General features: G+C 35.1%; 2 protein-coding genes and 1 pseudogene across 2 annotated transcripts; 1 reads left to right on the forward strand and 2 right to left on the reverse strand.

Moving 5' to 3' along the window:
- Positions 1–10728: 10728 nt before the first annotated feature.
- LOC148211971 (uncharacterized) lies at positions 10729–17578 on the forward strand. The gene is made up of 7 exons (XM_088122967.1): positions 10729–10907; positions 14354–14693; positions 15019–15159; positions 15247–15782; positions 16079–16101; positions 16235–16568; positions 16969–17578. Exons 1-7 carry the CDS (start codon positions 10729–10731, stop codon positions 17576–17578), a joined length of 2163 nt encoding a protein of 720 aa, XP_087979093.1.
- Positions 17579–36066: 18488 nt separating this feature from the next.
- Positions 36067–38414, reverse strand: LOC111022347 (uncharacterized). Its single transcript, XM_088122968.1, has 5 exons — positions 37508–38414; positions 37061–37157; positions 36644–36941; positions 36465–36494; positions 36067–36351 (listed from the first exon to the last, which is right to left on the reverse strand). The coding sequence occupies exons 1-5, from the start codon at positions 38412–38414 to the stop codon at positions 36067–36069; spliced, it is 1617 nt and encodes a 538-aa protein (XP_087979094.1).
- Positions 38415–54093: 15679 nt separating this feature from the next.
- On the reverse strand, positions 54094–58255 carry LOC148211972 (uncharacterized; annotated as a pseudogene).
- Positions 58256–72089: the final 13834 nt, after the last annotated feature.

Here is a 72089-nt window from a genome sequence, read left to right on the forward strand (position 1 = left end):
AAAGAAGATTTTCTTTCTGTATTAGGCTTGACACTCTCACCCAAGCATGTCGCCACACTAAAAACAGAACTCGTACCCTTCAATGCACTAATTCGCCTATGCAACTTCACTAGCTCGCCTGAACGTCTGATAGCTGAGGTATGAACTTGATGGCCTATCAATTTCCCGTTTCCCTTTTCTGTACTTCCCAGCTGTTTAACTTGAGTTGATCACAGATACTTCTGATCTGTTCTGGCCATCAATGCTGCTGGTGCTCTACGGTCTCGCCATGAACCATCTACAGCTACTTTGTGCATTCTCTATCTCAGTGAACCTTTGGCAACCTCAAGCTTTGACACATAAATAGAAGATCTCTTATGGCCTGTCGCCACCACCCTGGATTCCTTCTTGAGCTTCCAGCAACCCTCAACAAACTCACTGTTGTAGTCATCATCATCTAACTTCCCTACGGATGACAAATTAAATCTGAAGCTATGAATATATACCTGACGCCTCGTAGCACCAACTCGACCCCTTCATCTGTCTTCAATCAAACATTTTCAATTCCTCTCACCTTGGAGATACTCTCATTCCCCATTTTCACTGAGCCATAATCACCTACAGTAAGAGATGAGAGCCAACGTCTATCTGAAGCAACATGCGTTGATGCTGCACTGTCCACTACCCACTGGTCTACAGATATGTCCCTCTCAACACAAGTCAGAAACTCTTCAACCCGATCTTCTTCTGTTACGACGTTTGTTGAATTGTTCTCCTTCTCAAAATCTTCTTTGAACTTTCTACAAAAACGTTTCACGTGTCCCTTCTTGTGGCAGTAATAACACTCTACTTCCCCACTGGAACTCTCACTACCCCAGTTATATCTCTGCTGTTGCTTCTCGTTGTAATTCATCTTTTGACTTCCCTTTGTTCTGAGCTACCAAAGCTGATTCAACCCCGTTTTCTACCCCTGAAGTAGATGCACATTTTTCCTAATTTTCTCTGGGCTTCCTCAAATAAGGCGGCATCACAAATAGCTAAAACTTTCAAGCTATTTTCCCCTAGCGAATTCGACACCGCGGTCTTCATCGTCTCCCAACTGTCAGGGAAATATGTCAACAGCATCATAGCCTTCATCTCTTCCTCAATCTTGACACCCATCCCTTCTAATTTGTTCAAGATATTGGTAAGCTCATTAATGTGGGAATTCACCGAGGTTCCCTCCTCCATGTGGATATCAAAATACTTCATCCATAGAAGTATTTTAGTGTCGACAGAAGGTTTCTCATACCTGTCTTACAAGGCCTTCAACAATTCCTTCGTTGTAGTCTCTTTCATCACCAGACTACAAACATTCATCGACAACGACATTCTGTTGTTCGCAACGGCTTGCTCATCCATCTCATTCCAATCCTTATCCGTCATCTCTGCTAGTCTCTCCCCAAAAGTCTTGTGTATCTTCTTCTATGTAAGAAGATCATTTACCTGCATCTTCCAAAAGCTGAAATTCTCCCCAGTGAACTTCAAAACCCTTTCATAGTAATAGTGTGCGTGATATTTGTCTCCCATGATGCTGCTACCCTACAACTCTGATACCACTTGTTGGAAAATTAGTGGCCATGAATAATTTCTCCTTCCACAGAAATATCAAACACACACCACAATATGCAAATAAGAAAGAAAACTGTAAACACAAGAACAAACGACACAGCAAAATTATACTGGTTCACCTCTAAGGGCTGCGTCCAGTCTTCCACTCAAATGTGGGTAATTCACTACCAAAAATATTCTCTAGAGGTCCCAACAAAAGCTCCTTAGCTTCTAAGTAATTTAATACAATTACTGGAGATAGTGATTTTTTTTTTCTCCATTATCCGAACAATATAATATAAATATTATTTCTGAATGGAAGTTAAATATTTACAGAATAACATGGTGGCTAGGATGGGAAGCACGTCATGTGATCTTGTTTAGCTTTCTATTTTTAAATTTTGATTTTAATATTCTTTAGAACTTAAAATTCAAAATTTCAATTTTAGTCTCTAATTTTTAATTAAAATTCTCAACTTTCCAATATAAAAATATGGTGTGACTAAATTATTATTAACAAAGTCAGTTCCTACCTAGGGTATAGGTAGTTTGACCACTATGTTATACTCTTGTTGTATATTTATAAATATCTACCTTATAATTAATTATTATAATAACATAATGAAAGTTTAAGAATTCATATTAAAATCCTAAATATTGAAGCCAGAGATTTTGTAGAACAAAAAACGGTAGAAATTTTGTAAATAAAAGTGGATTTGGAAAATGAGATATAGGTCTTCTTATATTTACCTCATTTATTCATTTACTTTTTATTAATTATTTCTAGCAATATTTTTCATATAACGTAAGGCTTTTCATATGGAAGAGAAATACTTCAATTTGGTTTATTTCCATTACAAAGAAAAAAAAACTCTATAGGGAAAAAAAGAAAGAAGAAGAAGAAGAAAGATTTATTGGATAAATGAATTTCTTTTATTTTCTTTAAATAAGGTTATTTACTAATAATATTTTTATTATTTATCTTCTACTTTTGAGAAAAAGTGTTTCTATACTACATATCTTTTTTATTTTAAAATTTTGGTAATAATACAAAATTATTTGAGAGCTAAGAAAAACTAACAATCTTTGATTTTAAATTCGAAACAAACAAAACAAAACAGCCACTTAAATTCTAAAAAATATAATAATATTTTTTATTTTCTTTTTTTAGTGTAAAAATGGAGTTAACTTCTTCTAAAGATTTAAGTGATTTCTTATGTGAACAATAACATTAATTTTTTAATGATATAAATATTTTTTTTTCAAATTTTTAGTAGAATATGTGGACGTAGTAGTCAAAAGAAGATCGAAAATAAGTATCTTAACTAGTCGAGTTATATATGTTCAGGATGATGATAATTTTGATTAGAAATCTAACTTAGAGAACTCCAAGTAGTTAGAAAATATTGATGAAAGCCTTTGGGGAGTTGTTAAAGTGTCAATCCCATAGTTACACAACACATAGTTACATTTGCACAAAAATGAAAAACAACCTGTCTTTCAATTCTTATTTTGTAGGGAAGCATTTGAAAGGGTTTGATTTGTTTTTATTGTGAAGTGGGAAGGAAGAAGAAGGGATAGGATATGTCATTATTGTTTTGGTTAAAAAAGAAAACAAATTAAACCAAGAAAAGAAATAAAAAATAATAAAACCCTAAGACATTGATGCTGATATTTGCCATATTATTCAAAGTCACATCTGTTTGTGGTTTGTAGCCCTACAAAAAAACTCACTTATTCCAACCCACTAAACAGACACCCATATGAAATCATGTTTTAAGGTCTTTGACAAATGCTCTACATAATTCCCAAAACCCAATCAAATCATTGGCACCATCACTATTTTGTAGAGGAAAAAAAAGGACTCTTTTTTATTATTATTATTATTTTTTCTTTTATCAATCTTTATAGTTTGTTTAGCCATTTAAGTTTAGGCAACATTATATAATGCAATCTTTTCAATTTTTCAATTTTGTCTCTAATTTTCTAAAACTTTTCAATTTCATCGTTTGTGTGTCTTAATTTTTTAAAAAGAGTATTTTATTTATGAAGTGGTTTGTTATTAATTTACTTAATAGATGTGTTCAATAATACACAGAAAATCTATCAACTTCATATGACTTGACTTGTACCTCAAAATAATAAGTAGTTGTGATACAACTTGAACTGATTAAAATTTATAATGTACTAATGGTGAATAGTCTTTAATTGACAGATACATAATCAACGGTGCATGTCGAAACACAAATCTAGAAGGAAAGTCAACAAACAAGGACTTGTATAGGACAAGGCGAATTGAAGACAATACAGGAGCCCAATGGAAACCTCCCACATCAAATTCATGGAAGTTAAATATGGATGCAGCATGGCGAGCTGATACAAACACTGGCGGGATTGGCTGGATTTTAAGACACGAGAAGGGAGAAGTCATCAAAGCAGGCTGTAGAATTATAAGAGCGGAAAGAAATATTACTTACCTAGAGGTGATGGCTATTTGCGAGGGATTGCATGCGATTCGACAAGAACACTGTCGACCAATTCTCTTGGAATCTGACTCCCTCGAAGCCATTCATCTACTTCACAGACAGTGTCAAGATCAAACTGAAATTATTTGGCTTTTAAAAGAAATTTGGCAGATGATGGAAGATATGGAAATAGTTTCAATGAGACATATCAGACGAGAGGCAAGTAAGGTGGCCCATGGTTTAGCCAGACGAGCGATGGAAAACCATTTGAGGGAAAAGTGGAGTTGTCAAACTCCCTCGTGGCTGGACAATTTAGTTTTTTTCTAAATTTGTTTTATGTTGAGTTGTTTTCTTATTATTACCTAAAAAAAAAGTTGCTATCTTCAAATTCACACATCATTTGTTTTCTGAATTTTTATTGATTATAAGAACTTGATTGAAAAGGTTTTGTAATAAAAAATCAAATGGAATTGAAGGAGTTAGGGATGAAATTGAAAGATGATATAAAATTATATAATTTCTCTAAAGTTTTACAAATATCTAACCATTTCTAGAAACAATTTATTAAAAATCGCCCTTCATATTTTCTATGATGGTATATTGTTGTAAGATGGTAAATCGTTGTTTTTCCAAAAAAAATTAAATAAAAAAAGAGATGCTTCTAAAAAAATAAATAAAGGGAAAAAAAGGGGTAAAACGTGAGTGGAAAGTGAAACGCAAAAAACAAAAAGTATATATATTTTTCAAATGGGTTTAAGGTTAATATAAAACATTGGGGAAAAAACAAAAAAAATAATAATAATAACAAAATTGTATGAAGTGCAAATCAATTATTATTTGTAATCATAAAAGAGAGAAAAAAAAGAAGAAGCTAACATTTGAAAAACATGGAATTTAGGACTAAAGAAAAATCCAAATAATAGAACTTAAGAAAATAGTAAAATTAAATAAATTAGAATAAATACCAAGTTGAAAGGTTGGTCTTAGGTGAAATGGTTTGAGCAATATGCAAAGAAATCAAGTAAACACAAAATTAAACTGAACCCAATAGTAATATTGTTTCTTCAAGACAATTTTGTTTCATCTATGATGTTCAAGATATCTCGAACGATTGTCTTTCAAGATAGGATAGATTACCAACATGTGGATATAGCATTTCCCAACGAACACAGAAGATTTTTTATATCCAAACAAACTATTAGACTATTTGTGGTCATTCAAATAATCATATCTTTTCACATCGTATTTTGTTAAATGGACATAATCTTTACAAAACACGCATCATTTTATGAAAGATTGTGATTCTTCATTTTTTTTATTAAAAATAATTGTATTCATAAATTCCAAAATTTTCTAGTTAAGTACACTACTTAGATTGAAAGTGTTGGGATTATGGAGCCAAAACAAGAAACCCATATCCTATGAAGAAAAGGATTTTTCAATACTATTACCAATTCCTATCGGGAGTAAGATATTGTTGTCTTATAAGGATTACAATATTGTTTTCCTATAAGAATTAGGATATTTGGTCTCTTATAAATAAATCCTTTAGGTTAAGGTTTCGTTTGTACAGAATCCAAATAAAAAAGACTTGAGTGGTTGTAAGCAGTGTTGAAAAGGATTCTGTATCTAGTGGATTTATAGTGAGTGTTTTTCATTCATGTACCTAAGTATAGTGTGTTATAATACTTAAAGCTAGAAGGCTTTTTTTTGGGACCTCTAGGGGATATTTTTTGGGGAGAGTTTTGTATTCTAATCCTTAAACAATTATTAGCAAATTACCCACATCTGAGTGGAAGACTGGACATAGCCCTTAGTGGTGAACCAGTATAATTTGCTATGTCATTATTCTTGTGCTTTTACAGTTTTCTTCCTATTTTCATATATTTTGCTTGTGTTTGGATATTTTTGTGGAAGAGGAAATTATTAAGGGTTTTCAATTTCCCAACAAGTGGTATCAGAGCCAAGTTGCAGCATCATGAGTGATAGATATCAAGCACACCATTATTATGAAGGGGTCCTGAAGTTCAATGGGGAGAATTTCAGTTTTTGGAAGATGTAGGTAAAAGATCTTCTTACGTGCAAGAAGATACACAAGACTTTAGGGGAGAGACCAGCAGAGATGGTAGACGATGATTGAAATGAGATGGATGAGCAGGCCGTTGAGAACATCAGAATGGCGTTATCAATGAATGTTTGTAGTCTGGCGGCGAAAGAGACTACAGCGAAAGATTTGTTGAAGGCCTTGCAAGACAAGTATGAAAACCTTCTGCCAATACAAAAATACTTCTATGGACGAGGTATTTTAATATCCACATGGAGGAGGGAACCTCGGTGAATTCCCATATTAATGAACTCACTGATATCTTGAACAAGTTAGAAGGGATGAGTGTCAAGATTGACGAGGAGGTGAAAGCTATGAGGTTGTTGACATCTTTGCTTGACAGTTGGGAGACGATGAAGACCGCAGTGTCGAATTCACTAGAGGAAAATAGCTTGAAATTTATAGCTATTTGTGATGTTGCCTTATCTGAGGAATCCCGGAGAAAATTAGGGAAAATGTCTGCATCTACTTCAAGAGTAGAGAACGGGATTGAATCAACTTTGATAGCTCAGAACAAAGGGAAGGCAAAGATGAGTTACAATGGGAAGCAACATAGATATAGCAGAGGTAGTGGGAGTTCCAGTAGAGAAGTAGAGTGTTATTACTGCCACAAGAAGGGACACATTAAACGTTTTTGCAGGAAGTTTAAAGAAGATCATGAGAAGGGGAACACTACTACAAATGTTGTAAGAGAAGAAGAACGAATTGAAGAGTTTCTGACTTGTGTTCAGAGGAACATATATTAGACTAGTGGGTGGTATCAAATAAAATTGAACGAAAAAAATTTTGATACAGAAAAGTTGGAAATATATTTCTTAGAGAAAAATAAATCAGAAAGAGAAATAAAAATCATAAAAGACAAAATTTATTAAAGAGAAAATTTCGAGAAAATATTAAATTTTTAACCCGATAAATATGAGAGTGAAAGTTAAAACGAAAACACATAAATAAAAATATATAAAAAATAAAATTTTAGAAAAAGAAGTAATATTAAATATTATATAGATGAAAATTTGAGAGAGAAAGATAAATTTTTTAGAGAGTGAAATTTAGTCTCCAAAAAATTTTAGAACGAGAAAGAAATTTGTTAGAGAGAAATATGTTCCAGAAAAAAAATTGACCAAAAAGAAAAATAATGAAATTTTGAAAAATAGAACTATGTTTCTAAAAACAACTTTTTTTTTTATGTTTGGAATTTAGAATTTATAAAAACGTTTTTAAAAATAGAAAATTGCATTGATTATCAAACAAGCCTATTTTTCAAAAACCAAAAATAAAAAATAAAAAATAGAAAACGAAATAATTATCAAACGACTCAATTAATATATATGATCATCAAAATTAAGGTTAATAAGGTTAATATATAAGATTGTATCAAATTTAAGGTGACGATTTCAAAAGGCATAGTTAGAATGTACAATGTACATTGTATTTTTCAACTACCCATGTTGTTAAGTTGCTTGTTTTGCATATAGCATCATACCAATTACTGTTTAGGAAAAAATCATCATGCAATATGTTTGGGGATAAAATTACCTGAGACACGTGGAGGACGTTTATTGGTGTTTAAGAATTAAAATTTCCCAGCTCCACCTCGAACCTGTCGAAGAGGTCAGGATTCGCCCATGGGGAAAAGGCTGTGTACATGCCTAAGTCCGATCTGAGGGAGGATCGACCTACTCGGAACCACGGGTCCGATGTGGGAAAGAACATGTAACCGCCGGTCGTGAGTGCTGTCGGATCCCCCACCTATAAATAGAGGGCCTCATTTCACGATCAGGTATGGAATCTCACCTCAAACTAAATACGGAATCCGATCTATACTGACTTAAGCGTCGGAGTGTTTACCCTCTTGTGCAGGTCCACTCTAACGTTCAGGTCGAGACCGGAGACCGGGTTCGAGCTTGGTTCGTGAAGTATCGTTGTGCAGAGCTTTGCACAAACACAATACTTTTTCAAACTACTCATTTTCTCATACTTCTAAAATCCATCAAACGCTATGTCCAAAATTTTTAATATATAAGAACTAAATTAAAAATTAAAAAGTTAGTAGATTTGTCATAATATGAATAAAAATTGTCGATCTACTCAATTATATAGTTAGTCTATTGGTCAATTTGTCACTTTTTAGTTTGGTGATCAGTTCAATTTCAAAAAATGTTTTCTAAAAAATATTTATTTTTGATGTCGGGATATTTCCTTTTCTTCCAAGTGATAGATTCATTAAACATTAATTTTGATTGAAAAAAATCAAATCAAACCAAACCAAACCGACTGCTCTTCTAAGTCACAAGCAAGAGATTGACACTAAAGGAAAAAAAAGAAAATATTTACATAGTTCCTTACAAATACTATTTCAAAGAAAATTTTTAATACTACAACAATATGAATATTCTTTTCATTGATTATATGTCAGATCAATTAGTGTTATACTAAAAATAATATGGATCTACCCATATTTTTATTTATAAAGATAAAATGATAATGAAAAAGAAATGAAATACAGTACCGTACTTGTGTAATTTTTTACCATTTTGTGGCCTCCCACAGATCGAGTTGGACAACTGTTGACGCTGCGGCGAACACACCGGCGAGAATCACGGCGGAGCTGCCTCTCTCCGCCGCGCCTTCCCCATGTGTTTTTCTCTCTCTTCGGCCTGAAACATTTGTATTAAATTAATAATTAATCTGTAATACGGAGTCTGGTGATCAGGCCACGCGTGGTCGTCCCGCGTGGCGTACAACCGCGTGTGTTTGGAAGGCAATTGCTGTGGTGGCGCGTAGGAATTGGGGCTGGTTTTATTTTTTGTTGTAATATGAACATTAATACAAAACCAGGTGTCGATCACATTAGACCGTGAAAATGAAACTTCACCTTATTAGTAATATTTCAAATGGAAAATAAATTAGTCTCCTTCAAGCTATTAAGATTCTCAGTATCTTGTTATTCATTCTGTTTCAAATTAATTTTCATTTATTTTGTTTTAGTCGGGCTAGTTTAAATGTTTCTATTTTGGTTAATGTGTATTCAAAATTTCATCCTTTTATATTCTAATACTCCTCTTCTCACATTTTGTTTTGTTAAATTGTAAATTTATGCCTTTAGATAGTTATTGCAACTTTTCTAAAAACTAACATGGGTGGGAGCAGTGTTTACCGAATGTCAGCTTACACGCACCTCAACTAATCTCACAACGCAACTGCCCGACCCTACAATATTTGGTGTTAGAAAATACATAATCTTTGAACCAATTCCCTTTTAATTAACCTAGTCCATTTGGACCAATGAACCACTCAAGATGGGTACTTTAGCTTTATGAACTTTGAAGGTTCTATTTCTGTTTAATCCTTAAATTTTAAAAAGTCTTTATTGCACCGCATTTAATTTTAGATTATTTTCTTTTTAGTCAAAATTTTTAATTAGTATTGTCAACGTATAAGTCTATTATATTAATTTTACACAATTTGTGATAGATAGCTAGAAAGATTAATGTGATATATGTTATATCAATATTTTGTTGATTCAAATTTCAATGACATAATTAAGCCATCTAAATTTTGAGGATTGTCCTCAAAAAGTTTAGTGATTAAATTATAATTTAATATATTCACTTTAATAGTTATCTTTCAAATTTTTGTATTTTTTTCAATAGAAATGATCAGCATTTTTATATTTAATCTTAATTTTTTGTATCCGGAGGATACCTCCAACTTCTACCAGGAGCGGAGAGTTCAAGCCCTCTAAATTTTAGTATCATTACCATATAATGTACTTAAAATTTTAAAATCTTATGTTAGCATACCAGCCCATCCTCTTAAACTCAAGTTCCCAAGTCTTGTACCTAAAAATTTGTACAAATCTCCCTAACAAAATTTCTAAATCCATCACTGACTTCTAAAAAAACAGTAAGGTGTTTTAATCTATACCCTAACTCATCTTGATAATTTAATCTTTTAACATAATAATTATTATTTTTTTAATAAATCTAACTTAACTTGGACATGTTGTAAGTAAATATTTGATACTGAAACTGAAACATGTTGCTTTTGGTATTCCAATTGGAACGTGGAAGGTGTAGATTAAAAACTATGACCAATCTTCGCAATCACAAGGTCATTAATAATTGAAACATGTTGTCGTTTATGGTGAACAATAAAAATTATACATGAAAAAAGGACCAGAATTAGTATTATAATTATAAAATAACAATGAATTTAAGTATCGAAAATGTTTTTAATTAAATAAATAGTTAATTAATCAAAACAAAACACCAAAATAGACCTCTATTTCATTAAAAACTCAAAACATAGGCTTAGAGAGGGACCCTTTTATTGCCATTTTCTTCGCTTCACGTGGGCCACTGCCAGCCCTCTCTCCCTCTCTCTCTCTCTCTCTCTCCCCCTGTTTCTCTCTCTAGCAGTGAAGCGTCAACCCCCGTTGCCCATATAAGTCTCTGCATCGAAGCCTAAAATTCAAACCCCTTTTTGGCAAATCTCTATCCAACAAACCCATATTTATAAATTTACCACCAAATCCAACGCCCACTGAACAAAATTTGCATTTCTTCTTCTCCCGTAAATTTTCCGGCAATGTGCGGCGGCGCTACTCCCCCACGGCGGCGGCTTCTGTCTTCTCTCTTGATTACGGCTTTCTTCATCTGGGTCGTGTTCTGCCACCGCCGCCACCAAGCCTCCGCCGCGAGAGCATTCCCGGAAAACCGAAATCGAGAGGAAATGGGCGATGCCGGCAAGGAGAAGCTCCTCCGGAAGTACTTCAATGGAAGAAATTTCACTTCAAAAGGGCTCCAAGACGACAAACGAACAGTCCCCAGCTGCCCTGATCCCCTCCACAACTAAACTAGTAAAATAATTCCTTTTTTTTTTTTGTTTTTGCTTTTTTGTTGTTGAATTTTTCTTTCTTTCTTTCTTCCCAAAATAGCCACGGTTTTTTCCCTCCCATTTTCCTACTCGTCCGTCGGGTGTGACTGACTGGGAAAAAACCGAGGGGTATTTGGGTACTTTTAAGTTGGGTTGGTGTAAACAAAAAATGGAGGGCTCATGATCTGTACAGAAAGTAGAAAATCTGAAATACCACTTTTGGAGGCCTTTGGCAGCGAAAGAAGAAGAAGAAGAAAGATGAAAGAAGAAGAAGAATGGCAGAGATATGTGATTTGCAATCAGAGAATCGTGTCTTTTTTTTATTTTATTAGAAAGAAAAGAGAGAGGGAGTACGTAAATTGTTTTTTTTTTTAATTGGGTTTTATAATTGATGTACATTTTTTGTACGAGTAATTTTGTTTGTCCTCTGCTCTGCCATGGAAAAAGAAAAGGGAGGCCTTTTGGGCAGTGGTGTTGAAAGTTGCTTTTGGTGGTTTCCCAGCTATAATCTCTGTTCTTTTGCTTTAGTGGCTTTCAATAATTTTGGAACCACATTGTCAGATTTTTCAGTTCACTTTTTTTTTTAATCTCTTACACAAATTATTGAACTATAATTTCGATTATAGTTCAGTTGGGTTGGGATGAGATGGTTATAATCTTTTGCTTTAACGTTTTAATTTAATCTCTAGTTATTGAATGTTGTGATGATAAAAAACAAAAAAAGGGAAATTTTATGTTGGTACAAGGATTTTGATTTTAGATATCATGCAGGTTTATATGTAAACCTTCATTGCTCTGTAATTTACAATTGAACGAATAGTGAGATGTTTTCTAAGAGCCAATACGAGGTAGGGATTAAGGTTTATAAAGATTGTCAATCCCTCTCTCCCGTTATACTAAAAATAAAATTTTATTTGTTCTCAAAATTGTTTTTTATTTTTAGAAATTTACCTAGAGTTTCAAATGTATTTCAAAGAGTGAAAAGCTAAGGACTCTTTTGCGGTCATTTTGTTTTGTTTTGTTTTGTTTTATTATGATTATTATGCTTGATTATCATCGTAGGATGGTTCAAATGGTTAATGAACACCAGTGACCAATGTAAATAGTAAAGGACTCAGAGAGAATTAGTTCAAATCATGGTAGTCATCTATCTATGAGTTTCCTTGTCAATTAAAGTATGTTGTCGTAGATATGTTTGAGGTTTTTGCCGGCTTAGAATAAGTTAAATATATATTTTAGCGCTAAGATGTTTCAAATAAATACCTATTTGCATAACTTTTTTTAAACACTATTGAAAGGTTTTACTTTATTATTTGCGTCATTTTTCAATTATATCTCCTTAGTTAATATTAAAATATGTAATGATAAGTTTACGTGATATGATACTTAAAAGATGAATTTGACATACCTTTTTAGTTAAATATATTTTATAATATACTTTTAATTTTGTATCTAGATACATTCTTTTAAAAGTGTGTTTAGTAACAAGTTTACTTTGTTGCAGGGATTCAAAAGTGATTTTACTAATCACAAATAGTTTGTTTGGAAATAATTTTAGAACGACTGATTTTAACTAAAGAGTTTTAATGATAATTTATCATTGATTTTGTGGAAGTGATTTTTATATAATTATTTTAATATTTGGTTACAATTTTTCAAGTGATTTTGAATTATTAATATTTGAAGTTTAAAGCGATAATTTGACAAAAGTTTTAAAGAGAGAAAAGTTAGGAACAAAAATCTCAGAGAGAGAAATTTTAGAGGGTGAGAGACAAAAATTTGAGAGAGATGAATATAGTGAGGTGGAACTAAAATTTTAGTCAGTGAGAATAAAAAAATTAAAGATAAATAAAATTAGAGAGTGAACAAAATTTTAGGCAAAAAAATCTCAAAATTTAAGGTAAAAATAAGGTGAAATAGAAAGACAAATTAACTATCATTTTAAAAACTAATTTCTTATTAAATTTTTGACCAAACATCACATGAGAATCACTTCTTCAGTCATTGATGATGAATCACTTAAATTGATTTTGAATTTTTTCAAAATCACTTGAGAATTATTGTCAAACATATTATTTTAAAATGATAGTGATTCTGACATTTGTAAAAGTTATTGTAGCTATGTTAAAATCATTACCAAACACATCCTTATTTATCCTTACTATATACTTTGGAGTTATTTTAGGTCAATCACTTTAAAGACACTTTTTAGATAATCATCTATTTCAAAAAATAACAATAATAATAATAACAACAAATAAATCAATCTGACATTTTAAAAATGCTTTACTTTTTAAATGTGGAGTACGAATTAGAAATTTCCTCTAAGAAGTGGTATAATTTCTCATGAATTTCTACTAACTCACTAAGTATCATGTCAGGTAAATTTATTATTGGTCAATTTTAACATTTGCCAACAAAAAAATGTATCATTACAAAATATTGAAACATAAGGTTATAAACTGTTATAGAGAACGAAAACGACCCGAAACGAGACAAGAGTTTGAAGCCCGAGATCATCAACTAGGGGAGACCGGCCCGTGACATAAAGGACCGGCCCATGACAAAAGACGACATGGCGCCGACCCCACCTCGGCGCCGAGGCACCAGCTTCTCATCTTAGCCTTCAGGCCAAGGTACAATTCGACTTCCTCCGCTCGGATCTAACGTCAACGGGTTAAACACACCTGTTCGGGGCCGAGTCCAACATCCCCCTAGTCTGTTGATTAACAATTGTTGGGGCTTGCAACTCCGAATTAGAACTCGACTAACAGAAGGTTCTGGAACCACCCTCGCTGCTATAAGTAGCAGCGCAGACTAACCCTAAGGAGGCAAGTAACTTACTTGAAACTCACTATTTCTCAAGCTCCCCTTTGCTAACTTAGACATCAGAGTTCGTGTGACTAAGGTCACACCGGTTTAGATCGGTTTGGTTTTGCAGGTATCAGTTCCCGTATCATCGAGTTAGGTGTGTGCGAGGAGGAAAACCGAAGGGTCGAAATCCACACATCAACAATTGGCGCCGTCTGTGGGGAACGATACATCAAAGCAAGCTTAGTCGAAACGAAATTCGATCCGAGGTGAAATCCTGATCTGAGGCATGTAGAGTGGAGCAAGACGACATGAATCCTAGTGAGAGCCAATAGTGTTACGAAAAGAAGAGCCTAAATGAAGCAGCCGACCACTCGGGTGAGGCGAGACCGAGCCCTGATCATCGACTTAATCCAACCACCCTTGACAAGGGAGAACCGGCTTCGAGCCTGAATGAAGCGACCGACCACTCGGGTGAGGCAAGACCGAGCCCTAGTCATCAACTTAATTCGACCACCCTTGACAGGGGAGAACCGGCTGAGGTAGAATCTGTCCCTCTGACAGCCGATGATCGACGAGTCAACATTGGAACCAAATTGGGGAAGGATGAGAGAGAGAACCTTATAAACTTCCTCAGAAGCAATGTTGACGTGTTCGCATGGTCACATGAGGACATGCCGGGAATCGATCGGGGAGTCATGGTACATCGACTCAACGTCGACGAGAGCTGTAAGCCCGTGAAACAGAAGCGTCGCGCGTTCAACCAAGAAAGGAATGAGATTATAGCTGAGCAGGTGGAAGAGCTACTGAAAGCAGGCTTCATTCGGGAAGTACATTATTCCAAGTGGATATCCAACATAGTACTGGTAAAAAAGCCAAATGGCAAACAGATAATGTGCATCGATTTCACAGACCTAAATAAGGCCTGTTAAAAGGATTCTTTTCCCTTGCCGTGAATAGATCAACTGGTTGATGCCACTGCAGGACATGAAAGATTGAGTTTCATGGACGCCTACTCCGGATATAATTAAATCAAGATGCATTTGTCAGATCAGGAGAAAACCTCTTTTGTCACGAGTCGAGGTTTGTATTGCTACACGGTGATGCCGTTCAGATTGAAGAATCCAGGTGCGACCTACCAACGAATGGTGAATTAGATGTTTGCAGCCTTAATCGGCAAAAACATGGAAGTCTACTTATACAAGTCAAAAGAACAAGCGACACGATGATGATTTGGCAGAAACATTCGATGTTTTGCGAAAGTACAAGATGAAGCTGAATCCTACCAAATGCATGTTTGGAGTGACCTCAGGCAAGTTCCTGGGATTTTTGGTACACCAAAGGGGAATCAAAGCCAATCCAGATAAGATCAAAGCTGTTCTGGAGATGGATCCATCCAGAAATCTAAAGTAACTACAGGGACTCAATGGAAGGACAGCAGCACTCAACAGATTTGTTAGTTGTTCAACTGACAAATGCCTGCCATTCTTCAAAATCCCGAGGAAGAAAGAACAATTTGAATGGACAGAAGAGTATGAGACTGCTTTTAAGGAGCTAAAACAATACCTAGAGACAACCCCACTCCTCTCAAAGTCGATTGTGGGTGATGAACTCTACTTATACTTAGCTGTATCCGACACTGCAGTGAGTTCCGCGTTGATAAAAGAAAAAGATGGACGACATTCTCCAATCTACTACACAAGCAAAGCAATGGTAGATGCAGAGCTTAGATACTCGCAAATGGAGAAATTGGCATTAGCACTGGTTACTTCGGCTCGAAGAGTACGTCCATATTTCCAAGCTCACAGAATAACTGTCTTCACCAACTTTTCCTTACGACAGATTTTGCAAAGGACAGACACTTCTGGGCGATTGGTGAAGTGGGATGTGGAGCTGAGCGAGTACGACATTCACTATAAGCCAAGAACTGCCATGAAAGGGCAGGCTGTGGCAGGGTTCATAACAGAATTAATACCAACAGAACCTCAAGTATATAGTATCGACCCACAATTGGTTGAGGAAGAGCAGCCTTGGACACTCTACGTAGATGGGTCCTCAAATTTTCTAGGATGCGGGGCATGACTTCTACTGGTCTCTCTAGATAGAGAGAGAGTCGAATATGCACTAAGGTTCAGTTTCCATGCATCCAACAACGAAGTCGAGTATGAAGCTCTGCTAGCTGGACTAAAAGTGGCCAGACACATTGGACTCAGGAACATACTGATACTCAGTGATTCATAACTGATTTTAGGTCAGATGAAAGAGGAGTTCCAGGCTAGAGAACAGCGAATGACAAAATACCTTTCTCAAATAAAAGACCAGCTTGACCACTTCTCAAAATATGAGATTCGACAAATTCCACGTAATCAAAACGTCAATGCAAATGCGTTAGCTTGACTGGCTGCAGCTTATGAAACCGACCTAGGAAGAACTGTACCAGTCGAGATTCTGCCCCAGCCAAGCATACAGGCTCAGGAAGCAATGGATATCGACGAACAAGGGCAACCAGAAGAAAGCTGGATGAGCTCTTTGATCAAATATTTGAGAGACGAGATCCTGCCTACTGAAAAGATAGAGACCCAGCAACTACAACTACGAACAGCCAGATATGTGCTTAAAGGCGACAATCTGTACAAGAGAGGCTACTCGTTACCGCTTATAAAATGTCTAGCACCCGACGAAGCTAACTACGTCATGAGAGAGATACATGAGGGTGTTTGTGGGAACCATTCTGGAGCACGGTCCCTAAGTCACAAGATAGTTTGACAAGGGTACTACTGGCCGACCATGCTAAATGACACAAAGCAATTCACTAAAAAATGCGACAAATGCCAATGGTTTGCAACAGTACCTAGGAAACCGCCAGAGCCTCTAACAAGCATAATGAGTCCTTGGCCCCTTGCTCAGTGGGGAATAGACCTAATAGAACCCCTCCCATTAGGAAAAGGCAAGACCAAATTGCAGTGGTGACAGTCGACTATTTTACTAAATGGACCGAAGCCAAAGCCCTAGCTACAATTACTGAGAAAAAGGCACCGACTTTATCTGGAAGAACATAATTTGCCGCTTTGGAATACCCTACACCATTATTAGTGATAATGGGAAGCAGTTTGACAATGTTGCATTTCAAGAATTTTGCAGGGAGTTGGGCATTAAGCACATCTGTTCCTCGTCAGCACATCTGCAAACTAATGGGCAGGTTGAAGCAGTCAACAAAATCATCAAAAGAACTCTGAATACTAGATTAGAAAAGCTTAAAGGGTTATGGGAAAAAGAACTTCCCAATGCATTATGGGCCTACAGAACAACACCTTGTACTTCGACGGGAGAAACACCGTTTTTGCTATCATTTGGCTCTGAAGCAGTAGTGCCAGTAGAAATTGGTCTCCCTTCCCCAAGGGTAGAGCAGTTCAGTCTACTCGACAACAATGAGTCCGTGCAGGTCAACCTTGGCCTATTAGAAGAGCATCGAGAAACAACACAACTACGGACGACTGAATACAAAAATCAAATAGCCCGATATTACAACTCGAAGGTTAAGAAACGTGACTTTAAAGAAGGTAATCTAGTGTTAAGAAAGATCATGCCTAATACCAAAGATTCAACTAGCGAGGTGTTCGGGCCAACATGGGAGGGCCCATACAAAGTCACTAAAGTGGTTCTAACATGCATTTATGCTTTAGAAGACCAACGGGAGAAGACCTTAGTACACCCATGGCACGCTCAGCATCTCAAAAGATACTACCACTAGTTCAACACATTGGTTTTAAACATTTTATGTTTTTCCATTATTTTGGCCAACTAAAGTTATTGTAACTAAATCTTCGACATGACGAACTTCCTAGTAATAAAGTCTCTGACATTCGACGTGATACTTGAGTTTTTATGTTCATTTTGAAATAAACTTCTCAAGCAGGGGGCCATGGGCATTATATGTAAATATCTACATATCTACGACCAATCAAGACACTCAAAATTGGGACAAATCTAGAAGCAAGCCAGAAAGGTAAAAAGCCAGTAACGGTTTAGTATGGTAAAAAATAAAGTAGAAAAATACAGGATATAAAACTATTTGGCATAAAAAGCCAAACAAGTTAGAAATCCAAAGGTTTCAACATTAGTTCTGTTAAAGTTAGATCCCAAGTCCAAAAATAAATGGTTTAAACTCAGATGAGAATAAAACCAGGCTCAGGAGACCTGATCATGACCATCGAAAATTGGAAAAACTTCCAATTCATGAGGTAGTATCGACAAGCTCAAGGCACAAAACCAGTAGTAGGAACCAAGCAGCTAAAATCCAAAATTGGATCAAAAGCTTTTGGTAGAAGCTCTGTGTGTTAGAAACCTTGACATAATTGGCCATTGATATACATACGAGTTAGGCTATGTTATAGAATGATCTCGTGGTAATGACAAGCGAGGTACTTTAAAAACAAATATCTTGACACAGTTATTCGTCTTATGCTTTGAGAATGAGGGCCATTGTTATAGAGAACAAAAACGACCAGTAACGAGACAAGAGTTTGAAGCCCGAGATCATCGACTAGGGGAGACTAGCCCATGACATAACGAACCAGCCCATGCCAAAAGAGTACCCAGCGCCGAGGCCAACACGATGCCTCGGTGCCGACCCCACCTGGGCATATTATGTTCGTCCAAATAAAGTTCCTAGGAATACTATGTCCGTCCATATAAAGTTCATGATCCAAACTTGGATATTGTGGCTAAAGGCTCTACCTCAGCATACTTCATGACATAGTCCACTGCAACCACAACATACATGGTATGTCCTTACCTATAAGGAATGTTCCAATAAGTTCGATCCCCCATTGTGAAAATGACCACAAACATTTTATGGGAGTGAGCAGCTCGGCAGATTGATGGATTGTGTTGACAAACCGCGGGCAGTTGTTGCAAAATTTGATAATCTGTTTTGCGTCCTCGTTCAAGCTCGGCTAATAATAGCCCTACCGCACGATTTTATCCACCAAGGAACTGGCCCCTGAATGGTTTCCATCAACCTCTTCGTGGATTTCTCTCATTACATAGTCCGATTCTTCCGGATCCAAACACCTTGGCAAAGGTAAAGGAGAAACCGCACTTGTAAAGTGTTCCTGCTTTGAGAATGTACTGAGTTGCTTTTCTGCAAAGTTTTCTTGCTTTTGTCCGATCTGTTGGTACATTGCATTGGATGCATTCCTTTACAGGATCCATTCAAGAAGCTGATTCAGCTTTTATGTCCATGAGGTGAGCTCCAATATGGACGGTGCATCAATAATTTCTGTTAGGACTGACTCGGCAGGGTCGATGTCATAGGCTGAGGCTAACTTACATAAAGTGTATGCATTAGTATTTTTTTGATATGGGTATCTACTTGATGAGGTATTCTTTAAACTGAGCAAGAAATACTCTCGTGTTACTCAGGTATTTCTCCATGTAGATATCATTGGTTTGATACTCCTCGGTAATCTAATTCACAATAAGTTAAGAATCACTATAGATTAGAATGCTGGTCGGTCCTAGTCCTTTAGCCATGCGCAATCTGACCAAAAGGGCTCATTCTTCTTCATTGTTCCAAGTGTGAAAATTGAAGAGCATAACGTATTCAAAGCACATCCCATCTGGTGCGTGCGAGCAAGAAAACACCTACCTCACACCCTTTATCATTAGAGGAACCATCAATGAACATATTCCACTGATAAAGAGCTTTAGGGTTCGAGCTTATGGGGGGTGTAAGTTCTACTATTAAGTTAACGCCAACCTGCCCCTTCAGTGCTATTCGTGGCTCAAAAGTGATATCATACTCACTGAGCCCTATTGCCCATTTCATTAGCTAACCAGATGTCCCAAGTTTATGGAAGATCTGTCTCAGATGGAGATTGGTTAGCATTGTCATTAGATGAGCTTGGAAGTAAGAACACAGACGCTAGGTTACAATAATGAGTGCTAGAGCCAACTTCTCTATTGAAGAATATCTGGACTCAGCTTCTGTCATGGTCTTGCTAATGTAGTATATAAGACTCTGGTGGCCATGGTCTTGCTTAATCAGAGTGAAGCTTACAAGAATCTTAGAGTCTACTAGGTATAAGAGGAGCTTGTCACCTGGAATGGGTTTGGCCAACAAAGCTTAAGTAACTTTTAAGTTGATTAGAGGCCTCTTGGAAATCAACCGTCCACTCAAATGAACCTTTCTTGCGCAGAATCTTGAAGAAAGACAAACACTTATAAGTAGACCTTGACAACAAAATGGTTGAGTGCAACTATTCTACAGTTCAAGCATTGAAGTTGCTTTAAATTCTTCGAGGCTTCCATGTCTAGAATAGCTTGGATCTTTTCAGGTTTAGCCTAAATTCTACGATGGTTCACCATGTGTCGGAAGAAACTTCAAACACACATTTTACTAGATTGAGATTCGTTTGAAATTCGCGTAAGACCTATAACGTTTCTGTAAGGTCGGCCAAGTGCGACCTTGACTACTTGCTCCTCACAAGCATGTCATCGAAATAGACTTCCATGTTGCGATCGAGCTGCTTGGCAAACATCTTGTTTACCATTCGCTGGTAGGTTGCATTCGCATTCCTAAGGCCAAATAGTATGACTTTGTAGCAATACAAACCTTGCTCAGTTATGAATGAGGTATGTTCTTGGTCTAGAACAAGCATTATAATCTTGTTGTAGCCAAAGTATGTATCCATGAAGGTCAAAAGCTCGTGCCCATGATGACATCTACAAGCTGTTCAATTCTCGAAAGTGGAAAACAATCTTTTGGGTATGCTTTGTGTAAGTTTGTATAGTCCACACATATTATCCATTTTCGATTAGATTTTTTTTACTAGCACTACGTTAGATAGCCATTGGGGTAGATAACTTTTTTTTATGTATTTAGCTTGGAACAATTTGTTAACTTCCTCAACAATTACATCACTCGTCTCTTTATTTATAAGTCTTCTATTTTGCTTGACAGGTCAGAATGATGAGTTGATGTTGAGGCAGTGCACCATGACCTTTGGATCCATGCTTTGCATATCTTCATTGGACCAAACAAAGACATAAATAAACTCGGAGGAAGTTGATGGCCCCTTAGCTCAGTGCTGATGCTGACCTACCTTGTAGGAGTAAGTAGGGGAACAAGCTCCAATTCCTCTACTGAAGTTTCATGGTTTGGTGCATATATAGTTTCTTCAAGGTTGGCCTTCTAAGTGCAACATAGATGACTGAGCCTTTGAGAGCAGCATCATAACACACACGTGAAGCTTTCTGCTCTCTTCGAATTATACCAGCTGCATCAGGAGTTGGATACTTTAGAACTTGATGCAATGTTGATGGAATAACCTACAGAGCATGGATAATAAAGAATATTGTATTGTAGGCCGAATTGACGTCTATGACCACAAACTCAGCAGCTTTGTGATATGCATGTCTTTTTGTCCAAGTTTGACAGAGAGCTCGATAAAACCTTCAGGGGAGACAGATTCACCTGCAAAGCCGACCAGAGGTGTCGACTCTTCTTAAGCTGGCCAAGGTCCATCCCAAGGCTACATAGGTTGTGAGAGACAAAATATTTGTTGAAGCCCCTCCATCGACCAAAGCTAGTCTGAGGTGGACATGGTTGACCATAGGCATGCAAATATGGTCCCTACTTTTTAAATAGTGCCCTATAGATGGTCTTTCCAATCCTGTCGACTCTAATACGACGCGCTTATTAGAGAATTATTGTCAATGACGTAAAGGCGTTTAAAGCCTCATTGTGTGGTAAGTGTACACCTCGTGCCGAGCTTCCTAGCAAGCTTCTTTCTTTTGTTTCCAGATTTGCCCCCACTCGGGCCTTCAAAAATGGTATTAATGTCCACAGGTCGGCCATCCTGACATGGAGAAGACCTCGAACGCTTGCGATCGTCCTTCTTCTCAAAAGAGTTGGAGCTGCTCTTCCTAACAAAATTCCTAATGCTTGATCACCATTCTTGGAATACCATCTCCTTTTATTTAGTTTGAAAAATATTTGAGCTGTGTGTTTGACTCTATTTGATGTTAGATCTATATTTCCACGTAGAGGGTAAATGCTTAACCTAACATTGCCTAAAAACATGGGTTTAAGGTCTGATTAAGCTGTGAGTATTAGAATCTAAATTTTCTGGAAGGAAACAATATCTACTTGGGCTACAGCAAGCAGTCGATGCTGGAGCATCTAGTGGTAGCAGTAGGCAAAAGAATCACTACCTCCCCCATTATTTTACTAATCAAGTCCATTCGTTCTTCTTTCAACAGTTGCAGTAGAATCTTTTAATTTCGATTTTTTTTAGTTTAGTGTAGTCTCGATACAAGTCTTGGTTGGATATTGTATTCTTTAAATTCTATTTGGAGTGTTTCAGTTGCAATGCTTGGTGATACAACCTTGTTTGCTTACTACAACCAACCTTGAGTGTACAGTTGCACTGAGTTTAACACGTGGTTGTTTCCATGCAACAATGGTAATAGAATAGATTTTTCATTTAGTAAGCTTAGGATGATTATACGTTAGTCGGTATAATAATTCATCTGAATATTTATCTGTTTTGGTATGAAAAACTTATCTCTATTTCTTTTATTCTGATTGTTATCTCTATAACAAATTCATAGATTTAAATTCTACAGAATAACTGTTTCACTAAAATGGTATGCTTTTTTATTTAATAACTATGGTGAAACTTTAAGAATCATAGTCATCAAATTGTATGGGAAAAACATTTGTTACTTTATAAATAGTTTTTACTTTTAATATAATTTTTATAAATATTAATATTAATATATGATTGAATAAAATAGAAACGTCATGTGCATGACATATGTTAAAAGACAAATACGTCATAGACATAATTTCATTAGACAATTAATCTATATGTACTTTTCTCTATTAACACTGCCGCCCATGAACTAGATTATTTGTTTGAAGAAATAGATGCTCACAAATATGGCTTAAGGACCACCCATCATAAGTTAATGGTGCCATGACCAAAGATGCTCTTATCCCTTATTTATTTATTTTGTTTCATTTTTAGCTTGTACTCAAAAAAAGGAAAAGAAGAAGAAGTTAAAAAGGAAAAGAATGAGAAGGTCACTATCAAATTCTCTGCGGTAATTAACCGCTATCTCTAGAATCATGAGTTTGAATCCTCCATCCCACTTATTGTACTAAAAAAGGGGAAAAAAATTTATGAGTCACAGTTCCACTTGTCAAATAAATACTTAGTTGATAGGTCACTTGAAAAGTAAGATGTTTTGTGCTTCTAAGTTTTAATAATTCTTATGCGTTGGTGTTGGTGGTAAGAGTAGAGTAATGGGCATTAGTTATATTTTTCCAGATGATGGATCTGTGTCCAGCTTCTTCAAAGGTGGAATGTATTTGAGCTCAATTCTGATAAACTTTTGCATAATTAAGGAGATGTTTAGGGCCAAAATCAACATGATAATAAAAGGTTTAGTGTGACAAAAATATTATTCTTTGAAGTAGGTTGTCTTTTACATAAAAATAGAACAATTAGTATCTTGTGATCACATAGAGACTCAGAAGTTTGAATCTACATCCTCACATTTTTTATGTAATACTGTTAAAGAAATTGAATTAATATATTGCCTTAGTATTAGAGTACAAAAAAAACTCAAATTTAAATTTAGAAAAAAAGATCGTTTGTACTACTATATTTAACTCACTTCAGCTTAGTTGAGTAGTAAAAACATATAAATCTTTTCCTGGAGACAGGAGGTTCAAATTTTTACCCCTCATATTTTGTACTAAAAATAGAGTCAACTTTAATCTTAGAAATTTAATTCCATCAAATTAATCTATGAATTTGAATAGACATTATAATTACTATCTTCTCAAATCTAATTAAAAAAATTTCTATGAACCAACCAATTAATCATATAAAATTCCATTAATAAATGTAACATATCAATTGTCCTAACCTAATCGAAAATATTATGACCTAGCTACAAAATAAACCAGATAAAAAATGCATAGATTTAGCGCAAAAAATAACTAAATTGTAGCAAGAATTGCCTACCCAGTGGGGGTGAAGTGTGAACATTAAAATCGAGAAAATCGAACCAAACAAAAGGCATCAATTTAAATTGGGTTCAATTTTTCCATTTTGGTTCTAAATTGTTATAAAATTGATTTTATCGGTTCCATTCGGTTGAAATTTTGTAAACCGAAAACAAAACAAAATCAAACCTAACCAAATATTGTTATCTACGGATGTTCATGGGGCGGGACGAGGACGGAAAAGGCTTCTCGGTCCCCCTCCCCATCCTCCATTTAATTCCCCATTCCCGCGGGAAATTCATGGAGATCGGGTCCCCGTGGAAATTTTTTTCCCATTTATTCTTTTAATTTTAAATTATTTTTCAATTAAACATTTAAGTCTTGAGAACCAGTGGGACAATCTCTACCTCTCATCTCCTTCTCAAGACTTAAAGTTTTTCAAGAAAATCAATGGAATTTAAAAAGGCTTCTACAAGAACTGCTTACATGAGTAATCTTCATATGGGTCATATCACCTATGGTTGCTCTGATGAATTCCAACTACGGGAACATCAAACTCCTCCTGTTGTTGCAAACAAAGTAATGATGCTGCAAGAAACAACTATTGAAAATGAGTTTCTTGTTAATCATAACCCCTTATTTGATTTTAATCCTGACATTGTCTCTGTTATGATGACTGATGCAAGCACTATAGATGAAAAAATGGCTGAAATGGAAAAGAAGCTCGCTGCATTGATGAAGACAGTGGAAGAAAGAGATTATGAAATTGCTTCCTTGAAGAATCAGATTGAAAACAGAAATTTTACTGAGTCGAATCAAACCCTTGCTATTAAGATAAATGACAAGGGAAAGACTATTGCTCAAGAAAATCAATCGCAATATTCCACTTCGATCGCTTCGCTGTCTGTTCAACAGCTCCAAGGTATGATCACGAACACGATCAGAGCGCAATACGGCGGACCTTCTCAAAGCTCCCTCTTGTATTCTAAGCCATATACTAAGAGGATTAATGATATGAGAATGCCTGCTGGATACCAACCTCCAAAATTCCAGCATTTCGATGGGAAGGGCAATCCCAAACAACATATTGCTCACTTCGTCGAAACTTGTGAGAATGATGGTACAAGAGGTGATCAGTTGGTCAAGCAGTTCGTCCGAACGTTAAAGGGAAACGCCTTTGACTGGTATACTAATCTCGAGCCTGAAACGATCGAGAGTTGGGAACAGCTTGAAAGAGAATTCCTAAATTGCTTTTACAGTACGAAGAGAACCGTCAGCATGATGGAGCTCACGAACTCCAAACAAAGAAAAGGCGAACCGGTTGTTGAATATATCAACCAATGGAGAGCTCTAGGTCTTGATTGTAAAGATAGGCTTACTGAACTATCCGCTGTCGAATTATGCACTCAAGGAATGCATTGGGAACTTCTTTACATCCTTCAAGGTATAAAACCTTGCACCTTTGAAGAGCTAACAACTCGTGCTCACGATATGGAGCTAAGCATTGCTAATCGAGGAAGTAAGGATTCTTTAGTGCTGGACTTAGAGAAAGAAAGCAAAAGTGTTGAGAAAACTTCAAATGAGTCTTTTGGTGTAAACACAATCTCGCCTAAGTTGTTTTCAATAATAAAAGGAAAGAGAATTGAGAAGCAAAAAGGAAATAAGAAAAGATGGCTAAGCTTGAAAAAAAGGCAAGAAAAAGTCTATCCTTTTCCTAATTCCGACATCCCTTATATGTTGGAACAATTACTGGAAACACGATTGATTGTACTTCCAGAGTGTATACAACCAGAACAAATGAGTAAAGTTGATGATCCCAAATATTGAAAGTACCACCGAGTTATCAGTCATCCAGTGGAAAAGTGTTTTGTCCTAAAAGAGCGTATCCTAAATTTAGCTCTAGAAGGAAAGATTGAGCTGGATTTCAATGAAATAGCTCAATCAAATCACGCTGCAGTAACAACAAATATAGGCAGCCAAACACCTCAAAGTCTATTCTACAATAAGGGGATAAACTTGATCCGATTTGGAACGTTGAAGCCTATATATGTTCGCTCTCAACAGAAGACTTCAAGAAATACCATTAAAGATGTTGTCAAATCTGTCAATCAGGGAGAAGAAAACTGGGCTACTGTGACTCGTCAGAAGAAACAAAAACAAAGTTTTGCTCAGAAGAAGTCATCTATGCTCAGCAAAGAGCATGAACACCAAGGAAAGAAGGATTCAAGGAAGCCTAAATCAGAGAGGAAATAAAATAAAGACTCCTTTCGACCCCAGATATCAGCGACCTTAAAAGAATTCTCCCCAAAAAAATTCTTCTATATCAAAAAAAAAAAAGAAAGAAAATCTTGCAAGTTCACATTACATAAATGTGGAACAAATTGACAACTCTAAAATAACTGAGCAAATGACTTCTGTATTCGATCGCATCAAACCTTTAGCTACTCGACCTTCAATCTTTCAGAGGATGAGTATGGCCACTACAAAAGAAGAAAGTCAATGTGTTACATACATCCCCACTTGATCTTCAGTATTTCAAAGGCTAAGCATGTCCACGTCAAAGAAAAATCAATCTTTGAAATCTGTTTTTAATCGTCTCAAAGTGTCAAACGATCAATACGAAAGAATGATGAAGACCGTGGAAGCAAAATCATCCGATGAAGTGAATGATGAGAAGAAAATTCACAGCATTGTTCCTTCACGTATGAAAAGAAAATTCTCCCTTATCATAAATACATAAGGTTCCTTAAAAGTAAAACAAAAGCTTTTCATCTCAACTAATCCTAAAAATGGAGGATATGGAAGTTGTGATGAAAATGACAGCATTTGAAATACAACACTCCTTATCGTAAAAGTTTAAACTACATGATACTCCTAGCCGGCATAAGTTTAAAAGGTGAACAGCAAAAAAAAAAAAAAAAATCTTGTATTTGAACTACGTTATGACTTGATCTTTTCCTAGGATACGTAGGCAGCTTAAAGAAATCTTTAAGTTCAGTCCAAGTTTTTATAAAAAAAACTTAAAAAAAATATGGCGACACCACAGTAACGCTGCAAAACGCAACCTTACCAAGAGTGACGATACGACGCTTAATCCTATTGAACGCTAGCTTTGTAGCAGAATGAAGGATGGTCACTGGGGGCATATACCATCAAATTAGGTTGTGCCCCTCATGATAAATGTCTTCCCTCAAACTTGATCTTTGCTTGATGGTTGGTGAAAATGTTGCAGCCGATTGATAGTTGGTGAAGATATTGCAGGCAATTAATCGTTAGCGAAGAAGTTGCAATCGCTTGATCCTTGGCAAATGAATTGTAACTGCTTGATCATTGGCAAATATATTGCAAGCTTGATCGTTGGAAAAGAATTTGCAGCTGCTTGATCATTGTCGGATATATTGCAAGCTTGATGGTTAGCGAAGATATTGCAGTCACTAGATCGTTGGCGAAGAAGTTGCAACCAATTTATTGCTGGCGAAGATGTTACAGACGCTTGATCGTTGACGAAGATATTGTAACTGATTGATCATTAGCGAATAAGCTGTAGCCGCATGATCGTTAGTAAAGAAATTGCAGCTTTGTGAAAAAAATTGTAGTTGCTCGATCGTTGGTGAAGAAATTGTAGCCGCCGAATGTTATCCCCATATAGGCGTCATATTTGAAAGAATGGTAACCGTGAGGGATACTTCACCAAATTAGGTGGCATTGTTCCACGAGTATGCATGAGTCGAATGATATCCCTATATAGGCATCATCCTTGTAAGGATGGTAACCGTGAGTATCCTTGGAGTATCCATGCTGCAAGAGAGAAAAACAAGCAAACAAAAATGAGAAAATAAAAATCAAGATGAAGACAAACCTTGATAATTAGGTGAAGAGTGAAAGTTTGATATCACAATTCCAATAGAAGAAGTGACAAAATAAAGTGGGCTCCTAACAAAAAAAAATTATTAGAATAATGCCGGGAGAAAAACTTTCAGTTAAAAATGGAATTTGAAAAACAAATTCAATGAAAAGTTAAAAAAAAATCGTTAAAAAAATAGAAAAATTTTAAAAGCCTCTTAGCCAGAGGTGTTTAAAAAAAGACATTAAAAAAAGAAAAGAGTTAAAAAAAAAACTTTGAAACAAGTTTTTTTTTTAACATAAAAAAGAGTTTTTAAAAGAAAAAGAACAAAACTTTGAAAAAAAAAGGTTAAAAGCCTCACTGCCATGCGGTAGGGAGGTATTTTTTTTAATAAATTAAAAATTAGTTTTTTTTTTTAAACTCCGTGCTATACAGGGACGTGTTATTTAAAAAAAAGTTTTTGAAAAGCCTCCCATGGAAAAAGTGAAAAAAATTTCGGCAAGTGTTTAAGGATTGAAAAATTCGCAGAAATAGAAAGGATAAATTTCTTACTCTTTGTCGATGGAATTAAGATGGACGAACAGAGGAGGGTAACCTCGATAATTCAAAGCTGCATAAAGAAGGGAAGAATGTGAATACTAGAAGCCAATAATTTAAGAGAAAAAAAAAGGTGAAGGAATTTTGCAGCCAACCTTTTCTGGACTTCTGTTGTGCTCCTACAAATGCACCTGAATGCTCAATTTATAGGCAAAAACTTGGGTTCAAATCAGAAGAATAATCGAAATCCCAATTCGTCCCAATTCGAATAGAATTCTTTTTCAAATTATGGTTGAGAATCTGATTTGATTCTTTAAATTATATTTGACCCAAATCAAATCCCTGCTCAAATATGATTTTCTTTTTCAACTTATGGTTGGAATTTGATTGAATTCTTAAATTTGACTCAAATCAAATTGAAATCTGATGGGATTTTAACTCAAATCAGTCCCAAATATGATTCTTCATTCAAATTCTAAATTTGATTGGATACTAAATTTAAATCCAAATTTTCAAATTCGTGTCAAATTTGAATCTGAATTATATTTCCAACTTTTAAGTTACGTTGGATAAATTCAAAAAAATTCAAATTTGAATCATAAATCCAGCGTTTAATTTAAAGTTGGATAAATTCAAAATTTTGAATTCATCCCAAATTTGAATTCAAATTATATTCCGACTTTTAAATTGGGTTGGATAAATCCCATATTTTCAGATTTGATCCAAAATATGAATTATATTCCAACTTTTAAATTACGTTGGATAAATTTCATGTTTTCAAATTTGATCCAAAATTCAAATTTGAACCATAAATCCAGCGTTTAATTTAAAGTTGGATAAATTCAAAAATGTTGAATTCATCCCAAATTTGAATTCGAATTATATTCCAATTTTTAAATTGGGTTCACAAACTTAGCCCAAAACCCAATTTACCATGAAATAAACTGGATTAATATTTAAATTTAAATAAATCCATTTAAAGAATAGCCCAAAATTACCCAAGCCAATGGCCCACCAAAGCCTATGGAAACCTCTATAAATAAAGGGGACCTCATTCATTTTGGAGGTTCAGAATTTTCAGAATTGAGAGAATTCACACCAAATTGAAGACTCTCTGAAGACTTGAAGATTCGAAGACCAACTTGAAGACTTGAAAACTTTCGAAGAAGAACATATAAATTCGATCCAAATTCAAGAACAAGCATCTCAATCTTCAAATCAAGTTCGAGAGAAAGAATCAGATGATAAAAGATTAGAGATTGAATCCACTATACAACACATACTACAAATATAAAAGTTCAATCCACGAAACTTAATTTCTCCGGAAATTTCGTGTGAATAACATTTTTCCTAAGAAAATTGTTAATTAATTAATTTATTTTCAACGATAAAAACTTTATTTATTTACCTTATCTAATCTTCTTCTGTATATTTGATGGGTAGAGAAAAAATGGTTTTATTAGTATAGGTAAGTATAGAAAGAATAATAAGATTTTTTAGTATTATATATATACATATATATATTTAAAAAATACGAAGTGGGGTGGGAACAGAGAACAGGACAGGGAATGCATTCTCCCTCATCGTACCCATTTAGTTGACGGGAAAAAATTTTCCCCATCCCCACCCATGGAGAATTAAACCGGGGATTTCCCACCCTATTTAGGTGGATCCCCGTAGAGAAAACGAACATCTCTATTGTTATTCTTATTATAATATTTTAACAAATAATCGTAACTAACAGCACAACAATCCACTTCCAACCAAGCCCACTTTTATTAAGCCTACACATAGCCCACTCATTAAACCCAACTCCCTCTTTTCTCTATTCATAATAAATGGATGAAAAAACAAGGGATTAGTACATAAATTGTTTATTTAGGAGTCCTAATTACATAAAAGGATTGAAAGGTCTAGAATTTACACTTTTGTCTAAAATAATTCCTAAAATAGATGGTACCCATAATAGAAATTACTAATATATTCATCTCAATATTAAATCATTAATAAAATATGAAATTGGTAAATAATTATTAAAATATATCAAATCCCTAAAATTAAGCTAATTCAAATTTCCAAAACTGAAATTTCTAAAAACCCATGATTTCGTAACCTCCTTCATCTCCGTCGATATCCTTCCACCGCTGCAACTGTACGGTTTTCTCTCTTGAAGCTTCTCATCGACGTTACTCAAGAGATTTCTCCGGCGGCTGCTTCTCCGTTCTTTGCAGAAGATTTCTCCGGCGGCCTCCGTCGCATTTCATAGGGCAACATCGTCGCGCTTCCTTCGTCTCCGGCAGCTACGTCGACTCCATTACACAGTAAGTTCTAATTTCATCTCTGGCCTCTGTCGCATGAGCAATCAAGTCCGTCAGTTTCGCTTATACCGTATTTTATGCTATATTTAGGTTTCGATTTTGCACAGAATTGAGGTATATAGTTCTTATTATATATGCTCAATTTAGGTTTCAATTTTGGACCGAATATGTTGCTCTCTAGTTCCCATTATCTCTTGCTATCTAGTTTTATCATTTATAATAGTTTATATTTTGAGTATATATAATATACTGATACTGATTACGATATATAATATATCTCTAGATTAAAGTATCTTCATATATACCAGTGAAACAATTCAAAGAATTAGAACCCAAGCATACGGACCAATTTCCATGGAAAAGGTATTGGGATATATAATATATCTCTAGTTTACAGAGGACTTTCGGTATTACATTGGTATATACGAGTATGTTTTTCTTTATTCGTTTGTTCTGAGTAACGTATATGTGGGGATATATAGTGTTTAGATAAGGATATATATTATATCTCAAGTTTATATATCTCGATATATATTGATGGTGATTTAAAGTTAAAAATCTATTGGATATATACCGTTACTGATTTACATTAATACATATGGATAAATTTTATATCTCAAAAGGTTTAGTCAATGTTATATCGGGTATATTGTATATTCAATATGTTATACTTTATACCATGTCTTATAGAACTTTATATTGGCTTTCAGATAGGATTGTTTCCCCTGTAATGAGCCTTTACAATTTTACATGTTTTAAGTAGATATATATTAGTTGAATTACGTTAACATGGTCAAGTGCAAAGGGCTACCAAAACAGAAGGAAAGAAGAATAAGTTATAGGTTACTTAACCAATCTTCCAGTAAGTCGAAAAAAGACCCTTTATATGTTAATCTTAGCTCAGAGGGTAAGCAATCATTTCGTTATATTATTTTCAATATCTATATAGGTTTTAAAAACATTGTATGTTTTAAATTGGGTTGCTCTTAGGAGAGCGCTGAGGAAGACACAAAAAAAAAGGATGCTCAGTCATTAAAGCCTACCTTCTACAAAGATTTGTTCGGTAATATGCCTCGTTATAAAAAGTACTCGCCAATAATCATTTTACTAGAACAAGATGAAAAGGTGAAGACGAAAGTTACTATATGTGATCCTATGGTTGAGTATCCAAATGAAGATGAAGTTGTTAGAACTCAAATTGTTTCTTTCATGGTAATACATATAGATATTCTTTATATTTAGGACATTTAATAAAGATTATATAGAAATTAATATGTTAAATTAAGGTACGTGTCGATCAATCTCTTATTGAGGAAATAACAGAAGAAGTAATGGTGGATAATGTGGAGGATCAAAGGGGGAAAAGGAAAGAGATAGAGGAATATGAGGTATATATTCTTTATATTTAGCACAATTAATCGTCATTATATGCATATTTAATATGTTATCTTCAGGTGCCTACCAATCAACCTCATATTGAGGAAATAACAGAAGAAGAAGTAATACTCGATAGTGTGGATCGAAGAGGGAAAGGGAAAAAGAGAGAGGAATATGAGGTATTAAAACCTTATTATTAGTATAATTTCTTTAACTAGTAGTATAATTTGAATTTGGAATAATGCAGGATGATGATATCCCAATAATTGAAAGGTTGAAAAAATTAAAAAATGGCGTGCCAGGATTTAAGGGGAAGAATAAAGAAGATGTTATGACAACCAAAACAGTGATGATGGTAATTATTTTTTTTCTTTTGGTAGTACATTTTTAAGTGAAATTGAGTATCTTAATCTTTATTGAATTACAGAATGTTAAAAAACCAAGACGCAAAGATAGAAGGAGAAAAGGGAAATATGATAAAGGTAATTTTATTGGTCAGAACAGGGTAGATGTGTATGAGGTATGTATTATATATCCATGTACTGTATTGTTATTATTCAATATATCATGTGCATATAATACATTTAGACTTATATCATGTTCAGGAGGCTCCATTGTTACTTCTGAGGGATAAGTGTTAAATGAAACCAAGCTTCAAATATATTCAAAATTAGAAGTGCTTGAGAATATTAAGGACGTACTTAAAAAAAACATCTAACAAAATTTAGAAATACGTGTTTTGGAAGCTTCTTAGATGTAAAGATAAAAAAATATCCACTACAACTAGTTAGCCACATAATTAGGAGACAATGCAGCCCTTGCCCAGGAGATGAAATTAATTTCAACTTTGAGAGCAAAGTGGTTCATTTTGGATTACAAGAATTTGAGGCTATTACTGGACTTAAATGTGATGAACTACTTTCTGTGGACTTCAAAAAACTGAGTGAGAGATTCTTGACTAAATATTTCAACAATTCAAGAATTCGTGTGAAGAGGGCAACAATAAGTACCTTGTTTAATTCAATGGATGTAGTGAAGAAGAAGGACATGGTTAAGATGGCACAATTATTTTTGTTGTCAAATTCTTGTTGGGAAAACAACGAGCAGTCGGAACTGAGGTGGAATATATCAAGCTCTTGATGACACCGAACAATTTGAGAACTACCCATGGGGGCATGTTTGCTATAACTCAACAATCGGCTCTATAAAGAAAGAGATTAAAAACCCTGATGCATCAGTTGTGGGACTCTCTGAAATGCCGTTAAAATTGGATATTTGGGCATACGAATGCATACCATTGCTTTGTTCAGCAGAAACAAAATATGCAAAGTACATATCGATTGATATACCACTAATGGTAAACTGAGAGGCTACATCACAACCGGAATGGTGGGATATAGCGATTAGAGTTTTCGAGAATGAGGAGGTATTATTTATTTCTTTGTTTTTAATAGCGATTAGTTTTATTTTCAATGTGTATATATATATATATATATATATATATATATATATATATATATATATATTGAAAACTATATTACTGATATGTTAATTTTAATGCAGTTTGAGTTTGAAAATATGTTCGAAGAAGATGAGAATGCACCGATTATAGGTAAAAAAGAGTTTTGGAGGAAGGTGAACCATCGAATAGGAATGAAAGCTATATAACTCCACTTTTTGAAGAGTTTAAAGAAATGGTGTTAAGTAGCCTCGATAACATGAATTGCAAAATCAATACACTATTTTCTAAGATTGAGAGTGTTAAACGACTGGTGAATGATAGATTAAATGTTATCAGAAAGGAAGATGAGGATGGTGATGGGAGTGCGGGTGGGAGGGATGGTAACAACGGTGGTAATGAGGGCGATGATAAATATGGAGAAAATTCGGAAGAAAATCAACCAAAGGACGATGGATCAAGGGACAATATAGCTACAACTAAAAGTGATAATGATGTAGATCGTACTAACGTGAGTATCTAAAATTAATGCATCATATATGTGTAAATTATGCTTAGTTTTCATAATCTGTGAAGGACATGTGTAATGTTATTTACTATGTTTTACATTTTGGAAGGAACTTGGAGTTAAAGAAAATGAAAGAGATTTAATGCCAGATGAGTTCGTATGCACAACATTTTTAAATGAGGTTGATAGGATAGAAGAGACCTGAAAAAAAAAAAGGTTTGCTTGTACTGTTTTGATAGTACTAATCTTGATTGATGGCTCATTGAACGATACTCTATACTGCTTTGTTATAATTTGATTCATGCAGGACAAGGAGAACATCGACCAAAATGATAATAATTCGGAGGGAGACATGTACATTCATGCTGTAAGTATTGGATTTATTGTTTCAGGATAACTAATATAATGTTTTGTCTAGTATGATCACTATATATGGATATAGTTGTATATAATATATAACATATTGAGAATTATATGTTGGTATATCCCTTTATCATTTGTCTGTGACCGTTGGATTGTGACGTCATTTAACCCAGGCCATGTTAGTATACAAACTCTTTAACTTCTCGTGCTTGTGTTGTCATCTGATTCCGCTAATTTTGATAAACCTTATTGCTTGTGCTTTGTTTGTTCTATAGCGACATCTAGTATATAATTATTGAAGTCTAGGAATCAAACTGCTGATGAATTCTCAATAGTGTCAACTGTTTCTTTTGATACAAAAAACTGAAGTTTGATAAAGCTAAACTCTTAAGCAAGATTGATGCCGATGTCTGTGGGGAGTGAGAAACTGAAATAACGTGTAATCAACATATTAATATAGGAATCAAGATTGATGCCATGTAACATCTTAACACAGGTTTTACTGCTGCCACCCAAGGATATTTGGCGTATGTGAGACTATATTTTATATGTAACATAAAGTTATATTAATGTGTAGTTGAGAGGAACAGGTCCGTTAAAAAAGGGGGGAATGGAGATATGAAGACATTAAAGAAAGATCATGAAGTATAACCATTGAGACGGCAAAACGTAGAGTGGTGATGCCTTCTAAGGTGAATAGATCATCGTACACTACAAAGTTCGGTCCAGCAGAAGATAGTAAATATAAGCTACCAAGCATTGAAGATTTTGAGGCTCCAACTTTAAACTTGTTATCACAACTTTAAGTATCGACTTTATGTAATGGAATTCATTATTCAAATTTTTGTGATAGTTATTATGTACTTTTTGGTTAGATTTATTCAATATGACTAAGAGATTTGATATATTGAAGCTTCTTTTGTGGAGAATACTAAGTTAGTAATCATTTGATAAACTTTAGACACGCTTGAGTGATATATCAATATCTACAATGGTTGTACATGAATATTTCTTATAGTGTTCATACAGGGATATATCAACATGTAGTTGTCAACTTATGAAATTACTTGACTATCAATATCTCCAATGGTTATACAGGGATATATCTTATAGTGTTCATACAAGAATATATCAATATGTATTTGTCAACTTATGAAATTATGAAATTACTTTACTATCAATATCTCCAATGGTTGTACAAGGATATATCTTATAGTGTTCATACAGGAATATATCAATATGTATTTGTCAACTTATGAAATCAGGAAATTACTCGACTATCAATATCTCCAATGGTTGTACAGGGATATATCTTATAGTGTTCATACAGGAATATATCAACATGTATTTGTCAACTTATGAAATTACGAAATTACTTGACTATCAATATCTCCAATGGTTGTACAGGGATATATCTTATAGTGTTCATACAGGAATATATCAATATGTATTTGTTAACTTATGAAATTACTTGACTATCAATATCTCCAATGGTTATACAGGTATATATTTTATAGTGTTTATAAAGGGATATATCAACATGTATTTGTTAATTAATGAAATTATGAAATTACTTGACTATCAATATTTCCAGTGGTTGTCCAGAGATATATCTTATAGTGTTTATACAGGAATATATCAACATGTAGTTGTCAACTTAAATAATAGTATATTAAGATGTAATAATATATAAATTGTAGTTTGACATGGAATAGAAATAGAAGAAAACTGAATTTATAAAATAGTAATATGAAATTGTTTAAAGTGTAATAAATACAATAAGCAAGAAAAAACACATAAATCAATGTCTAACTATTGCGTAAGGGAAAATTTACACGACTTCCTGTTGTGACCATATCTTCCACAACGGCTGCATTTAACACGTTTTTTAAATTCCAATGCTGACGGAATCCTCAACTTCTTTGGTCTACCAGCAGGACGTTTCACATTGGGCAGCAACATCTTTATAATCTTTACATCTTCTGGGATATTCCAACTTGACTGATGACCTAATGGGTGTATACTTCCACTGTATGTGGAACTTAAATAGTTGTTCGAGTAGTAGGAGGAGACATAACCTTTTTTAGGTAAATGCTTCTGAGTCAGTACAGCGCATGCATGTGAACAAGGTATTAAACAATATCCCACTGACGACAAGAACAATTTTTTTTTTGAAGTATTACCTCAAATTATCTATGCTTATCAATTACCTGATAAATATCGTTATTGACAGCATAAACCTAAAAGAAATTTGAAAGATAACGAACATCAGTTATTTATTAGTTAAGAGTCCAAACATATACATCTACTAAATTAATTAAACAGAAAACATGTACTGATAAATCATGGGTATTAAAAATTTAATGTAATGATGCTTATGAAAACTTACTTTCATTGTACGACAAGCTGAAATTTGTTCACTTAACTTACTCTCAGCACTTTTCGTGAATTTAGTAATTTGAAAATCAACATCGTTCTGACGCTTATAGAACCACCTCTGCAACATCATCCGCACGACTTCTAACATGGAAGTAATTGGTAATTCCATTGCATCTTTCATGGCAGCATTTAGACTTTTTGAAATGTTGGTTGTCATAAAATTGTATCTTGACGAAGGAGAATAAGCATACGACCATTTAGAGAAACCTATGCCCGACAACTCCTCGCTATGCCTCGTACAGTAGAATCTAAAAGGTGCATGTTATGTTCAAAATCCTCAACATTATATGCTTTGGCACGTGGGAAGAATAATTTATCAGAAACTTTCTCCTTGTAATTCAACTTTAAATTCTTGAAGAGATGATACGCGCATATGCAGTGGCAAGCAGTAGTGAAAACCTTCTCAGCTGATTTTACTATACTCTTGTGCCGATCGAAGACAGTTACAAGGTCTTGACGAGGACCTATACATGGTTTTAGCTGTTCAAAAAACCAAACCCATGAAGCGTCATTCTCAGAATAGACAACACAAAATGCCAAAGGGAATATCTGATCATTTGCGTCTAAAATGCAAGCTGATAACAAAGTGCCACCGTACTTATTCTTCATTGAAGTTCCATCAACTTAAATAACAGGTCGACAATATTGGTAGCCATCGATCGAAGACGACAAAGCCATAAAAAGGTAATGAAATCTTCCATGATTGTCAACTTTAAAATCGCAAACTGAACCTACAACATTATGTATAGAGTAGATTATATAATATATTACTCTAACGGCGATATATATTGAAAATACGTGAATAGAATCATACCTGGATTTTTCACCTTAATCATGTGACAAAAAGAAGGAACTAATGCGTAAGACTCCTCAGGAGATCCCTTAATTTCTTTTATTGCAGATTTTCTTACACGCCATGCTTTTTGATAATTGATACTAATACCGAGTCCTCTACGCACATGGGATATAACATCTTTAACACTAAGCAAATCAGTGCCAAACATGTTAGTCCTATCCTTAATAAACTCCTTGATAACAGAAAAAGTTGCTTGCCTATGATCGTTAAGAACTATTTCAAGAGAACATGTATGTTCTTGTACAAATTTCTTTACTATCCAAATCTCACTTCCTTGGTCCCCAAACTTGGAAGCATGAAGATACCACTGGCAATTGTCCATAAAGAAACGGACAATGAGTACATCACGATTTGATTTGATAGTCCTAAATTGAAAGTTATCTCTTATAGCCACAGATCGCAAAGCATTCTGTAAATTTTTCTTTCCACAAAACTTGTCATTCACTTCAATGTGGAAATTCCTCAAAATATTGGTAACATCAATCGAGTAATGAAATTGACCAATTGATGGTATACCATTGTCTATCGAACTTGAAGTATTAATAGGCATGCGATCTAATACGTTAGAAAGACAATTTCTACAATCAACGACTAAACTACAACATTGAGCGACACCATTAAAAATGACATTGTATAACCAATGCACATCCTTGTCGTCTGATATTTTCATGTCCTTCATAAACTGAGTGGTTCCAATGCAAGAAAAGATATCAGGATAATCAGAACTACCGACCAATCCCAATTGTTCCATTATATCTTTCAGCAATTTGGCATATGACATTTCTTGATGTATAATTAGTTCTGACACTTTGTATTCCACGTAATTATCTCTGTCGTTCCAAAACCCGCCATGAAACATGCTCATGGTAATAGAAGTGCTACCTACATGACATTTATAAAAGTACATTTACTTATGTGGGAATAAATTATATACTACTTAATAGGCGTTTATACATAATGTTCATAGTAGATTTCAAGAGTACAAGTATATTATATACCCATTTATGTACTAATCCCTATCTTATAATAACAAAATAACATGAACATAATTTATATACATATATATGAATAGCTAAAATGTAATTTAAAACAAGATAATAATAGGAAGTGCAGTAATAATGTTAAATCTATGATATTAACCTGTAATCATAAGAAATAATAAAACCATGTAATTGCTTATGGCGTGAATGATAGTGGAAAAAACTGAATTCAGGTTTTTTCTTGGCAGTAGCGTGCAAACAACATATTGTGTCTTTTTTTTTTTGAACAAGTGCGAATGTGAGAGGAGTGTAGAAAATTTAAATTATCATTTTGAAACATTGTAGCGCCTTGCACCATAGGAGAAATCGAAGGGAAAGTGTTCATAGCACCATAGCAGTGAAGGAAGATTAGCTTGGTAGTGAACGGAGAAGAAAATCGGAAGAAAAAACGGAATACCTTGGCCGAAGAAGAAAATCGAAAACAATGGGGATGATAAGATTTAAATATTTTTTTAATTTATAATATTGGTAAATAAACCAATCAATATGTTTTGAGAGATTTCGAGGAGAAAATTAAGGAATTTGAAATTAAGGAATTTGATTTGACAATTACTATGGGGCCCACATTTATTAAATGATTGTGATATTAGTTTATGCAAATAACAATTTTATATTTAAAAAATCAAAATCCCTTAATAAATGAAAATGCAATAAGTATGGGTAAATTTGGAATTACATTAAAATCCTACCTGCAGAAATCTAGTGTAAATTTATAAAAATTTAGACATTTATGTAAATAAGTTTCTAAAACAATCCTCCGAAGATATTATCTCAAAAAACAACAACCATTCAAATTACACAGCTTAACTTTTTAATAATTTACATCATTGTCTAAAGATTGACCCGTAGAATTTACTAGAAAGAAAAATAAAATCAATATACAATAAATTTTGAATTTGTGTGGTTTCCTAATTTTTGTTTTTTTTAGACAGACCTAATTTTTGTTTTTAAATCCCTAAAATCGTGCAGCAAGTTTCATGAAATAATTTTTATTTTGAAATCCCCAAATCCCTAAAATCTCTAATTTGAAAACTTAAAATAATGTTAGGAAGTTGATTAGATTTTGGATAGGTATATATTATATAACCTGATATTTGAGTATATACCACAAAAAGTTATATACTACATAACCTAAATATTTGAGTATCTACCAACTAAAACCTATATATTATATAACTTAATACAACTTTTTTAGGTAGTATATGTTTATCGTACTGTAAATTATAGGATAAAAATATATTATATGATAGTAGTTGGAATATATTGTATAACATAATAGTATATAATAATAAAAAGAATATAAAAAATGAATTTGGTGAGAGAGAAACTATTTAAATTTTGATTACAAGAAAGATTTGGTATTAATTGTGATATATGAGGAAAATATCAAATTTTTAGATGGTCAAGAGAAAAATATTTGAAAAAAACAAATTTAATCAAATAAAACAATAATAATTGAGGGAAATTTTGGTACTAATGAAAATTTAAAATCTAAGATTTCAAATATGAAAAAATTTGAAAATTTAAGCTATTTGTGAAATATAATTTATAAAACGAGCCATTAAAGATATTTTCTCTTATAAGGGATTAGTACTATTCTTCGAGAATTTAGAGTAGGTGTTTTTATTTTTCAATCCTTTTTTAAAAATGACCAAATGATCTTTGCTAATGACAAATATCCATTTCGTTTTTTTCCTAACAGTTTTGGAAATTTAGATTTGGACCATTAACATTTTCTATTTCTTTTTTCAGAGAGCATCGGGGTTTAATCACCCAAGAACAAACTGAAAAATTGTTAAGCGGGGCAAGGAGACCAATAGATATTCGCCATTGCCTCCAGGAGGCTCTTCACAAATATGGACACCTAGAGGCAGCGTACAAGCTTTATTTGCCAACCAATCTGCACACATATTGGCTTCCCTATAAACATGTTGAACCAAGACATCCCACTCTCGATCCATCAACTGAAATATTTTCCTTAAGAGTGGCTGAAGAAGAACATTTGATTTCGATTTGTTTTCAACCAAATTACAGGCAACTGCTGAATTTGTTTCAACCACTAGCGACGACACCCCATCTTCCAAACAATGTCTAACCCACTCAGGATTTCCCATAATTCTGCCACCATTGCCGTTGTATGACCAATATTTTGCTGAAACCCTTTTATCCAGCTCCCATATGATTTTCTTATGATTCCAACAGTCCCTGCCATGCCTGGGTTCCCATGGGAGGAACCATCTATGTTAAATTTCCATTTATCTCCTGATGGGGTGTCCAACTAATGTTCACCCATGTTGGAGGACATTTCTTTGAAAGTGGAGCTGTTAATCTCCATGAGTGAGTAAAATTATCTATAATTCGGCAAATAACCGTTGCTGGAGTTGACGGCATATTGGCTCCAGGTTGAAATATTGCTTTATTTCTCCATGACCATATTAACCAGCATCCTACTGCAAATAACGAAGACCAATAGGCTGATGGCGGGTTTATCAGATTCATCGCCAACCATTACTGCACATCACAATTAAAGAAACTATCAGTAGAATTGTCCGGAACTAATGTTATCCATACCTGTTTAGCATTTACGCAATCTCAAATAACATGGATAGTTGTTTCAATTAAATACGAGCAGTTATAACATAAATTATTCCGACATAACTTCCTTTTAAACCTCTCTTTATTAGTCAATAATCCTTCATGCGTCACCAGCCAGCCATAAAAAGGATCCTATCCTATTCGACCTTTCCCAACTCCAGATTGCTTTTCATATTAGGTTTCTTTATGCTATAGTATTTAATGACAAAAGGTGAGAGTAAGTGGTCGATACTGAATAATCACCACTTTTAGAACCTATCCAGATTGGGAAATCAGAATCCGTAGCTGATATATCAGGTGGTTTAATACTAGCTATTGATAAATAGTAGATTGATTTAACCTCCCTTCGAACGCACTCCAATTCCAGCCCCCATCATCTAACACATAATCTCTAATCGGTTTATTTAAATCAGAACCAAGAAAATTCATCACTCCATGATCATTAATAAGTCTTTTTCCAATGATCCATCGATCAAGCCAAAATTTTACTCGACAACCATTTCCAGTACCCCAGCCCATCCACTCTTTTATTTCATTCCAAGCCCCTACAATGGTTTTCCATTGCCAAGAGTCACCTGACTTAACCAATAGATTCCAATCATCCTCCCAATGACCTTTATATTTATTAATGAGAACTTGAGCCCAATGATCGTTTGGTATTTGAATTATACCCCAAGCAATCTTCCCAATGAGAGCTGTATTGAATTCTTGAAATTTGTGGAGGCCAAGGCCTCTCTCGTCTTTGGGCTTTGTAACTTCATTCCAATTGATTAGGTGGATCCTACTATGTGAGTTTGTATGTCCCCAAAGAAAGTTTCGATAGAGATAACTTAATTTTTTGCAAATTGTCACAAGGAAATGAAAAATATGCATTGAGTAAGTAGGCATAGCTTGAATGACCGATTGCACTAATGTTGTTCGACCCACAAAGGACAGAGCTTTAGCTGACCGGTGACTAAGCCTCATGCTAACTCTGTTTACTATATTTTGAAATGTTATTATTCGAATAGGACCATGAACTATTTGAACTCCAAGGTATCTCCCAACATTATTTGTTACCTTAAAACCCCTAGTATTTGCAATAAGGTTTTGATCTTCAGGTTTCACATTCTTTGAGAAGTAAATAACGGTCTTAGCCTGATTTACCTGTTGGCCTGAGGCACCACAAATTTTGCCCAAAACTAGAATTATCTCACTAATTTGATTCAGAGATGTTTCTGTTGGAAAATTTAAACAAATCCTAATTCATGATTATTCTAAAATAAAAACCATAAAATTCCAGAACAATCAAGACTAAGGATCTAAGCATGGAAGAAAACCAAAATCTATAAAGAGATTAGAATTACCTTGAACAATTAGATAGATTGACCATGATCTGCAAGAAGTTGTGTGGTTTGTGGTCTTCCTCAACTATGCAACTTAGACCAAATATGGGCAATACTATCCGAAGCATAGTGTATTGGGGATCATAACCATATATTTATAGGTTAATTCTAGGGTTTCCAATAATCTTCTGAGATTAATGTACTGGTTTCTACTCAGCAAGCCATAGTACTAAATAGGAAGTCATTGGCCCATAATCAAGATCACTCATATGCCCATTAAATAGCCAAAATATAATTGCTCTTTAATTTTTTACCCACATATGAATTAATTATTAAATTAATTCCAACAATCTCCCACTTGGATAACAATTTTCTTTACTAGCAATTATATTAATTTATTCTTTAGTGCACAACTCAATGCTATTAAAATAAACTTTCCTTTAATGACAATATGTTCCATCTCGCATATCGATGAGGAACCAAAACGACTTTTGTCACATGTATACTTGCGACTCAACCTTCAATAATCACCACATCAAATATACTCGATGACATGGATCAAGCGTAGAAGAGCAGCATGAGAATTACATGTAATGTGATCTAAACATGTCTATTCTCAACTGGTAAACTTTATCTTTAAAGAGATCAAAATTTATGCTTTCTAGCTTTATGTTAAACTACATTTAGAAAGAAAATCATTTAGAGTGACAAAATAAACCATCTTCTTTATTCTGCAGAAAATAATAAACCTCATGTCTAATTTAAGAAAAGACAAACTCTCACTCAACTGACATACCATAATTTTCATATCTATATGAGCATTATGATCGTAAAACTTTTGTGAAAGTCCTTAATGAACGAATCCGCAATGATGGAGTTGTATTTCTTTAAACAAAAATATTTTAAATTTTCTTTATCAACTAAAGCTTAAATATTCATACAAAAGCTTTTGTTGCTATAATATGGAAAAATAAAAATCTTTGTCAAAACAACCTAATGACAAAATTTGACAACCATATTCTTATGTTTGTTGCCACGTACAAAATGCTATGAACACAGACTTTAGTGGTGAAGGAGACTAAAGTGACTATCTACGACGAGATAGTAGTATCCTTTAACCTATTAGTGAATATAGCCTCAAAGGTGGATCTAGATGACAACTCAAATTATCAAAATCAAATAGCTTTATGATCTCTAATTAATATGATTTTGATGAGTGGGCATGTAACCTTTTATGTTAAGCACCTTATAACTCTTTAGATCCAATTAAAAGTTATCAAAAATTGTCTTTCATTCTTGATATGAATACAACGGAAGCATATACACTTTAAGTTTGAATTTTTTTTATTTTACTTTATTATTCAAGGGACCTCTATTGATAGTGAGCTTATCTCCACTAGTGATTTCAATATCCCTTAGTGCATAAATCTTTATGCTAGAGAACTTGCAATACCTTTGAACATAGTTATTTTGTGAATTCAAGTTTTCATCCTCTAACAAAGTCTTTATTATGTCGTTGACATATTATACTAGGAAAATAAATGTACTCCCACTAAACCTGTAATTCATAATTATTATTCTTATTACCTTTCGATATTACATGTGATAATATCACTATGTAATGAATATTATGAAATCATAGATAAAAAATTCTTCATTGAGATAACAGATGAATATAAACCTTTTGAAACTTTGTGTTACTAGATAAAAAGTCTCTAAAATATACAAGATTATTGATTTCATAAATTATACAGTTAAGAACCAATCTTTATATTCATCTAACACAACTCAAAAAAGTTATAAGTATTGTCATTTACTTGAAAAAGCTTTTCGGGAAGCCATAAAATAGATCTCTAAAAATTAATGTTAGCCTTAAGAATTGAAATCATAACAACTAGATGAATCTTATATTTGTTAACATTGCCTTTAAAAGCAATATAACAAAATGTAAAATATATTCGTTGTTTATTGTTTCAACACATTCTTTATGACATTCATTTTTTTTTCCTTTTAGGAGATAAGATTTTGTTTGACGGTAGAAAATATACTCTTTTATCAGACTTAAATCTTTATAATCATATTTCTCATATCTCTTCTACTTACTTTAATGACATTTTTAATGATGTTGAGATTGTTTTACTAAAATGAGGAGGATCTTTATTCTTTACTAATATGTTATAAAGAGCAAATAACTAAATTTCTCTTAAATACTACATTCTCTACTTTATCTTCTCCCAAACTCAACATCTTTAAGAAACTTTAAGATCTCATCCACATCAACTTTAAGTGGGAACTAACTTTAGAAATTATATATATTGAAAGGCTAGTGAATCTATAGTGACAATTAAAAACCTTAAGTCCAAGTCTCGCAAAATCTTGAATTGTAAGTGATTTTAGTTGTTTCTTTATTTGGTACACCACTTAAACTTTTGTATAACAATCTCGAGTGCTTTCTCCAAATAGACTTAGGGTAAGGAAAAATGATTTGTCATATTTCTTACCATACCTTTTAAGCTTTGAATCATTTTATAGGCAATATACATCTCAGGTTTGCCATAAAATATATATTACTTATTAGCTCTATAAATCCTTAAAGGAGTTAGCAAAAGTCCTAGACCTTATCTTCTCAATACATCATATTTCATAACGATTTCATTCACTATGAATTGATAGATGATGACTTTTAAGATATAGAGGAATAAAAACCTCTCCTATATCAAATATCGGTGCCCTTAACGAGAGTAAAATTCTTATAACTTTATGCAATGTTGTTAAACATTTAAAGAAGCCATATTGAATAGGTTATAAATTAATGTTCTAAAATACTAAAGCTCTCAATAGGACCTAATTTGACAATTCCAGATATGTCCCCTTGATCATTCCTAATATAGACTTGAATGTCTGTTTAATCTTGAGAACCAATAAGCAATGAATAGAAATACTAAAGTCTATTCAACACATAAGATAAATTTTCATATACAAGTCTAGCTTGTTAAATACCAAAGTGAGAAGCCTTATTTCTTTTATACTTTATGTGGCGATGTATTTGGAACATATATTTTTTTTCTATATGTTAAAATTTCCTAAAAAATATCAAAAGAATTTCTAAGCTTGATTCTTTTGTGGTTTAGGTGAACATATGTTCCAAATAAACCTTAGCACCAACTTTAATTTCTTTCTTTAAGGAAATAAACAATTAATGAGTACAATTTGTATTTTCTTCCTTAACTCGTTTTCCTAAAATACATGCGGTCAGAAATTATGTTATTAAGAGTTCAATATCTACCCTTATAAGTATTATAACCCACTACATACCTACTTTATAACTCCTTATAAAATACAAATTTGAGTCCTCTATCTTCTAATTTTTCATCCCAAAACAAAATTTCTTTTTCACTTTCCTTTTTATTTAGCAGCACATTATCTTGCTTAACATTAGATTTACATATAAAGGATATTGCAAATAGAGGAATGTTGGTTATGATGTTACACCCAATTGATTGCATGAGGTATATGCTTCGAGTTTCTTCCAACTGATTGAATCGAGAGCCGAGAGGTATATGCTTGAGTTTCTATAGTTTGCACCCATTTTTTTTTTTGCTTGATGTAGGGAATGTTTTATATTTTTGTATTCATTGTTAATGTCCGTGGCTTTGTCATTTACGTTGGATACATCGTATTTGTTCCAGCTTGGTTCTTAGTTGTTGGAGGGCAAAATATAACCTACCATGTCGCACATCATCAAAGATCAATCCACATGACTAATCTTTCCTGGCTAAGAAACCTAACTAACAAACCTAAGCTATGGAGCTCGGCCAGAGCACCCTAATATAGATAGAAGCTGAATAGATAGTTCGACGTAGGCCTTGACACTAATTATATGTTCAACTTTGATCTATACTAGGACACTTTGATCGAGCTCCATAGCTCAGGTTTGTTAGTTAGGTTTCCGAACCAAGAAAGATCAGTCGCGTAGAGTGACCTTTGATGATGTATCACATGGTAGGTCATATTTTTCCCTCCAACATTCTGTTGGGTTTTATGCCCTAAACTCATGGTTTGTAAACATAAAACAAATATTCATTCAATAAAGTTGTTATTGATTGAATTGCATTAGCCCAAATCTAATAAACTAACATCTGAGGTTATGTCATATAACTGGAACAATATATAATAGATATATGGTATATATTTAATATACAGTGTATATATTTAATATACAGGTGGATAACGTTCCAATAGTAACCTAAAAGGTCAATAGTATATGGATAAGGTTGGGTACCTTAACCTAGTAACACTATGGATACGACCCACTTTGTAATAGTTTCAAATGACTTGATCCATGTCGTTCGTGTGGAGACATGCAAGTGGGGGTATCCTATACAATGAGTTTGCATAAGACCGGACCACGAAATAATTAATCTTTAGCTATAACACCATTAGCTAATAGATTAATATTTCAATAGGATGACCAGGTAACTCGATCTCAATCCTGAGTGAGTTAGGACTCCTGCTTGTTAGGGCTTGTCCTTTGATTTGTATGGGTGAGAGTGGCTCGAGTCGCCGACTTAATATGCCTACCATTTTGGGGACGAGACCGAGTGAGGAGCTGGGAACATAACTACACAAGATGAAATTCACTCCTTCCCGACATCAGGGTAAGTAGACGAGTGCTCTCTTGAGTGCTTACTCCGGGACTTGAACAAGGGGCCCACTCTCTCACTGGCCCGAGAGGGACTTCTGGTTATTGGTTGGACCATAATCGGGTTGTTCATTAGAGGATGATCGGTACTTAAGGTACAAGATGTAACATAGGGGTAAAATGGTAATTTGACTCAACTGTGGTTACGAACACTCGTGAAGGATTGACTTACCATTAATAGTCAAAATCCATGAACGCAAAATATTCTACAGTGAGAAGAGTGCAACTGTGGGTCTTTAGTGAAGTGACCGACAGTTAACGAATATTGATTAATATGGTTAATGAGTTTAATCAATTAATCTCGTATCATTGGAGCTTCTGATCTGTAGGTCCATTAGGTCCCCTTGCTAGCTCGTAAAGGATAGTTAAGAACATATAATCTTGAAAAGAATTTGAATTGTTCAAAATTGTTAACGAGAATTAAAGTTAATTGTATAAGATACAATTAACATAATGTATATGGACACATTATAATATAAGGCTAATTTTTTAATTGGATTCAAAATTATGAGAGAAATGTATATTGGAATTAGATTCTAATATGGTTAATTAATTTAAGTTTAATTTGATTAAATATAATTTATTTAAATTAATTAAATTAATGAGATATGTTAATTAATTTAATTAAATTAATGAAATTTGGTTAAGTTGAATTTGATTTGATTTAATTAAATTAATAATTTTTTTGGCAATTAATTAAATATGATTTAATTAATTATTAATTTAATTAAAATAGTTTTAATTAAATTAAAATTAAAAGAAAATGATAAACATGGAAAATGAAAATGGGGAGAAAACCTCCCACTTTCCACCAAATTAATTGTGGGAAGTGGGGAAGTGGTGAGGGGGGAAGTTGTGACCTCCCCACCACTCTTCCTCCCTTATAAAAAGGAGGCTCTCCCCTCCCGTTTTGGTCCCCGATTCCAGAGAAAATCTCTCTCGTTCTCTCGATTTCCCTTCCAATTATATGACGGTTCCCACAAACCAAATTCTTAACGTCCAAAGGATAGCGGGAAGACTTTGTGGTGGGGTTGATATTTAAATTGAGGAGGTGTCTTGAAAGGTATGTATCACTAACTTCTTGTTATTCATGCTTATGTGTCTTTTCTTTGTTGCAATTCTAAAACAAGATCGAAGCACACGCGTTCGCGCGCCTCCGCTGCGTGATCCGATCCCTTACATTCGCCTCTTATTTAATAAGTTTGGCGATGAATTTATCGAAGAATAATTCAATACTTTTTAATAAGACATTTTATGGGATAGGCAGCCTTATTGTTCATTGACAGAGAACTAAATGGCTGCCTGAAGATAAAGGGACGTATTGGTGGTGCATTCGAGTGCTGGGCATTTGGAATCCTCAGATTTGGGCCGTCCAACTTGCATCTAATAGATGACTGTGATTGAATTGTTATTGCTATAAGTAGCTTGACTTGAAACTTCTCATTCTTTACGCTTTCAAAAGAAATTCACTCTCAAGCTAACATGTATAGCTCGCACTCCCTTTTGATAGATCTTTCCCCTTCTCTTTAATACTTCAATTTCTTAATTTGTAGAAATTTTAAGTAGGAGTTCGTCTAGTAGTCCGGGGAGAAGTGGGCTAGAAATAGGTTGTCCTCAAGCTATGAGAGTTTTGAGTTAAGTCAATCATCAGAAGATATGACTTTGTCTAACCACATAGAGCATGTACGACCTGTAGAGAATCCTGAGGCTGAGCGACCTATAGAAGATCTTGAGGTCATTTTTGAAAAGGGTGTAAATTTTCCATCTGAGCTAGCAGATGGATATTTAGATTACATTAAAGATACATACCAGGAACCATAGTGTATAGGTATGAGGTTCCCAGTAGCGGGAGAAACCAAAGAAGACCCACCTGTAGGGCATATGTCTTTCTACCTAAAATGTTTGAGTTTGAAGTTAGAATTCCCTTCCATTCGTTTGCGAAAGAGGATAGAGGTAAACTTGGCTCCAATTAGTTGGGGATGCTGTTAAAGTGTTTTATATGTTGTGGTGCAATACAGGTGTAGATACCTATTACACTGAGGTTTTGATGGTCGATCAATTGCTTGCGACCCATACAAAAAGAACCTTCCCAAAAATCCTGGCCATTTTACTTGACCATTGAAAGGGCATAGGGAATTTGGTTAGTTGATCATCTTCTATCAAAGATTAAAATGGGCAATGGTTTTATACTTTTGAGGATTTTCTCATTGTAGAAAGATAGAGCGATGAGTCAAGGTACAACATTTCTATTAATTTTTGGGAACTTGGGTAAGATTGATAGTGTACTACGTGAGCTACATTTCATGAAATTTATATTGGAATTATTTATTATTTAACTTTTCATTATGATAGATTTACGCACATAAGATATATTTTGCATGAATAAATAATCATGAGGAAACGTGACATAAATGGATCGAATCGAGAGAAAAATCATAGCCCGAACGAATAAAGAAGACATCATGACACTTATTGGTGCCCAAATACTCAAGAGAATAACACCAGAGCACCCAAAAAGGCATCATAGCACCTGTAGCACAAAAGAGTAAAGCTGGAATTTTTGCTCGAAAGGCCAACGCCTAGGTGCCGACCATAGGCACTGTAGTGTTGCCCTTGGGCGCTCTGAACTCTTTTTCGTCCGTCTTTTTTCCTGTGCAGCACCATGGTGCTACGCGACAATTTCCCTTTTAAATTTAGGTTTTTAAACTATTATTAGAGGACCTTTTTTACAGAATTTTGGGTGACAAACATGAGATAACTCGAAAATAGAGGGAAAAGGAGCATCGAAGAGCCTAAAGAAGGAATTTTCAAGGCTCGGGATCATGGAGATTGATATGAACCAAAGAGCTCCCTTTGTCATGCCTCATGGATCGATTACAAGATCAAGAGCTAGGAAATTTCAACAAGTCTTACTACTTTGTCTTCAAGTGTTTGTGCAAGATGTTGGAACAATTCACAACAATTTGGTACAGGTTATACATTTCTAAGCGTTTTTAAGGTAAGTCAAAGTCAACTTGGTTAAGATCAAAGTCGGCTTCATCAAGACAAGTCAAAGTCAACTCATTCAATTCAAAAATCAAGTCAAACACTCACATCCCTCATTATGGATGGGATTGCACTTATTTTTGTTGGCTTTCCATTTTCTTAGCCCTTTAATTTGCTTTTCTTTTTATTTATTTAAGTTATGTCTTTTCATTTGCAAGCCTTTTCATTTCTTGTAAGTCATGTCTTTTCATTTAGAAGTCTTTTCATTTCTCGTAAGTTATGATTCTTTCCATTTTCTTAAGAACTTTCATATGGCTTGCTAGGATGACTATATACACCCTTGAGATTTCATGTTTAGACACAATTTGAAGTTGAATGAAAAGTGAGTTTTTCTCATTAGTTTGGTCAAGAGCTTTATCTCTCATATCTTGTGCAATTTCTTGTGCTTTAAAATTTGCATGTTATGATCATTCAAGTGGTGTTGATCATACCTCTTGTGGAGTGATTCGAATCACGTGTTTAGAAACGAGTTTTCTCTACTCTTCAATAAAGTCTTTACTTGTTATATAAACTAGATAGGGATATTGGTTTCTTAATTAGTAAGAAGAATTAGCTTGTGCTCAGGAGAGACAGTTGATATTCGAGAGTTCTTGGCCTATAGAATTAATAAGTCATTCAATTTTGAGTAATTAAGTAGTTCGTTCAGAGATTCAGCAGGTGAAATCAATTCCCTAGGACCTTTATCCGCATTGTTTTTATCTTTATTTTAGTGAAAATATTTATTTTCTTTGATTCTATTTTCCCATTTGATTTTGGTTCTCTAAATAAAATTGAGCAATTGTGTCTATGGTACTTGAGTGAGCTAGAAACCCAATTTAGATGACGATATCGATATTCACTTACCAACTATATTAAAACTGGACCCGTAACACTTGCGATAAGCAATTTTTGCTACAAAGATAAGATCTTCTCCTTTACCTCCTACTTTTGTACTTATTCTTACATTTGACTTTCGTTTTCGCAGTGCATCCTAAACTAGCTCCATGCCTTATGGAGCTAACTTTGGAATACATAGATTGTATTCCTAAAACTTTTTGAGCAAGTTAACACGTGTATATTCTCCTCAACAATGATAATCTCATCCATTGTGGTTTGCACGATCAGATCAAAGAATTCTCTAACTCTGATTAGTCTGATCGAGGTATTGGCTCTGAACTTTGTTCTCTGTCTTTTACATTTAATAGGCCTTATTGATTTGATTTCTATTTGGTGTAGAAATGATACATTTTCTATAGAACATGCAGAGGAAAGAGGTAGGTTGTTCGAACCCTCCACTAACTGCTCCCCCACGTGTTGAGGTTGGTGATTCTTTAAAGAGGTTGTAACAGCTACTAAAGCTTCTAAGGTTGCAGAGGTTATGAAGGACACCCCTAAAGGACACCCCTCAACTTCGTGCCATATGTGTAGCTTGGTGAGGAAGGCTTTGTATTCTACTTTAATGTGTACTCAAACTGCATTTCGTCTAGAGCGAGGAGCAAGACCCCGGGTCCAAATCCTTTGTCATTTGACGAACCATCAACAAAGATAGTTCATTGACTTCATCCATCGTCCTTCAACCTATTTGGAAACGTTAGCCTAACTGTGAAGTCTTCGATCGCTTTCCCTTTCAAAGTCGACTTGGGCTCAAACAATGCATCATACTTGCTTAGCTCGAGTACCTACTTGACACGACCCGCCCTAAACACCTACTAACTATAAGACAAATCCTGCCGACCACAGACCCTAAACCATCTACCAAGTCTACAGTCAACTTCTTTCTAAATTTCTAAACCTAATTTAGATTATTCTTCAACATATAAAACATAGGGTGTAATATAATTCATCTAAAAAATAACTACTCGGCCACGACTTCTAAACATGCTGTACAACCACAAAAGGTACAATTATTTCAGTATGAGTCATTCTAGATGTACATACAAAATGATATGCAAATTCTGAGACGGTGAGTGGCAGAAACTGGTCGGCTATTTCAATGAAGCTCAAGTGCAGTCTGGTGGAGGAAAACAATGATAAACAGTGAGCTAGGAAGCTCAGTGAGTGGCATTTTAATAAGGAAATAATTTCATAAAACTTCTTCCATATAAACAACTAAAATTTAAACTCTTAGAACAAACTTCTTTAAGTTGAAATAATAAGCTTTTCCACCAAAACTTCATACCTTTCTAAAAAAAACATTTTCTAAATTCATATCAAATATCTTCTTTCAAACCTAAAATAAATTAAGGAAACTCAACACCATATATGTATCCACATTCTATTCTGGTCTACTAGCAAAGAGTAATCTTAATACGCACAGTAGACTAATTCTATTTCTGGTCCACTGGCATAGAGTAATCTCAATATACACAGCAAAATAATTCTCTCAACGTGCGGAGTAAAATGGTTCCAAAGACCTTCTATTTCTGGGTATACTATAGAAACACATTCACATAGCATACGGGTAATCACCTGGATACAACAATATGGTGGTTTGAAATTTATTTATGCATAAAACTCTCAATCTTTTAAACAATTCTAAAATTCTTCTTTTTCTTCATTCTAAGAACATTTCTTTCTCAAATCACTTCTAAACATATTTCTTTCAAATCATATTCAGTAAACACGATAATTTCTCAGAAATTCATAAAACATTTCTATGTTCTCAGACGCATTCATAAATTCTCAGCAAATTCAATTTTTCAGCAGAAATAATCAAACATAAGTAATATATTTTTTTTCTTGAAGTTCTATAATAGATATCTTAAAATATTTAGTAAAATAACCACTCACAAATTCCAATAATAACCAAAACATTTAGTAAAGTAACCAATCACAGTCAATAATAATATCCAAAAACGTTTAATAAAATAACCACTCACAAATCCTATGAACGAGGTGAATTGGGTTTGTACGCTGCTCCAATTTCTGATCGTCCTGAAATAATAACCAATGAAGTTTTTAATTCACACCCAATTTCCAATTAAACACTACAATTCTTCAAATTAAACCATAAATTTAATCAACAACCCCACTCTCTCTCTACCATCCAATTACACCTCTTCCTCTCTCATTTTCCTTACAAATGGGACCCACAATACACAAATTCCAACTTGGTTATACCCCAATTTATTTCCAACCAAAACCCACTTCAGGTTTCCTTTACTTCAATTTCCAATTATTTTCCTTTTCTTTTTTTTTTCGTTTAATTCCCAACACCTAGTCTTTCTCTCTCCTCTACACTATTCATCTTCTTCTTCCCAAACCACAACCAACGAAACCCTCCATTTCTTCCTCTCCATTTATTCTCTTCTTCTTCTTTACTTCACAGATTCCTCCGACCTACAACAATGAAATCATGCACAAAGACCGAAACCATCACAAGAGTTCAAGAAGTCTCTTAGGCAAAGCAACACCCATAAACCATTTCATTCCAATCTAAAAAAAGAAAAAACTTGCAATTCACAAACCCACAAAGCAAGGGAGTCCATATCCTAGAAATTTAGGGTTTAAAATTCCAAAATTTACCAAAATCAAGTTCCCAACCTCAAACCGGTTTAAAAAACTTCAATTTCATCCTCTCCTTCCTCTGTTTCGTTTCGTTTCTTTGGTTTCCTTTTTTTTTCCTTCTCTTCTTTTTCTTTCGTTTTCTTCTCGGTTTCCTTTTTTTTTTCTTTTGTTTTTCATCTCCATGTGGCTTCCTCCACAACACAGACACACATCTCACTTTTCCACATTCCTTTTCTTTCCTTTTCTTCTTTTCTTTTTTGTTCTTTAAAAAAAAACCTAAAATTACGTAAACACCCTTACAAAATATTACCTCCTTTTAAGAATTTCGTCCTCGAAATTCAATCAGAACAATTAAGGAAATAAACGAGTGTATTGAGTACGCATCTGATCCTCACTTTCCCATGTTGCCTCTTCTACTGCATGATTCCTCCATAAGACTTTAAGTAACGGAATAGTCTTGTTTCGCAACACCTGTTCTTTCCTATCTAAAATTTGCACTGGCTTCTCTTCGTAAGACAAATTCTCACTTAACAGCACTGGCTGTGATTCAAGAATATGCGATGGGTCGGGTACATACTTACGCAACATAGAAACATGAAACACATCATGAATCTTATAAAGCTCCATAGGCAGTGCTAAACGATACGCTACTGGCCCAACACGCTCAAGAATCTCATATGGACCAATATATCTAGGACTTAACTTCCCTTTTTGGCCGAATCTCAAAACACCCTTCCACTGTGACAAGCGAAGAAAAACTTTATCACTTACTGAAAATTCAAGATCTTTTCGACGTTTATCAGCATAACTCTTCTGTCTGTCTTGTGCTACTTTCAGATTCTCTCTAATTATCTTGACCTTGTCAGTAGTAATCTGAACAAGCTCAGGCCCCAATAACTTTCTCTCTCGAACTTCATCCCAACAGACTAGTGTTCGACATTTTTTGTCATAAAATGCTTCAAATGGTGCCATCTCTATACTAGAATGATAACTATTATTATAAGCAAATTCCATGAGAGGCAAATGAGTATCCCAACTACCCTTGAATTGTAAAACACAAGCTCGTAACATATCCTCCAGAGTTTGGATCGTTCTCTCTGACTGCCATCTGTCTGAGGATGAAAAGCCGTACTAAAATATAATTTAGTACCTAAAGCTTACTGTAAACTAGTCCAAAACTTAGAAGTAAATCTGGTATCTCTATCTAAAACAATAGATACAGGAGTTCCATACGAGCTAACTATCTCATCAACATATAACTTAGCTAGCTTATCAAGCGTGTAATTGATTTTTATTGGTAAAAATCGAGTAGTTTTAGTCAACCTGTCTACTATCACCCAGATACCATCATAACCACTCAAGGTACGAGGAAGTCCAAAAGAAAATCCATCGTAACATGCTCCCATTTCCATTCTGGAATAGGAAGTGAAATCAAGGGTCCTACGACTTTCTGACATATCGGTTTCACTTGCTGGCAAATCAAACATATAGATACATATTCTGATATTTCTCTCTTCATACCCGGCCACCAGTAGTGCTTTTTCAACGCTCGATACATTTTTGTACTTCTTGGATGCATAGCATAAATCGAACTATGAGCTTCTTCTAACATTTCATTTTTCAAGTTCAAATTATTAGGAACACATAATCGATCATATTTAACTAGAGCTCCATCATCTCTCACTGTATAATCTACTTGCTGACTGCTTTTCACTTCTTCTTTTATCTTACTCAGTACTTGATCATCAAGCTGAGCTGTTACAATTCTATCAATCAAAGTAGGCCTTACCTGGAAATGAGCCAATAAGACACCTCTGTCATTAACTTCTACTTTTGCATTCAAACGCCTCAACTCACCCAATAAAGAAAAACTAACTGCATTTGGTGAATCTTCTGAACCACGAGGTTTTCTGCTTAAAGCATCAACTACAACATTAGCCTTCCCTGGACGATACTCAATAGTACAATCGTAATCTTTTATCAACTCAAGCCACCTTCTCTATTGTAAATTCAACTTTTTTTGATAAAAAATATATTTAAGACTTTTGTGATCTGTATAAATATGACATTTTTCACCAAACAAGTAATGTTGCCAAACTTTCAATGCCAAAACTACAGCAGCCAATTGCAGATTGTGGGTCGGGTAATTACATTCATGCTTTCTTGACTCACTCGACGCATAAGCTATTACTTTCCCATTCTCCATCAAAACACACCCTAGACCCTAATGAGAAGCATCACTATAAACATCAAATTCTGTTCCAGGTGTCGGATGTGCTAATATAGGCACAGAAACTAATCTCTTCTTCAACTTTTGGAAGCTGTGCTTACACTTTTCTATCCACACAAATTTTGGATTCTTCATAGTCAAATTAGTTAAAGAAAGTGCTATCTTCGAAAATCCCTCAACAAATCGGCGATAATATCCTGCCAAATCAAGGAAACTACGAACCTCTGTAACAGTAGTAGGCTGTTCCCATTTCACAATTGCTTCAATTTTCTATAGATCAACATAAATACCTTCTGCAGAGACAACATGGCCCAAAGACATCATATGATCAAGCCAAAATTCACATTTGCTAAATTTGGCATACAACTTCCTATCACGTAACGTCTGTAGCACAGTTCTAAGATGCTCTACATGCTCGCTCTAGCTGCCGGAAAACACTAGTATATCATCAATGAACACAATTACAAATCGGTCTAGGTACGGATGAAATACTCTATTCATAAGATCCATAAATGCTGCTGGTACGTTTGTCAACCCGAAAGGCATAACTAGGAACTCGTAATGCCCATATCGTGTTCTGAATGTAGTTTTTGGCACATCTGCTTCTCTTACCTTAACTGATTATATCCGGATCGCAAATCAATTTTTGAGAACACTGCAACACCTTTAAGCTGATCAAACAAATCATCTATTCGAGGCAATGGATATCTGTTTCGTATCGTTACCTTATTCAGTTGTCTATAATCAATACACAACCTCAGAGTATCGTCTTTCTTTTTCACGAATAACACTGGCGCACCTCACGGTGACACACTAGGTCTAATGTAACCTTTGTCAACTAATTCCTACAACTGTGTCTTCAATTCTTTTAATTATGTAGGAGACATTCTGTATGGTGCTTGAGATATCGGAGTACTGCCTAGTATTAAATTAATCACAAACTCAACCTCCCGATCAGGTGGCAACCCAGATAAATCATCTGGAAATACGTCTGGAAATTCTCGCACAATTGGTATATCTTCAAGCTTCCCTTTTTCAATCCGCTGATCGACAACATACGCTATAACAATTTACTAGCCTTCATTGCAGATATTACACATGCTAGACGAATTTTTCTTTCACCTCTATAGATAATCTCAGCCTCCCCTGGTCGTTTAAATATAACCTCCTTCTGATAAGAGTCAATTGATGCATGATGTGTGAACAGGAAATCTATTCCCAAAAGAACATCAAACTCAAGAATATTCAATGGGACTAAATCCACATTAAATTGCCTATCACCCAAATCAATCATGCAATCACGATACACACTGTCTGCTATCAAAGATATACCACCCGGTGTAGCTACTACCAATTCACTAGGTAAGGGTTCTAACTTTCTATCTAACCCAATAGAGAACATGATAGAAATAAATGAATGTGTAGCACCCGGATTGAATAAAACATGAGCATTTTTATCAAAGATATTCAGCGTACCTGTAACTACATCTAGCAGTTCTTCAGCCTCATGCTGCATCATCGCAAATATCTTTCTCTGACCATGTGGTCTGCCTACCTGAGCCTTCGACTTAACGCCACTAGAATTTCCTATATTTGGTTGCCCCTCACTCACGGGTTTTGCTTGTGAATCTGAACGTCCCTGTACCGTCGGTTTTAAGGAAACTCCTTGGGACGTACTACCTTCATGCCACAACTGAGGACATTCTCTTTTCATATGACCTGCTTGCCCGCAGTTATAACAAACGATGCTCGCCCTCTAAAGGCATTCACCCCCGTGCGACTTAACCACAATTCTTGCATACAGGATATCTAGTATAACTAGAAGCAGACTCCATTTGTTGCCGGATTGCTGACAACCAGAAGGTCCTCTATACTGACTCAACCACTCGTAGTCTGTTGAGGAAAATTTACATTCGCTCTAAAGTTTTGTGATCCTCGATATCTAGGTTTAAAACTCCCTCGACCCAACACTCCAGGCATAAATCCCCTACTATTATCTCGAAAATTTCTACCACTCGAAGAATTGGTAGAGCTAGAAAAAGTGCCATGTACATTCTTTGACACTACCCTCTGATTTTTCTTGTCCAACAAACTCTTCTCAACCCTTGCTGCAGCTTCCACCAAGGGTCCAAATTCTTTCCACCCAGATGCAGTAGTACAGCTTCGAATCTCCTCAAGCAATCCATCCTCAAACCGTCTACATCGATCAGTCTCATCTTCAATGATAGTGGTGGCATACTTTGAAACTTCTACATATGTTTTCTGATATTCTGCTACCGTCATCGACCCTTGTACTAGCTTCATGAACTCACTTCTTTTTGTATCTCTATAGGATCGTGGGTAGTATGCTTCGTTAAACAAATTTTTGAATTCTTTCCAGCTTAATTTTTCCAGCTTCTGGTTGTCTCGCTATAACTGACTCCCACCACTCACCAGTTCCTCATTCTAACAAAAATGTAGCCAGTCTGACTTTCCTATCTTCTGGACAACCCATCACATTAAAACATTTTTCTATTTTTTTCATCCACGATTTTGCGTCAGTTGGATCTGCCGTCCCAGAGAAATCAGTAGCCCCTAAAGCTCTGAGTCGGTTGATCTTAAAGTCTTTCTCGGGATCCCTTCTCAACATTCTTACTCCCAATGCAACAATTCTTGCCATTACACGTTCATCTTAATCAACTATATCCTCCTGTGAATCCACAGGACGGTGGCTAGACTCACCAACTACGTCTTCTGCCATTGTATTCTACCTACCAGTGACCTGTTAAGTTTCAAAATATTTAAACCTCCATATTCTGCCCTTACGTAATAAAATAAAATGACATGCATATCACACAATTATAACATAAACCATTAATGCATATTCTATTCATGTTATGCAGGATCTTTTTCTTTTGCTCTGATACCAAACTGACACGACCCGCCCTAAACACCTACTAACTATACGACAAATTGTGCCGACCACAGACCCTTAACCATCTACCAAGTCTATAGTAAACTTCTTTCTAAATTTCTAAAACTAATTTAGATTATTCTTTAACATATAAAACATAAAGTGTAACATAATTCATCAAAAAGATAACTACTCGGCCACTACTCCTAAACATGTTGTACAACCACAAAAGGTACAATTATTGAAGTATGAGTCATTCTAGATGTACATACAAAATTATATCCAAATTCTGAGACGGTGAGTGGCAGAAACTGGTCGGCTATTTCATTGAAACTCAGGTGCAGCCTGGTGGAGGAAAACAATGATAAACAATGAGCTAGGAAGCTCAGTGAATGAAATTTTAATAAGGAAATAATTTCATAAAACTTCTTCCATCTAAACAACTTTAATTTAAACTCTTATAACAAACTTCTTTAAGTTGAAATAATAAGCTTTTCCAGCAAAACTTCTACTTTCTAAAAAAAAAAAAAATTTCTAAATACATATCAAATATCTTCTTTCAAACCTAAAACAGATTAAGGAAACTCAACACCATATATGTATCCACATTCTATTCTGGTCTACTAGCGTAGAGTAATCTCAATATGCACAGCAGAATAATTCTATTTCTGGTCAACTGGCATAGAGTAATCTCAATATACACAGCAGAATAATTCTCTCAACGCGCAGAGTAAAATGGTCCCAAAGACCTTCTATTTCTGGGTATACTATAGAAACACATTCATATAGCATACGAGTAATTACCTGGATACAACAATCTTATAAACAATTCTAAAATTCTTCCTCTTCTTCATTCTAAGAACATTTTCTTTCTCAAATCACTTCTAAACATATTTCTTTCTAATCATATTCAGTAAACACAACAATTTTTCAGAAATTCATAAAACATTTCTATGTTCTTAGACGCATTAATAAATTCTCAGCAAACTCAATTTCTCAGCAGAAATAATCAAACATACGTAATATATTTTTTTCTTGAAGTTCTATAATAGATATCTTAAAATATTTAGTAAAATAACCACTCACAAATTCCAACAATAACCAAAGCATTTAGTAAAGTAACCAATCACAAATCAATAATAATATCCAAAAACGTTTAATAAAATAACCACTCACAAATCCTATGAACGAGGTGAATTGGGTTGGTACGCTGCTCTAATTTCTGATCGTCCTGAAATAATAACCAATGAAATTTCAATTCACACCCAATTTCCAATTAAACTCTACAATTCTTCAAATTAAACCATATATTTAATCAACAACCCCACTCTCTCTCTACCATCCAATTACACCTCTTCCTCTCTCATTTTCCTTACAAATGGGACCCACAATACACAAATTCCAACTTGGTTATACCCCAATTTATTTCCAACCAAAACCCACTTCAGGTTTCCTTTACTTCAATTTCCAATTATTTTCCTTTTCTTTTTTTTTTCGTTTAATTCCCAACACCTAGTCTTTCTCTCTCCTCTACACTATTCATCTTCTTCTTCCCAAACCACAAGAAACGAAACCCTCCATTTCTTCTCTCCTTCTTCTTTACTTCACAGATTCCTCCAACCTACAACAATGAATTCATGCACAGAGGCCGAAACCATCACAAGAGTTCTAGAAATCTCTTAGGCAAAGCAACACCCATAGACAATTTCATTCCAATCTAAAAAAAAAAAAAACTTGCGATTCACAAACCCACAAAGCAAGGGAGTCCATATCCTAGAAATTCAGGGTTTAAAATTCCAAAACTTACCAAAATCAAGTTCCCAACCTCAAACCGGTTTCAGAAACTTCAATTTCATCCTCTCCTTCCTCTGTTTCGTTTTTGTTTTTTTAGTTTTTTTTCCTTATCTTTTTTTTCTTTCATTTTCTTCTCTGTTTCCTTTTTTTTCTTTTGTTTTTCATCTCCACGTGGCTTCCTCCACAACACACACACACATCTCACTTTTCCACTTTCCTTTCCTTTTCTTTTCTTCTTTTCTTTTTTTTTTCTTAAAAAAAACCTAAAATTACGAAAACACCCTTACACTACTTCATTAATCTGCCAGAAGTTTCAAGTTTTTGAAATGGCCAAAATTAGTTATTACGGTCATCTGATGTGTTGAGAATAAGGGCATAGGCAGCGAGCTGAGGTGACAATAGTTAGAGCTAATTTCTCAATACAGGGGTAACATGTTTTAGCATCCATAATTTCTTATTACTAGCATAGTAAATTGAGCTCTAACCACCTTTCTCTTCCTTGACAAGGGCCGACCTGACGACACTGTCAAACACCAAGTAGAGGAAGAACGTGACGCCTGTAAATGGTTTTGCAAGTAATAGAGTAGTGCTAAGATAGGCCTTTAACTGCTGCTCATAGGCCTTTTGGTAGTCTTGGAGTCCACTCAAAATGGTATTTCCTTCTTAGGACTTTAAAGAATGGGAGACACTTTTTTGTTGATTGTGACACAAACTGTGTTAAGGCTGCGATCTGACCATTTAACTACTCAAGTTTCTTCAAGTTTGTAGGCGTCTTCATGTCTAAAACAACTCAGAATTTTCTCTGGGTTGGCTTTTCAACCTTGTTGATTAACCATAAACTTAAGGAATTTGTCTGATGAAACTCCAAAAGACACTTGCTTGGGTTCAATTTCATCTGGTAGTCACATAGAACTTCGAATGCCTTAGATAGGTCAGCGATATGGGAGTTTGACTTCTTGCTTTTGACTAGCATGTTATCTACATAAATTTCCATGCTTCGGCCTATTTGCTTTGCGAACATTTTGTTGACCATCTGTTGCGTGTCAGCGTTCTTCATGCAAAATGGTATTACTTTGTAGTAGTATAAGCCTTGCTTTGTTATGAACGAGACAAGTTATTGATATGATACGTGCATTTTGATTTGGTTGTAGTTGGAGTATGCATCCATGAATGTTAATATCTAAGGCTCGATTGTTGCATCCAAAAGTTGGTCTATTCTAGAGAGAAGAAAGCAATCTTTGAGACATGTTTTATTTAAGCTTGTGAAGTCTATACATACTCTCCATTTTTCATTATATTTTTAACTAAAACTACGTTATATAGCCATTCGGGATACTAATTTCTTTTATGAATTAAGCTTTTAAGGAACTTTTTAACCATGTTTATAATAATAACACTCCTCTCAATATTTACAGGTCGACACGTTTGTCTAATAGGTCGAAAAGAGGGATCTAAGTTGAGGCGGGGAACCATAACTTTTCGGTAGATGCTTGACATGACTTCATGAGACAAGGTAGATACATCGACATTGGTCTTTAGGAAATGGATAAGCTCCTCTCTATTAGTGGTCCTCAACTTTGTGTCGATCCTAACTTATTTTCCAAAGCAATGATATGAGCTCCAACTTCTCAGCTTGAGTTCCTCAATCTTTGTCTGCCGAGTCCTTATTAAGTTTGCTCTATTTGGTTATGATGCAGCGTTTGAACCTTTAAGTGTTGCAACATAGCACTCTCTTAAGGTCTTCTACTCACCTCGAATTTTCCAACTCTGTGCTCTGTTTGGTACATATGACTTGGTGGACAGTTGAACGGACAACTTGAAGAGCATGTATGATAGGTCGGCCAAATATTGAATTATTTGCCGACTTACCATCTATAACTATGAACTCCACCACCTTAGTTATGATAGTGTCTTCTTCTCCTAGAGTGATCGGTAGGTCGATGCATCCTTTCGGTACAACAATCTTGCTAATAAAGCTGACCAAAGGGGTTGAACACTTATTGAGTTGCGCATCTATCCACCCCAATGCAACATAAGTTGAGAGGGAGAGGATATTGGTTAAGGCTCCACCATCTACCAAAACACATCAGACTTTAACATGACCGGTCAAAGGTATAATGACTAGGACGTCACAGTAAAGGTGGTGGATCCCATAAAAATCATAGTCAAAGAAAGAAACAAGCCAGAGGACTTTTTGGTGTATGCGGTTTTGGGATTGGTGGAGCCAAATCGACGTCGAAATTAGTTAGGGACGAGTCGAAACGATTAAGAATGAAAAACAGGTGGAGAGGTGCTGTAGTAGGCCATCTAGCTATGGGTGTAGCCGTGGCGCTAGGGACAGCACCGTGGCATTATTGCAAAAATTAAAAAAAAGGTGTGCGCTCATTATTTTTGACGTTGTAGGTTTTGTAGCGTCAAGACGCCACATCGAATATATAAAGGCCTTTTAATTTTTCATTAAGGGAAAGCCATGAGGATTAAACTCTTTTTTTTTTTTGCAGCCGAATTTGAGAGTGTTTTGTGGAAAATCAAAGGCAACAACTCGGGTGTTGGCAACATAGAGACGACAGATTGAGATCGACGTTTTGGGGTAATTAGTTCTTGATTATTCTATGAGGTTTTTCATTCTTGTACCTAAGTGTATTGTGCTTAGAATACTTAGAAGCTAGAGGGCCTTTGTTGGGACCTCTAAAGGATTAATATCTACGGAGACATATTAAATTACCACTTAGTAGAGCCCGCATCTGAGCAGAAGACTGGATGTAGCCCATAGTTGGGGTGAAGCAATATAAATGTATTTGCATCGTTTTATGCTTTCCATTAATCTTTTATTTCCATGATTGATTATTTATCTAGATAACTATGGAAGTGGAAATTGTGTGAAGCGCTTAATTTCCCAACAAGTGGTATCAGGTAGGGGTTGTATTATAATGGGATTCATCCATACTTCACATCACTAATTTGAGGCGGTTATGAGATTTGATGGGGAAAACTTCAGGTTTTGGAAGATGCAAGTTACGAATCTTCTTACATAGAAACACAAAATCTTGAAGGAACGACATGTCAGGATAATAGATAAAGAGTTGACAAAGATTGACTACCAAGCAATAACAATAATCAGGCTACATTTGTCGATGAGCGTGGCGAGTCCGTGGCTAGCCAGAAAACAGAAATAGGACTGCTGAAGGCGTTGACTGACAGGTATGAAGAACCTTATGCCAGCAGCAAGGTGTATCTCATCACGAGATACTTCAACATCCATATGGAAGAGTGTACATCAGTGAACTACCACATAAAAAAGTCATCGATTTGATGAATAAGTTGCAGTCGATGGATATCAGTTTTTCAAATGAGGTGAATGCCATAAAGTTGCTTTCTTCTTTGCTTGACAATTGGGAGACTGACAACTCTCAAAAAGAGAGTTATTCTGGTGATTATTTGGGTGACAATATGCATTAAAATGTCAAAGTGTGTTGGTTTTAGGTCATAAATAGCATGAATAGTGTTAAAATGTTAATTCTTAGCTAAATATCTTTAGTCCTGAGAGCTTTGGCCAAAAACAGCATAAACTCTCGCATTTTTTTGTTCATTTCAAAGGTTTGTAAGGAAAAGCTAAAGTCGGAAGAAAGTGCTGAACCAAAGAACAGCAGTCAGGGCATTTTCAAGAACAGAGCATGTGAAAGCTGGACAAAGCGGTGCTAGAGCATGGAGTTACTGCACAGTTAAAGCCAAAACATGAGATTTACCCATGTCTGTACAAACTCCAACCGGGTGCCCTAAAAATGGAACCCGATATTTAAAGAATATTTTTCCCTAGCCGACAGACACACAGATCCCAAGAGAGACAAAATTTAAGAGTTGAAAAGACAAGAGGAGGGAATATTTCTATTTTCAAGTCGATAGTTGACGACAGAAAGAGGAGGCTCACCTGCTTTGGCAAGCTGTCTGCTTTTTCTTCGCTGCTTCTTTTTGCTGCTTTCTTGAAATGGGTTGTATTCTCCTTTCTTCCATTTTGTTTGTTCGTCCATGTTGAACTAAACCTCATCTTGGGGGAGATTTACATACTGTAACTAATTTGATACTGAACATTTAGCTACTGCATCTATATTTAAATAAAGCTGTTTTGTATTTCTTCAATCTTGTGTGACATTGTTGACCACCCTGTCGTGCTTGCTAGCTTCTGTATTGACCCGGGAGGGCTTATGGGTGCTTGTTGGCTTTATTTGTGATTAGTGCTTTTCTATAGCTTTAGGTATACTCAGGAATGAGGTCTCCTAATCTTGCCTAGAGCTAGCGTTTATTGCTTGGGTATTTAGCAATGGAAGTTGTACTTACTCATGTTTGGGGTGTCTCGGAAGGGAACCGAGTCGAGCTAAGCATTAATAGTTGTTAGTAAGCTAGAAGGTAGGTTGATAACCTATGAAAGTATGTTGAATCTCCCCGACCTTTTCCATATTTGTTAATCCTTCATTATCGCTTTCTGTGCTAGAGCTTTTTCGATCTTGTCGATAAGGTCAAAAATCGTGTCTATTGCAAGGGTCTGTTGTCTTGTTGTTATTTTATTTATTTTAGATAATTTCTATACGCCAACTCTTTATATTTTTCTCTGTTGGTATTTACATGTCAAAATATTATCCAAAAATCCTTGTGGATACGACCTTGTTACGTACTACAATCGACGATTTCGTGTATACGTGCACGTGTTGTCAGCACAGTTGTGTGGAAGCAACAAGTTTTTGGCGCCACTACTGTAGATTTTTGCGATCTTATTTTATCATTGATATTTGTAGATACGATGCTGAAGTGAGTTTTCTTGATCTCTCATTTTTATTTTGTTGTGTGTTTTTGCGAGGTGCATGACTGAATACGAAGGATTGGAATATCTTATTGACCATGAAATAGAGTGCACTTTCTGCAGAAATATACGAAAGTAGAGGCGACAACAAGCGACAGCAAACATGGATAGAATGAATCCGCTAATTACTGATTACGCTTGTTTACATGCGTAAAAAGAAGGTTTTAGATGCTGTTTTTACTATGTTTTAACCTTCTTTCGGACTTTTTCTCGGTCATTTGAGTTCCAATTCATGCAAAATTCATATATGATTGTTTGTGGTTGGCTTATATTGTATTTATGACATTTTAGGACCATTTGGGAGTGCAAATTAATCAAAATAAGCAAAAAGACGGAAAAACCTTCATTAGAGGCGTCAGGCGCCTGGTAGGCTGCAGAAATCCTGGTTTTCTTCCAACTTTGCCCTTAATGAAATGCGTCTTCCAATGCGTTTTGATGGTTCCAACCAATGCATACTTGTAGAAGAAGTGTTCCACTATCAATTTGAGCATGATTTGGTCAGTCAAATGAGTTGGAAATGGGTGATCCACCAGCGTTTTAGGACCTACCTAACCAATTCTGCACAACTATAAATTCCAGCAGCTTCTCCACCAAATTCATCAAGCCTTGCTTTCTTCTCTTGATCATTCTTAGTGTTTCTTTGTTGCTTTCTAAGTACTTTTGAGTTGCTTTCATTAGTTGCTTTTAGTTTTTAAATCCCGAGCACTTTACATTCCTTTATTGAGCTTTATTTTGTTTCCGTTGTTACTTAGTTATTTTCTACCTATTCAAATTTATAAAAATCCAGAACTTAGCTTATCTTTACTTTGCCTTTACTTTATTTTTAGTTAAGAGAATTTTGTTTTTGGAGGAAAGAGCACGTGACACTCTCCCTTGCTTGAAAGAGAAGGGCGAAGCTCTCAATCCCGAGCAAAACTCTCTGTTAGTTAACTTTTGTTTTTCACACATTCATTTCAATTTCAACCATTGTACTTGCTGTATTTTCTTCAATATGTCTTTCTAAATTCCCGTCTCTAGCCCGATTATGGATAGTTAGCCTTTTATTTCTAAAAAGGGTTGCTAAGAAGTAGTGTTTTTTTTTCTTTCCACTGATTGCTCAACATGTTTTCCCAAAAAGTTAGGATTTAGAGAAGGCCACTGTAAGTCTTAACAAGTCAATACTGAAAAGGTTGCTTATTTGCATTGTTGAGTTGTTAAACCGAGTATAGGAGCGCCTTAGACATAAGGTTTCCGGTTAAGTAGCCTAGACATAGGACCTTAACCTGAGGTTGCAACTATTTCCATCCTAAAACTATGAAATCTCTCATAATAGACATATTAGGGAATGTCTTAGGACTTTGAACTTGCTTAGACATAAGTCAAGTGAAAAGCGTAGTCGTTGGTTCTTAAAGTAAAATGCATATCGTCCTTAGCGTATCCTTGATTCTTTGTTGGCTAACTTGAAGTAATTCGGGCTAGGTTATACCATTATAAGACCAAATCCCAAATCCAAAACTATTATTTTTGACCACTTCCCATTTTACAAGAATCACTCATTTCAACGTCACTATTCATTAAAACTTTAGAGTTTGGAAATTATTTAGAAGTCCTTGAGGATCGATACTTGGATACTTCATCCATTTTATATTACTCTGACAGGTGTGCGCTTGCATCTATAGAATTGTTACCACGCTTAGTGCGTGCGTTCAGCATAACCCCAGTCAGTGATACAATCCCAAGCGGCATCAATGAGGAATTTCGAGACCCAATTGGGACAGCTCGCCAATGAATTGAAGAATAGACCACAAGGTTCTTTTCCAGGCCATACTGAATTACCAAAACGAGAAGGGAAAGAACAGTGCAAAGCTGTCACCCTTAGGAGTGGACTGGCATATGATGGACCAACAATGCCAACAACAGATGTATAGATTCCGTCCACTGAACCAACTGTAAAGATACCAGAGAATCCAACAACATCAGAAAAAGAAAATATTAGAAAAGGTAATGAGGACACCCCGAGTGTTCCTCCACAGGTACAACCTTCTTTTACCCCTACTCCCCCGTTTCCACAAAGATTAGTTAAGAAAAATAATGATTCCCAGTTTAGAAAATTTTTAGATATTTTAAAACAATTGCATATAAATATACCATTAGTAGATGCTCTAGAACAGATGCCAAATTATGCTAAGTTTTTGAAAGATATAGTTTCTATGAAGAAAAAGATAGGAGAGCATGAGCTGGTAGCCATGACAAAATGTAGTCGTGAAGCTGTAGGCAGCTTGCTACCCATAAAATGTAACGATCCTGGCAGTTTTACCATTCCATGTTCCATAGGAGGGAAAAACTTAGGTAGGGCATTATGTGATCTAGGCGCTAGCATTAATCTTATGCCATAATCAGTTTTCAAATCTTTAGGCATAGGAGAAGCTAGACCTACTACGGTTACCCTCCAACTAGCAGATAGATCTATCATAAGACCTGAGGGAAAGATAGAAGATGTTTTAGTCCAGGTGGACAAATTCATTTTCCCTGCGAACTTTATCATTCTAGATTGCGAGGCAAACTTAGACGTTCCCATTATTTTAGGAAGACCATTTCTAGCCACTGGGGATACAGTTTTTAATGTGAGGAAGGGAGAAATTACAATGAGGGTAAATAATGAAGAAGTTAAATTTAACGTTCTAGACGCCGTGAAATTACCAGGAGACTTTAAAGAGTGCTCTGCTATAACTAGCTTGAATCCTGTTATGTTTGATGAGTTTTATGACTTGTTAGTTACAGAGATTGAAGAAGAGCTTGATAAGATAGCAGAAGGACCGAAAGATGTGACTAATCCTGTTGAAAAAATACAAAAAGAAGAATGCAAGTCGTTACTTCCATCCATAGTGGAACCACCCACTTTGGAGCAGAAGCCATTGTCGTCGCATTTGAAATATGCATATCTAGGGGATAACGACACTTTACCAGTTATTATAGCTTCCAATTTTTCACCAGCTAATGAATATTATTTATTGCAGATTGTGGAGAATCACAAAAAGGCCATTGGATGGACGATAGCAGATATCTGAGGGATAAGCCCGGCCTTTTGCATGCACAAAATCTTATTGGAAGAAGATGCTAAGAACTCTATTGAGAGTCAAAGGTGGTTGAACCCAAAGATGAAAGAGGTTGTAAGGAAAGAAATTCTTAAATGGCTTGACGCCGGTGTTATATAACCCAATATCCGACAGCAGCTGGGTAAGCCCAGTACAGTGTGTACCAAAGAAAGGGGGTATAACCGTGGTGGCCAACGAGGAGAATGAGCTCATCTCAACCCGAGCTGTGAGTGGGTGGAGAGTTTGCATTGACTATCGCAAACTCAACAAGGTAACGAAGAAAGACCATTTTCCTCTACCGTTTATTGACCAGATGCTCGACCGTCTGGCAGGTAAGGATTTCTATTGTTTCTTAGATAGATATTCGGGTTATAATCAAATTACTATTGCTCCAGAAGACTAGGAGAAGACAACATTTACGTGTCTGTATGGTACGTTCGCTTTCAGGCGAATGCCCTTTGGATTATGCAATGCACCCGCGACTTTTCAAAGGTGTATCATGGCCATCTTCTCTGACATGGTAGAAAATATTCTAGAAGTTTTTATGGATGACTTTTCTGTTTTTGGAAATTCTTTTGACGCATGTTTAGTTAATTTGGAGAGAGTATTGGAGAGATGTGAACAAACAAACCTAGTCCTAAATTGGGAGAAGTATCATTTCATGGTACAAGAGGTTATTGTTTTGAGTCACAAAATTTCCAAGCAAGGAATAGAGGTAGACTACGCTAAGATAAGACATCATTTCAAAGCTACCTCCTCCCACGAATGTTAAAGGGATTAGAAGTTTCTTAGGACATGGGGGATTTTACCGCCGCTTTATAAAAGACTTTGCTAAAATTTCTAAACCCTTGTGTGAATTGCTAGAACATGATAGACCATTTGTTTTTTATGATGACTGTTTAAAATCATTTGAAATGTTGAAAGTTGTTTTAAGTTCAGCCCCTATAATTATCGAACCTAATTGGGATTTACCTTTCGAACTCATGTGTGATGCTAGTGATTATGCAATAGGAGCTATGTTAGGACAACGTAAAAACAAGATCTTGCATCCTGTATATTATGCTAGTAAGACTCTGACCGGTGCACAACTCAATTACACTACTACTGAAAAGGAACTGTTAGCAGTTGTGTTCGCCTTTGATAAGTTTAGGTCTTACTTGATAGGCACAAAAGTCATTGTTTTTACTGACCATTCTGCTTTAAAATATTTATTTGCTAAAAAAGATGCGAAACCACGTTTGATACGGTGGAGTTTGTTACTTCAAGAGTTTGATATTGAAGTTAGGGACAGGAAGAGTACTGAAAACCAAGTTGCTGATCACCTGTCTAGATTGGAATCCCCGCTCTGTGATGATGGAACTGTTATACATGAACAGTTTATTGACGAGAAACTCTTGCGAGTTGATTCAGTTCCGTGGTATGCCGATATAGCAAATTATTTAGTAAGTCGAATAGTTCCTTATGAGTTTAACAAGCAACAGGTAAAGAAATTTCTAAATGAAGTTCGATTTAATCGTTGGGATGAACCTTTTTTATATAAGCTAGGACCTGACAATATCCCACGCAGGTGTGTAGCAGAAGAAGAGCACGAGGCGATATTATACGCTTGTCATATGTCTCCATATGGAGGACATTTTGCAGGACACAAAACCGCAGCCAAAGTTTTGCAAAGTGGGTTCTTTTGGCCCACTCTGTTCAAAGATGCACATAAGTTTGCCCAGATTTGTGACAAATGCCAACGGACAGGTAATATATCTAAACGCCACGAAATGCCTCAAACCTCGATCCTTGAGATTGAAATATTTGATGTGTAGGGTATAGATTTTATGGGTCCATTTCCATCTTCTAATGGTAAGCTTTATATATTGTTAGCAGTAGATTATGTTTCGAAATGGATAGAAGCCATTGCAACTGCTACCAATGATTCTAAAGTTGTCATTTGTTTTCTGCAAAAGCACATTTTTACGCGTTATGGAACCCCGCGTTGTCTGATAAGCGATGGGGGGGCTCATTTTGTGAATAGGTCTATGCAAAAGTTGCTGGCTAAATACAATGTGCGTCATAGGGTTGCAACAGCATATCATCCTCAGTCGAATGGGTTAGCCGAAATATCTAATAGGGAGATAAAAAACATTTTAGAAAAAACTGTAAATCTTAGCCGTAGGGATTGGTCTTTGAAGCTTGATGATTCACTTTGGGCATATATGACAGCATTTAAGACTCCCCTCGGCATGTCCCCCTATAGGCTAGTCTTTGGAAAAACATGTCATTTGCCTCTTGAGCTAGAATATAAAGCATTTTGGGCTACTAAGAAATTAAATTTTGATTTGTCGGCTGCAGGTGAAGCGAGGACGTTACAATTGTTGGAATTAGAAGAACACAGGCAATTTTCTTATGAGAATGCTAAGCTGTTTAAGGAAAAAACTAAACAATGGCATGATAGGTGTCTTCGGTTAAACAATCTTCAAGAAGGTGATCTGGTTCTGTTATTCAATTCTAGGTTGAAACTTTTTCCTAGGAAACTTAAGTCTAGATGGTCTGGTCCCTTTAAAATTTTTAAAGTCTACCCATATGGGGCAGTGGATCTAGTTGACTCTAAGGGAAGTATTTTTAAAGTAAATGGGCAGAGACTTAAGCCATATTTTGGAGAACCAGTGGATAGAGGAAAAACCTCTATTCAACTTTCAGGACAATAAATTTTTGCGGTTTTACCTTCATGGCCTCCAGCGCTAGCTGCTATCCTTGGTCATCCATCTTCTAGTACCGACACTGATCCTAGTCCACAACCTCCAACTTCATGAAGGGGAGGTTCCTTCTTTGCTATTTTTTGTGTTTTATTCTTTTGGTTAATGACGTCGTTTGCATATTCTAGCCTTACTACGCATGTTTTTTGTATTGATTATGTTTCGAGCTCAGTTGAAGCATGCATAAATTAGTATCGTTTATCTTCTGATCACTTAAAGTATGCCTTCACTTAACCTTAGTTTAGCTTTTCACATGCCTACTTTGAAGCATCTCTGCTGTGCATGTGATTTCATGTCAATGATGATTCTAAGAGATTGTTGAGTTTTATGTTCTATGCCTGACTAAGCTTTGAGCTATTTCCTTCGTTTATGTGATAAACTCATTTTCTTTTATTTCTTTTTGATCTTTACAGACTTTAAGCTTTTTCTTTGCCCCTATATAGGAAGTCCTTGTCCTTTTTACTGTTAAGCCTTTTTTATCAGATGCAGAAGTCTTTTCCCAGTGAGGACACTGTCTCTCTTAAGTTTGAGGGGGACAGTCGTTGTGACAGTCATTGTTTCAGAAAGATAAAGTTTTATTTATATTTGAAAAATCATGCTATTTTCTTTTGAAAAAGAGTCAGTTGGAAAGAAAGAAAGTGTTGAAAAGCACTTAGCTTAAAAAAAAAAAAAAGACAAAAGTTGCAAAAGAGTAAAAAGAGTGGGGAAAATAAGATTGGGGAAAATACTTGTGTTAGAAAGAAAAGAGTGGTAAAAA

The sequence above is a fragment of the Momordica charantia genome (assembly GCF_013281855.1).
Source record: "Momordica charantia cultivar OHB3-1 chromosome 4 unlocalized genomic scaffold, Mcharantia_2.0 BLBB01000004.1, whole genome shotgun sequence".
NCBI lineage: Eukaryota > Viridiplantae > Streptophyta > Magnoliopsida > Cucurbitales > Cucurbitaceae > Momordica > Momordica charantia.

Coding starts and splice junctions, on each gene's coding strand:
- LOC148211971 (XM_088122967.1), top strand. CDS start 10,729: ATGTGCGGCGGCGCTACTCCCCCACGGCGGCGGCTTCTGTCTTCTCTC. Junction 15,160..15,246: donor GCAAGTTCCTGGGATTTTTG/GTACACCAAAGG, acceptor AAGTAACTACAG/GGACTCAATGGAAGGACAGC. Junction 16,102..16,234: donor AGATGAAAGAGGAGTTCCAG/GCTAGAGAACAG, acceptor GACTGGCTGCAG/CTTATGAAACCGACCTAGGA.
- LOC111022347 (XM_088122968.1), bottom strand. CDS start 38,414: ATGAGCATGTTTCATGGCGGGTTTTGGAACGACAGAGATAATTACGTG. Junction 37,158..37,507: donor GATTAAGGTGAAAAATCCAG/GTATGATTCTAT, acceptor AACCATGTATAG/GTCCTCGTCAAGACCTTGTA. Junction 36,495..36,643: donor CAGCTTGTCGTACAATGAAA/GTAAGTTTTCAT, acceptor AATTTCTTTTAG/GTTTATGCTGTCAATAACGA.